The following is a 72,089-nucleotide window of genomic DNA, read 5'->3' as shown; positions in this document are numbered from 1 at the left end:
TTGTACTATTAATTCTAAAACGAAGAATATTTCTATCGATAAAGATAGTTGTATCATGTTGGTGAAATGTAACAACTTACCCCACCGTTGGGGTAAATTGTTACAATAAGCAATTTTACAATTTTACAAAGAATTAACATTTTTACAACACAACAGTAAACATACAATGCTTTCCAATCTGTTTATAACATGTATAACACAGCATTTTCATTTCACAAATGAATCATTTCATAGAGCCTTGGAAGTTAAACAAAACCTTGCGAATTTCAAACCGTACAGGTCCATACTCTATTTTTTTTCAGCATTAACGCAAGCCTGAATAATGCTATAGGCCCCCTACTATTTACTGAAACTGCTTCTTGTATGTTTTTGTATCTATTTGCATGTATATAGGCAATACAATATGGTTAAATCAAAACATCTCTTCCATTTCTCCATCATATCCACAATGATGACAAATAGGACATTTACATCTGTTAACATTTTTCTTTTGTTTTGTTGCTTTCTGGTCTTTAGTTTTGAGCACTTGTTTTGCTCATTTTTAGCAAATTTTCCACAGTTTCATGGTGAAATCTGATTTTACTAAGTTAGTACTCTTTTCGGACCTGTCAGAAGAACTCTCTTACATTTTTTCGCCATCCAGCAGTCATTCTAAATTGGCATTTCTTATCTTGAGAAAACGCAGGCCTGTTGTAGTTGTTCGCTGCTCTTAGTGCACTATTAGATTTTATTCACGCCGCTGTAATGTTCATTTCTATTCACACCAATCAGGACAAGATATATATATATCTCCACTGAATACGACATCTTCATTGACAAATTGCAATAATGTTTGTATCGCCAGAGGAGCACTTATGGTTTAAGATGGCAGAGGTGCCAATTTAAGGCAGCTACACAAAGTCGACAATATAAGATATACAGCGCTTAATATCGTCAGTTACATTTTGGCCATTTGAAAAATCTATATAGTAACTGGCATGGTCATTTTACTTTGTTTTCAGTAGTATGCGCATGGGGTAGTTGTCATCTCTGCTATTCAATGTAACTACAGCATAGAGCCAACAATGTCCATCCCCATATGCAGCTTCCTGGTTCAATCAGGCATTTACTATAACAAAAGTAGTGTTCTGGTTTCCCTTGTCTCAAACAGGAAGGTCTAATACGGTTGTTCCAGTCTCAAATAAAGATTCTCTTGTGAATCTTCTCTTTGGGGTCAGCTGGTAGTATGTACCAACGTGCCCCGCACTAATTGTAACAACATGCCCCGACCCTACAACACGTGACAATATCTAAGGTAGACAACTCAAAGAAAGCATGTAACCTCTTGAGATTTTACGATATTTAGCACAATTCCTTTCTTAAAGTGTGCACATGAACCAAAAATGTATTAAAAACTCGAAAATTTACTTATGTGGCCCAAAATCTAGCTTTTTGTTCTTTTTTTCAAATAACTGTCACCAAGTTAAATAATGCATCCGTAAAAGATGGCGACTTTTAAAACTAACAAACACGCATAATCTGTGACTTTATATGATGCGTCATCACTTCAATATTTGCAATGTAACAACCTACCCCATGTAACAACTATCCCCGGTCTCCCCTACAATATATTTTCTCAGATGAAGGAAATCTGTAATAGATGATACATCAGGGAAATTTATTGAAGCAATATTCTAGGCAAATCTTTTTTTGTCATATGATGACAGCATTTCATGCCAACGATTTATCTAATGTCAGGTAGAATGGTTATACAAGTTTCAAAACGAGGAGATCATCTAGGAACAGCCATGCTCGAGACTAGATTTGTTGTTACTGCATTGGCTATTATTTATAATATTATCTAAGTCTAACCAATGTATGTGATTACCATTTTTTGTGCCATTGAAAATTGGAATTCAATACATTAAGAAGATCAGTATATTTAGTTCATCAGCAGAAAATAGTAAAAGGAAATATTGTAATCACCACTCGCTTTGAGTACATGCCTTTTCGGAAAAGTTCTACCTTTGTTAGTTTAGGTTCCGAGTGATATCACTAGAAGAGTTTTACACAGTTTAGGTTTTAGCGGACACTACAATTACAACATCAGCTACAGCTGTAAAAAAACGGACTTTTCGTCTACATAATTAAACGTTTGAATGTAACATGTGGTCTTTCATCATTTTTCGGGACGTGGGTTCCTAGGTTGCACTTAACGTTAGGATGGTACCAGATGACCAAGCCTTTATTAAGTTTATGATTTGGGGGTATAGCCGCTCCCAAACGTCCCACATATTTCAGTTGTTAATTTCCTTCCATGTTTGTATATCTAAAACAAACATGCAGCGCTCCTTGTCACCAAAATATCTTATTTTAACTTGTAACATGCATTTTCCAACTGAATACTTAGCCTTTTAAAAGGCGACATGGAACTTGTGAGCTACATTACATTACACATATCACAAAAAGTGACTTTTCTTATGCATAATGATATACGTTTGAACGTAACAAAAAGTTGTTTTTGACCACATTTGACCAGGTATTTTTGCAATGTCCCAGATAATCAAGCACTTACTTATTTTACGAGTATACAAAATAGCCGCCCGCCCTCGTCTCGCACATTTCAGATGTCAATTTTCTTTCATGTTCGTATATTTCTGCATGTACATGCAGGTCAACTGGGCCCTGTCATTGGTCCAAATGCAAATAAAAGGTACCATATTGTGACTTGCCATGCACTTTGCAAACAATACCAGGCTTATCGAAAGGAGACATCCGACATCCGACAAACTTCATACCGGGAAAATACTATATGGATATGGAATATATCCGGTCTGCACGTGACGTTTCTTGACGGTGAAATTTCATCGTTGTTTTATGTATGCACATGCGGCCCCTTAGCTATTATTAATGGTCATAATACAAATGAAAAGTACCATATTGTAGCTTTTTACTTGCACCTTCCTTTGACACTTGTCATTTTAAAATGTGAGACAGACCTGGTGAACAGCATTTCACTAAACATACTGCCAAAAACATACTTTTTTGTGCAACATTATTTAAGTTTGTACGCAGAAAGGAGAGATTTTAACCACATTTCGGAACCCAAGTTAGTATCACGAAATTTCGACTCAGAAAGTTGGTTTTTCGACTAAGTAACACGAACTTTTTCGAGTTATGTATTTCGAAATGTCAAGGTAGTATCTCGAAATTATTTCAAGTTAATATCTCGAAATTTCGAGTTAATAAAATATGTGAAAAGATCCTTTGCAAGCACAGAACGCAACCATGAAATGTAAAAGCAGGCTCGGTTTGACTGAGTCTGTTCATGACTGGTAATGAAACATGCAACATACCTCATGCCCCTTAGTACCGACTTTACCGTCGCAATGATTGTTCTTCATGATCCCAATGGAGCAGAAAATATAACAACACTAAGTCCAGGTACAGGAAGACGTTTAACAGCCGCAACACGCCACATGAGGACTGCTTTGGTGGTAGTTAACCAAATCTGTTAGAATATCATTTGAAAGCACAGAACGCAACCAAGTAACATTTTGATTGAGTCTGTTCATACATACACATTGCAGATATGCTCTTTTATGGTATCATTTGTAGATCTACACTTTATATCTCCGACTGTTTCAGCAAAATTCTGAAAACAAAGTAAGACGATTAGAATACTTCAATAAAATATAAATACATATAAATACCTACACGAACATAAAGATATACATGTACCCTCCACCATAATAAAGTTTAAATTGAAGTATTTGACAATTTTTCTGCAACATAGACATCACAATGTCATGACAGTGTACGTAATGTTGCTTGGGTAAAATGGGTTTAATATGGTTGAATAATTGAAAATCATAAAACGAAAAGAAAAGCTGTTTATTTTACATGTGAGATCGTGAAAATATTTAGTATTAAAATTGGTAAAATATATTTCAATCTTACATTAAAACAAATAAATATCCTCTATCTGCTGCAGTAACTATTTCGTTCGGGACATTAGAATTTCGCAATACGGCGGCATGATATTGAAAGAAAAACTTGCTTATTTTGTCGAGTCCTAGTAGAAAATAAGCTTAACCCTTATCATACTGGACACGATCGATTCTGCCTTTGCGACCAGGGTAGGTCATGATCAGACTGCATATCCGTGCAGTCTGATCAAGATCTGCACTTTTCGCCATTCAGTCAGTACTTTTTGGTAAGCACCACTTTTAACAGTTAATGGTACTGTCCAAATTGAAAGACGGACATTACAGAAATTTTAGCAAGCAAATTTAGGTAAAGGTTAAAGATTTTTTTGGGGGTTTAGCGTCGCACCGACACAATTATAGGTCATATGGCGACTTTCCAGCTTTCATGGTGGAGGAAGACCCCAGACTCAACACAAAAGTTCTTATCAAATTTAATAGAATTTAACAATTGCCTCTTTAACGCCTAATATTTAGTAGAGAAAACATATATTTACTGCATGATTTATATAGACGGCAACTTTTATATTTTATTTAAACTAGTTACGTTTGATGTCCTCAATCCTTCCAGCATTTCTACTATTCTTACAGTTATTTTAAATTATTGTAATAATTGTACCTAAACTTTATCTGCAGAAGCTTGTCTCCAGTGTTTAAGTCTTAAAAATAACAAAATAATCTATATTTGGTTCTTGTCTGTGCAAGATTTTTTACAACGGTACATTTTTTTCTCAGGAAAGGTTTTTAGAAAAAGATGCATATGAAAAACAGCATTTTCAAATCTGAAAGACTTTAAAGTACATCAATTTCACAGTGAATCTCAGACTGTCCCCGGATATGTCACAGATATCAATATCAGTGAGCCAATCAGGCTTGCACCGCATTTCAATGAGATATTACAATTCAATGACTGAACATGTAACGTTAGTACAGTATATGCAATTATCGTGGTATAAAAGCAACAATTAAAATGAGCTGTTAATCAATAAAATGGATTGAAAATCTGTCCTTGACAATGTTCGAACAAGCAATAGATTTTCAATATATTCAAAAAACATACATTTTGATTTTTCAGAAGAATGTAGATTCTTATAACTCTACTTGTTATGCAAGGTTAAGAAAATATTTTGCTACTAAAAGCAAACCGGGAATATTTCTCACCTTACCAGCATGTGCGGACATGTTAACTAACGAATGAAACTACCCTGACACCATTGCGAAGTTTGAATAATGATTACGTCGCAGATTTAAAGCATTTTTCCTCAATCTGTTGAAATCATGAGAAGTATTCACGCAAATATCGCATAATTCTTTCCAGCAGTGAAAATTAAAACAAAGGGTTATCTTTATTCTCAACTTGCCTCATTTTGTTTGCATGAAACACAATGAAATATTAATATATCATTTGCGCAACTGTTAATTATTGAAAGCTTTAAGAGAAATTGTATCGTGCATGTATTCTTTTCTCAAACGTGGCATTTTCCTTGCAATTTTATGCAAATTTTGTGGTTTTTACAGTTTTGAATTTTTGTTATTTCTAACAACTGCTATTACTGCCACAATTGCCACCGTTGAAATGTTGGGTCTTTTTTGTTTAAGGAATAAGGCAAAATCGCGCAACATTGGTCCATATCCATAAATTTTTCCGGCTGTTTTAAAGCACCCTAATATTTCCCCCTAACTGCGTTCGCTGTTTCCTTATTCCTTAAGTTAAAAGCAGATTCTTTATAATTTGTTCTCAATTTTCACTTGCGATGAAATGATAGCATGTCGCATTAAACAGAATTAAGACATTGGGACGTTTATACCGCTCTTTGAGCGGCACGAGGGGTATTATTTTATACATTATGTCGCAGTATGAAAAAACGACTGTTGGTATCTGAATAGATGGTCATTAAAATCGAAGTCGAATGTCGTGTATCAGATGTTTTCCTATGGAACCAAACATCCGATCATTTTTGTCCTAGGAATATTATTTTACTGCCCGTAGGAACAGTAATACAGTAATAAGGTTGATGAACAATCTTTTGGAAGCATAAAATGCAACAAAGCACAAGTAAAAATAGACTCTGTCCATGACACGCCCCCTAGCGCCAGAGTAAGCGTAACTCTGTTATACATAATCATGGAATGAAAACATTGATCACAAATTCTATTTTGTTTCATAGTATCATTTTAATACTGTGGTGTTTGCTAAGTTACTTCCCTGTAAACATGAAGTCATTGGGCCAACGACGGAAAACCGTCAAAGGATAATCGTTGTTGGGCCACTGTTGGCCCAACAATGATTAATAACTATTGTAAATACAGCTGTTGGGCCAACGTTGAACCAACTTTAAATTTCAGTCACAGATATCTCTGCATTGGCCCGATATTGATTTTCAGGGAAAGACTTATACAGAGAAAACATCGTTGGTCCAACGTTGGGCCAACATTGGTCCATTAGAAGTAATAATATAATAATTGTATATTTTACAGTTCACTGTTTTATCACAAGCAGGTTGTGTAGCTGTAACATGCAATATTTAATTAATTATTAAACACTTTTCTGCACCAATTCGTAATCAGTTAAATTTGGGCTAATTAAACTAAAAACTTATCTACAGCCGTAATGATATTTTGAACTATTTCAAATCTAATACCTTGAAAAAATTGTGAAAAATATTGAAAAAAAACCTTACTAACTCTATAACAAATATCTAATTTTATACAATCATAAAATGTTTACAATAAATCTGTTGAATATTCCAGAACATGAACTCTCGTTAACCCGAGTTATGTAAGAAATCCCAGAAAATGTGGTTAATTTTACTCTCTAGGCCAGATTTCTAGCTTTATAGACATGTGAAGTAAAGGAAACTATTATACATGTGATAGGCCTAGATTTAACAAAAACCCGGTCTTCCAACTATAAACTGTAAGTAGAAGGTTTTTTTTAAATATTTTTTGATAAAGTTATGGAATCTTATACAGAATTTCTTTTTATGTCCTGTATGTATGTTATATCCATATTACTTGAACATATGTTAAATACTAATATCTAAAGCTGGCGGATGGCACTTGTGTTAAGTATTAAATTCTGTAAATAAAATAACACATTTTCTTGTTAATTCTAACATATTTTTCTCGGTTAAATACAGACAAAAATAAATTTCATATATTAGTTATTGTTATCAATTTGACGTAGATGGTTTAATCAACATTATGGTTTTTTTTACAGGGTGCTGTTCAAGGGAGTAATAATGGAGTGCCTAGCACTGTAGTGCACAGGAAAAAATAAAAATATAAAAAGCTGCAACTTCAGCGAGAAAAGAAAACAAACAAACAGAACTTGGATTTATAATGAATTAATATACAGACAGTAATTCATTTTAGTAGGATTTAATTAGTGACTGAAATAAGAAAAAATATTTAGATTTATAAAAGACTGGAATCAATATTTTACATGTTGTAGTGATGAAATATTCTGTTATATTTCTTCAGGAAAATTGCAAACAAACTTTAAATAAATGTTAGATTTCTTTTTGTTAAATGTTAACAAAATCACAACTATTTGAAAATAAAACATGTATAAAACAATGCTAGTTTTAGTCTTTTTTCAATTTCGTAATCGTTGGGACAGCGTTGGCATCCATCTTTGGCAAACAAAGAAACAGAGTTGGCCCAACGTTGGACCAACCGTGATAGACGAAAAAATGCTGTTAGCCCAATGGAGGGCCAACGATGAGTGTTGGATATCAGTTGTTGGCCCAATGGAGGGCTAACGATGAGTGTAGGATATCAGTTGTTGGCCCAACGGAGGGCCAACGATAAGTGTAGGATATCAGTTGTTGGCCCAATGGAGGGCCAACGATGAGTGTAGGATACCAGTCGTTGGGCCAACGGTGTACCAACCGTTGGGCCAACGTTGCGCCAATTAGCAAAATGGCGTTGGGCCAACGTCGGAAATCTTCGTTGGGCCAACGAGGAGTCTGCCGTTGGCCCAACGTTGGGCCAACGCATGTCTGCTATCTGGGTTTAAACCGGTAGCGGCACAAAATCAATTAAATAATGCATTATTGAGCAGAAATATATATCATATGCTCGCTTTAATCTTGCCAACATGGGAATAAACCAATTCCCATGTCATTCTGAGAAAGTAGCAAAAATCGTGCGATTTACCATAAAAGTGTTCACATGTATAAAAAACGAAACATATCACAAGACATGTTAACAATGCAAATCTTTTTTAATCAAAATATTCTATGACAATGCCGACTGAAGTTGATGTTTTTGATCTTAACATCACAACACATTGAATGGGTAAGCTTCGTGACAATATGTACTTGAACAGAGGCATCTCTTTGTAGCTGCTAGCTTCTGTGGACAAATGTACATGAAACAATAAATATTCAAGTGTTATTGATGTAAATTGCTTGCATTCGCATCTAGCGACATGATGACTTGAATTCGTTAAATGCATTGACCTCCAGATCGTACAACAACAAAAAAGCGAAAATGTTTTAGATATCAGAAATAATTGCTCTATTTCTTAAGACGGCTTTCAAACTTTGTTACTGACAGATTATATGTTATGGAAACACATAGGAAACAGTTGGTGTTTTTACTATTTTTTTCAAATTAAGATTGAAAAGCGTTTGTAACGGGGTACCGGAGATAAACTGCCGTAATAATAAAGTTTTTAATTCCTCTGAATGCTAAAACCTGTTTAACCTTCTTTTGGAGCTGTCTTTTAATGGTCTTTTAATGTTTTATGTAATAGTTATAGCAAGTGTGAGAGTGTGTTACAGGATATATCAGAGCTAGGGGTACATCGAGGGTATTTTTCTCTGCACATATACCGTGCGAGGACGTAGTCAGTCGAGATGTACCTAGCTCTGTAACACAAAGAGCATTACATATTATAACTGATTTATCGCATAGTTTTATCATTAAAATTTATATATCATTTTCATTTAAATTTGTTTATTATTTTTTTTACTCTTTTGATTCCCTTTCTGCGCCTCGCTGACTGAAGCACTAAAACTTCTGATTTAGAAAATGTGTTCCCCAGATGAAAGTATCCAACAGATTTCTGCATTGGTTTTAAATCTTTGCATTTCATTGGCCAAACATACTGTAAAACTTATTGTTTTGTTTGTAAAATAAATCAAATTGAGAAATCTCAGAATTTCATATATTTCATGTATTTCTGAATCTGGCGATAACTATTGTGTTTTTGAAATATTCTAGTTTATTTATTCTTTAACTTTATAAATGTAGGTGTTTGTGATAATTCTTTCTCTGTGAACTGTAAATTGGAGCTAAAATCATGTTTTCTTTGAAAGAAAAAAATTATACTCCCTTGATAAGACCTCAATACAGAAAAAGTGTTGCGGTATATATCGGAACAGTTTTACTGTGCTGATGTATATCGCAACACTTTTTTTCTAATGAAACTTTATAGAGATTTCGGTGTTGATATATATCGTAACAGTTTTGTAAAATATCAGCACAGATTTTGTAGTAAAAATGTGTGTTACCATGTTTAACATACTGCAAAGATCAAAGGAAAACTGCCGCACTATGCTATAAAATGTTCTTAATGTTTTACACCTGAGCTTTGAACCTTATCAGAGTTACGAGAATTTAACTGATATATTCTGTGGGGATGAAATACACCGGAATTACTTGTGTTGATCAAAAAGGGATATCAAAGCTTGTAACAAATGGAAATGTTTTTCAGGAATAACTGCCTGGTGGATAAAATATATAGCTGATGTCATTATCTTCGTTACAATATATTGATACTTCAAAAAATGAAATTTTCGAAGTTTGAATATATATTTTTTCTTGATCTTACATTGTATATACAATTTGTATTTCGAAATATATAAGTTATATGAGCCGTGCCATGGGAAAACCAACATAGTGGCTTTGCGACCAGCATGGATCCAGACCAGCCTGCGCATCCGCGCAGTCTGGTCAGGATCCATGCTGTTCGCTAACGGTTTCTCTAATTGCAGTAGGCTTTAAAAGCGAACAGCATGGATCCTGACCAGACTGCGCGGATGCGCAGGCTGGTCTGGATCCATGTGGTCGCAAACCCACTATTTTGGGTTTTCCATGGCACGGCTCATATATTTGCACACCGTCTATTTTGGTAAATTTCGGCAAAATCAATTCAAGAAAAGCCAGAAACAGAGTCGATCAGGTTAACGAAGATTAATTACACAGCTAGATTGATTATACGTTTTTGAACTGCTGTAATTATCCGTTTAGAAAATAATTTTTCACAATACAATGCTAGACTTTATTGAACCATCATATGTTTACTTTTCCAGTAGATTAATGCCTAAGAGAAACCTCAGAAAAATCATAGTGAATCCCAGTAGAATATTGCCTGAAATAAACATAGGAGCGATAATAGAAACTTAAAACCAAGGTATTTCTGCAGACGTTCGGATCAGACTTGTTTTTACAATGTAGAATATGATTTAACCCTGAAGTTTTTAAACTTCATGATATACTTAGAAAATCGAGAAATAAAAAAGAAAGTATGTGCTTGATTTTTTAGGTTAATTTGAAACATTTGGACCTCACAAAAGTTTTCATATTGGCAGTCTAACACAACGTATCAAAGGTATTTCGATCTTGCATAAATCTTGCAACTTTAATAAGAGTGTTCCATTTTCACTCTGTGTAGGGCCTATTATGCAAAGTGATTTCTGTAATGAAATGGGATTTTTTACGCTAAAATTTAAACAATAGACTGTGTCTAGGAATCATAGGATTGAATGAATGACAGTCGATCTTAATTATAATACTGACTGGCAGCGAATGCTGATGCAGAAAGGTGTTTAATAGCTGTAATTTCCTATCTCGAAACTTGTAAAATTATTGCTGAAATCCTGACAAAGCTCCGTGTCTTTGCCGTTCGTCTGCTGAGATTCAAAGTGAAACGGGTTAAAGTATTTCCGCTCAATCGGTCGTGTGTTCGAACGCCACTAGGGTCAGGGCCACGCCTTCTCATATGACACCTGCACTGGTTTACCTGGAAGCGGAATCGAGAGTGCTTTAAATAAGCTTGAAACTTTCATCACACGCGAGCTAAAATAAATTAGTATAAACTAAATATAAAAAAATTAGTGTAAGTTATATTTCACTATTCTTGTCATTGTGACAAAATTGTTCCAGCGCACGTAGTGTAGTCGGGTAGAGAATAAGGGTGCACTTACACTGCCTAATTATAGATTTTGCTATTAACGAAGTGCTAGAGTGCCTTAGTTGCGAGAGGTCCTGGTCTGAGCTTAAATATTTGCTGCATATATTTGAAGGTTAGCGGACTGTAACCGATGTTCTATATTTTTCCATATTAGATATTGACCTTCAAATTTCATAGGTGTGTGACGTCATTTGTGACGTCAGTTTCATGTAGCCTATGTCGTCGCGTTTAAACGTTCTTTAACGGCAATATTTTCTTAATTTCACTCAAGCTTAAATAACAGATTTGTACTTCATCCCCCCCCCCCCCCCCCACACACACACACACACTTTAAAGTAGTCATCAAGTCATCATTTATGATGACGTGTAAGCCATTATTGGCACAAGATAAAGCCCGCTTCCCGCACAAGTTACGACCTTTAGCCGTAACAGAAATTAAAGAGCATAGCATTTGATATGACTAACAATCCCAACTGCTTATGGCGTGATTCGAACCTGGGTAGCTCAGGTGTACTCCAATGCTCTAACCACTGAGCCAAATAGCCGATTCCCTGACGCAGTCATCAGAGATTGGATTTAAACGTAGGCCTACAGGCTATGCATAAACTAGTGACCGTAACAGTTGGATCATAACCTCTTTCAAAAATGTTTTGTAACTTTACCAGATTTATTTGGAAAGTTACCATGATCAAAAATATTACGTTTATAAACAACATCACCTCTGCCCCTCCCCTCACCGCCCCCGTCCCACCCGATCACACACTGAAAAAAAAACTATCAGATTTTGATAGACCTTCTCGCGGAAATGTCTTAATACTTCTATATCTTTAAGACAAATATTAAAATTTAACAAGACATTTACGCAATTTTCAATCAGTAATATAATGCGAAGTTTAATGAAATCCTTAGACTGGCATCAGTCGTTAGAGTCATTACATGTAAAGCACTTGGCCATAAAATCCTCTCTGATACCACTTTCTCATAAAATTTACAATATCTCTAGCCTCTGTCTCTTGAGATAAGCCACAGTAAAAGGGAGCTACAGAAAATTTGATATATATTTAAAAAAAAAATGAATAAATAAATGGGAAATGTTTAATCTCAACAGACTGTGTAAGTCTATGAAATCCTCAACATGACTTTTAGCTTTGGCAAACTGAATTATTTGAGAAACTTTAATCCAGTTAGACGCGAGGTGTATCCCCATCTAAATGGGGGAAATTGAGAATACTGAAATAATCTCTCTTGTCATACGTTTTTGTATGTATCACATTGTTAAAGTAGCGTAAATCGACAACTGTGCAGATTTTGTTCGTCTTTTTGCATCGATAATCAACGGCCTTTTAACTGAGAAAAGTCATCAAACAATTATGATTTCTTAGTAGAGAGGTTCTAAATTACATTACACTGTTTCAAGCAGAAGACAAGTATACGTTCCTTTCAAATTAGTATCAGGTTTTTTTTATGAATAGACAAAGGGTTGTAAAATCAAAACTGCATCGTTAATGTTTTAAAAAGTCAGATAAAAACAGATTGAGAAGCAATTAGACACTGTTACAGTGGCAGTGTCTTTGTTTAATGAGACAACTGACTACTGAAAAATTAGTCAAATGATGCATTACTGAGTAATGTTTCGTAGAACTAGACTGCATGGGAAAAGATCAATTCAATTAATCATCAGCGCTGGCAGATAGCATAACAATGCATGCGCTTTGCTGTTACACGGTCTAAATTAAGAATAAAAGACGTAAAGGTGATTAATACAGCCTTACAGCAACGTGTGTCTGTTGTAATGCAGACATTAGGTATCAGTAACACATTCATTGGTATTTCTAGAAGAACATTAGACAGGACATTGCAAGAATGATAGACTACCAAATCACCAGAACCGTTTGTACGGTGCAAATGACAAATCACTCGTACACATCTGATCCAAACTGATGTTCGAAAGACTATTTTGCTTTAAAGGCTGATAATCAGATTCGCGACCTTTATTCATTGCCTTACCATGAAAGCAGTGCTCTGTTATTTTATGTCCCCAGTGTTGAAATCCGGGAGGCATATAGAGTTTGAACTGTCCGTCCATCCGTCCGTCATACAGTCCGCCCGTTACACTTCCTTGCGAATTCGGCTCCTCCTAAATTTCAATTGCAGTTCAAATTAAACATGATGCCCCTTTGTAGTAACCACATTTATACATTGCGTACTCGACTCCATTTTTTTTTTTTGTATTCACACATCAACATGACTTTAGCGTGCTCGTATTTTCCTGAATTTCATGTCCGATTATTTGTTCTTTTGTAACGCGTCTTTTTGGACTATACGTCATTTCAGCTATATCTATAACTACTCAACGCCTACAGTTTTTATCCAATTCATTTTATCTCAGACTGGAATTTCATGTATGATGTCTTTAAAATACACGTTTGGCTATATGAAAATATTCTGTTGAGCATATCCGGGGAAGAGGGATTGGACGTGTGTCATACAAAGTTGATATTAGTTGATTTCAGTTTCAGTTTATACTAATTCATTTAGGCCGATTGTGAAGCAAGTTCTACAACTTATATATATCAGTCGTTCTCGACACCTCATTTCTGATGAAATTAATCGCCACGAGAATATGAGAGAAGAGAAGCCAGTTTCCTCAACGCTTAGCGCCAAGAAAGAGATCTGCTGGCACATTTTCACGTCTTTGGTAAGACGCGGTCGGCCGAGAATAGAATCCAGGACATCCCGCATTCGACGCGGAAGCCCTTCCATTAGACAATCGAGGCAGTTCAGCTGATATCAGTTTTGGCTTGAAAACGTGTTCTTAGCTAGACCAATGAAAGCACTAATCTTGTTTTCAAAACGACTGATCGATGTAGCATTTTTCACTAGTTCTGTGCCTTTTTCATTGTGAAATAAAACAAATAACGCTACAAAATCAATCAATGATGCAATATTGAACGGAAATATATATCGGATCTTCCCTGACACCGTACAATATGGGAACTAATCAATTCTTTAATTATATGCACAGAGGTATGGATCTGCAGTATTTTGCCATTAAAATGGTCTCGTCAAAGAATAAAAGATATAATGGTGATAAAATATCGCGTGTTTCTAGTAAATAAAACATCATGTGGCAGTCAATGTTGGAGCGAAGATTCTTAATTACATTTTACTGGTTTAACGAGAGAGCAAATTGATTCAGATAGAATCATGACAATATGTAATGTAGGTACGCAAAAAAGTGAACTCCAATATTAAAGATACAAATGCGTGAAGAACGAAATTATTCACACGAGCAGACTTCTCGGTATGCATGCAAACTCCAATATTAAAGATACAAATGCGTGAAGAACGAAATTATTCACACGAGCAGACTTCTGGCTATGCATGAACTCCAATATTAAAGATACAAATGCGTGAAGAACGAAATTATTCACACGAGCAGACATCTGAGTATGCATGAACTCCAATATTAAAGATACAAATGCGTGAAGAACGAAATTATTCACACGAGCAGACTTCTGGATATGCATGAACTCCAATATTAAAGATACAAATGCGTGAAGAACGAAATTATTCACACGAGCAGACTTCCGAGTATGCATGAACTCAAATATTAAAGATACAAATGCGTGAAGAACGAAATTATTCACACGAGCAGACTTCTGGATATGCATGAACTCCAATATTTAAGATACAAATGCGTGAAGAACGAAATTATTCACACGAGCAGACTTCTGGATATGCATGAACTCCAATATTAAAGATACAAATGCGTGAAGAACGAAATTATTCACACGAGCAGACTTCTGGCTATGCATGAACTCCAATATTAAAGATACAAATGCGTGAAGAACGAAATTATTCACACGAGCAGACATCTGAGTATGCATGAACTCCAATATTTAAGATACAAATGCGTGAAGAACGAAATTATTCACACGAGCAGACTTCTGGATATGCATGAACTCCAATATTAAAGATACAAATGCGTGAAGAACGAAATTATTCACACGAGCAGACTTCTGGATATGCATGAACTCCAATATTAAAGATACAAATGCGTGAAGAACGAAATTATTCACACGAGCAGACTTCTCGGTATGCATGAACTCCAATATTAAAGATACAAATGCGTGAAGAACGAAATTATTCACACGAGCAGACTTCCGAGTATGCATGAACTCCAATATTAAAGATACAAATGCGTGAAGAACGAAATTATTCACACGAGCAGACTTCCGAGTATGCATGAACTCAAATATTAAAGATACAAATGCGTGAAGAACGAAATTATTCACACGAGCAGACTTCTGGCTATGCATGAACTCCAATATTAAAGATACAAATGCGTGAAGAACGAAATTATTCACACGAGCAGACTTCTGGCTATGCATGAACTCCATATATTAAGATACAAATGCGTGAAGAACGAAATTATTCACACGAGCAGACATCTGAGTATGCATGAACTCCAAATATTAAGATACAAATGCGTGAAGAACGAAATTATTCACACGAGCAGACTTCTGGGTATGCATGAACTCCATATTAAAGATACAAATGCGTGAAGAACGAAATTTTCACACGAGCAGACTTCTGGATATGCATGAACTCCAATATTAAAGATACAAATGCGTGAAGAACGAAATTATTCACACGAGTAGACTTCTGGCTATGCATGAACTCCAATATTTAAGATACAAATGCGTGAAGAACGAAATTATTCACACGAACAGACTTCTGGATATGCATGAACTCCAATATTAAAGATACAAATGCGTGAAGAACGAAATTATTCACACGAGCAGACTTCTGGATATGCATGAACTCCAATATTAAAGATACAAATGCGCGAAGAACTAAATTATTCACACGAGCAGACTTCTGGATATGCATGAACTCCAATATTTAAGATACAAATGCGCGAAGAACGAAATTATTCACACGAGCAGACTTCTGGCTATGCATGAACTCCAATATTAAAGATACAAATGCGTGAAGAACGAAATTATTCACACGAACAGACTTCTGGATATGCATGAACTCCAATATTAAAGATACAAATGCGTGAAGAACGAAATTATTCACACGAGCAGACTTCTGAGTATGCATGAACTCAAATGTTAAAGATACAAATGCGTGAAGAACGAAATTATTCACACGAGCAGACTTCTGGATATGCATGAACTCCAATATTAAAGATACAAATGCGTGAAGAACGAAATTATTCACACGAGCAGACTTCTGAGTATGCATGAACTCAAATATTAAAGATACAAATGCGTGAAGAACGAAATTATTCACACGAGCAGACTTCTGAGTATGCATGAACTCCAATATTAAAGATACAAATGCGTGAAGAACGAAATTATTCACACGAGCAGACTTCTGAGTATGCATGAACTCCAATATTAAAGAAACAAATGCGCGAAGAACGAAATTATTCACACGAGCAGACTTCTGAGTATGCATGAACTCCAATATTAAAGATACAAATGCGCGAAGAACGAAATTATTCACACGAGCAGACTTCTGAGTATGCATGAACTCCAATATTAAAGATACAAATGCGTGAAGAACGAAATTATTCACACGAGCAGACTTCTGAGTATGCATGAACTCCAATATTAAAGATACAAATGCGTGAAGAACGAAATTATTCACACGAGCAGACTTCTGGCTATGCATGAACTCCAATATTAAAGATACAAATGCGTGAAGAACGAAATTATTCACACGAGCAGACTTCTGGATATGCATGAACTCAAATATTAAAGATACAAATGCGTGAAGAACGAAATTATTCACACGAGCAGACTTCTGGATATGCATGAACTCCAATATTAAAGATACAAATGCGTGAAGAACGAAATTATTCACACGAGCAGACTTCTGGATATGCATGAACTCCAATATTAAAGATACAAATGCGTGAAGAACGAAATTATTCACACGAGCAGACATCTGAGTATGCATGAACTCAAATATTAAAGATACAAATGCGTGAAGAACGAAATTATTCACACGAACAGACTTCTGGATATGCATGAACTCAAATATTAAAGATACAAATGCGCGAAGAACGAAATTATTCACACGAGCAGACTTCTGGCTATGCATGAACTCCAATATTAAAGATACAAATGCGTGAAGAACGAAATTATTCACACGAGCAGACTTCTGAGTATGCATGAACTCCAATATTAAAGATACAAATGCGTAAAGAACGAAATTATTCACACGAGCAGACTTCTGGCTATGCATGAACTCAAATATTAAAGATACAAATGCGCGAAGAACGAAATTATTCACACGAGCAGACTTCCGAGTATGCATGAACTCAAATATTAAAGATACAAATGCGTGAAGAACGAAATTATTCACACGAGCAGACTTCTGGCTATGCATGAACACCAATATTAAAGATACAAATGCATGAAGAACGAAATTATTCACACAGATTCCCTTGCTGAAACAGTCGATGATTGTTTTCCAGCTTAGCACTCTTATTGAGGAAAGTGGTAATTTAATACTTACCCTGCTAAATTTCTAAAATGAACTGATCCATCATTCAGTTTGGGCAGTACCACTTATTTTTCAAAGGGTTTTTCACTGAAAATTCACTGACTGAATAGCGAACAGTGCAGACCATTATCAGGCTGCACGGATGTGCAGGCTGATCTTGGTTCGACTGCTCGCATAGGCAGAATCACTTGCCACCAGCAGGCTAAAGGTTAATGTAAATATTCAAAACTACTTGTCAGCCAACAGGTAGATCTAGTTATACGTACCATAATTTGACTTTATGATAATTATGTATTTATTCCACGAACAAATATAACAAACGTTCGAATAATAAATATCAATGATTCTCTGTTTTCTTTTTCGCTGAAGTATTGGTCAATTATTACCTTATTTTGAGGAATAGATACAAAGTGGTGATCCAGAATCAATACTAATGGTTTCATTCAGCATTATATCACATTGGACATTGCATAAAACATATTTTAATGTATTACTTGTCCGCTGCTTGCAAGAAAAGTTTACATATTTGCCCAATTACCCTTTTCTTGTCATCGTAGTATCGTAGCGCTCAAGCCGGACAGGTAAAAATATATAATGCCTGTAGAATTCGAATATAACTGTCACAGGGTGAGAAAAATGTGCAGCTTGACCAGGACTCGAACCCGGGGCCTTGGAATACCGTTCAGATGCTGTACTGACTGAGCTGCCCGACCGCCTACACATTTCCTCCCCGTTTTAATATTCAAGTCCTATACCGTAACATAGATACAGTTATTTTCTAGCAGGGCACTTGCACGAAAATTATAACACTGAATGGATTATACATTTGCTTTTTTTTTAGAAAATATTTAACGGTACATGCAAATTAATAATTAATAAAGACGTCATAATACTTCCGAACTCTTGTACGAGATGTAGCTAACCAATACATCCATGTGAACACGATTAATTATTGAAAAACATATTTTACTTTACAATCACCAGCTTTAAAGTAGAATATAAATAAATGAGATGAATAAGTCTAATATTACGAGGACACATGACGAATAACTTCTTTATATGCGTCACCTGCTAATATGGATTATTAGTGAGCCATCATTTATAAATTTGATCAACATTTCTTTATTTACAAAAGTAACAAAAGACATTTCATATTATGAGCAACATAGTTTCTCATATGAAGTATTTAGTATTTCACTGTAGCATATTACGTATTTAAGAAAAGAAGTCGAATCGTCAGTACGACGTTCCATTGGCTACTGATCGCTTCGTATTTATTACATTAAACGCGCATTTTGTACGAAACCCCGATGTTTAATGTTACAATAAAAGTATTTCTTACTCTAGATTATCCCTCGTATATAAATCGTTTCCGTATGTCAAAAACTGCCTTAGCCAGTATGTCAAAAACTGTCTTACGCGAGACATTAATATTTCACATTACAGCAGCCTTAATTGAACTCCTAACACCAAAATTACGTTTCTAATGAATATTTTGTGTTCTGGTCTACTGACCGTCATGAAATACAGGAACAGCTGTAGTAATGGAATGACGAAGAAAGTTTAGCGGACGCGACATACAGAGTAACAAAGTTTTAGTGTTCGCAGTCGCTGTCTGAAAATGTTGCAATTACCAAACAAGATGAAAGAAACTGAATCAGTCTGATTTACTGAATTTTATCAAGACAATTAAATTGATAATTAGTATAGTCTATGCGGGTTTTTGAGAAAATAAAGTAAATAAAACACATTTTTAAAAACGTACAAACTTCAGATTTTAATGCATTTAGAAGAGACAACTACCATCATATAGCTCCAGCTTAGGCCATACTAATATACATTGACTTGTAAAAATTTGTTCACGAATATTAAAACCCTGGAACTGAATATCCATAAAAAGTCAAGCTAGTTTAATTCTTTTCAATCTCTAGAAATGTTCATGCAAACATCTCCTGATTCTTTACAAAGGAGAAAATGGAAATGACAGATTATCTTAAACGTTAACATTACCCTATATTTACATCATTTGTGTTGCACTAAAAGCATTAGATATTAATAGATCGGTAGCAGAACTATGTTGGAAGCTTTTAAAGAAAGCTATTTCTCTATTAAGAGGTATAATCTATTCAGTTTTTGCTTTCGGTTTTGATGTTTTATAACAATTATTTTTAGTATTGAACAAATATGAAACAAACGCGGTATTGTTCTATGAAAATGTTAACACCGATTTAGTCGTCAAGATTTCGTTTTCTGTTGCATTAATTTGGTAAATTGAAAGCACATTTTTAGTAACTAGTTTAGAGAATCGTTTAGTCATCAAACACAGTGTCACCATTGAGTTTAATGATGCTGCCTGCAATATTTCAATATGTTTTGTGATTAAAACTCGACTCTTTCTCAGAAAACGCGCAATTCTGTAGTGATAATATTACTAATTACTGAAAGTGGCATTTCTTTTAATTTTGCTAACATGTCGCGATTTCTTTCTGGAAAGAATTATACACGTACAATTGCTATAAGACTGATAAATCTGAGAGGATATTGAGGACTAAACATTTTTACTATTCAACGCCCCGAGTGAGGCTCGACCTACAGCGGTAATTGTCAAGCGATTCAGGGTCAGCGACCTTTACCACTCGGCCACGGAGGCCCATCGTAGCAATAGTGCACACTCAAAAGAGTAAGTGTCATAATAGGTGTGTAAATGGCCAATATGTGTGCCTTTGTAAAAGTTGGTGAGTATTATTAAAATGTCTATACATGACGTACAGGTGTCGCAAGGGTCTGACAGACAACCGCAACTCTACCTGTCTTTCAACTCTGCTTACTTGCAATTGTTGGTTTGCAGCACGACCCGTTTGATTTGAATTTCATAGACACACAAACAAGTCAGTAAAACAAAGGAATTTTGCAAGAATATCCCGTCGTTCAACCGAGGAACATTTGGTGTGCTCCGGGATTGATCTCGGGAGTTTTGTGTCAATATATATTTTTAGATGCTGTGTGAGGAGGCTTATGATGACTACAAGTATCGTTTCAACCGTCACGACTAGTTTTCTTGTCAAATGGTACCGTTTTGCAAGTTATATTGTGTGACGTTTAAACAAGTGTGAAATTGTGTCAGTGAAATAATTTTCATGTTTATAACATTTGTGATCCTATCGCTGTTTCCCAGGAATGGGCTCATCTTTCTAACATGTTGTATGTAATTGTGTTTTGATTGGACCTGTTTTTGTTCAAGACTAGCCATTTGTTATTTGAGGCGGCCCGACACTGAGCCGCGGACAAATATTGCCAAACATTTCAAGATTGAATAAATATAATAAAATACTGTAGTATTTATTATGTAGTTGTCTATCTACACCAAAGTATAGTGCGTTTTATTTGACCTGGCGGGGGGAGTTAATCTCTGGCTTATGCAAATAATGGTAATCTCAAAAAACGAGCAAAATAGGTAGAGCTACAGTGGTTACAGTGTAAGGTAGATGGTCAGTGAATAAGAAATCAGGTTGCCGAATATACTACATATACTGTACATTAATGCAGTGGACCGTCACGAAATCCAGCCCCGCCAGGTCGATTAAAATGCACTATATTCATGGTGTAAAATACACCTTAAACATGGAGTCCACAGGATTATCATTGCGATCAGTCTTTGTCCACTGTGTGATGTTTTGCAACGGCTTCTCAGATAATGCAAGAGAAGCCTGTCGTCATTCTTACTAAAATTGTAGTAACTACATGCTGGTCGAAGTAACTCTTGTTGTAACCATTCAAATTTGTTCAGTGAAACAATACTGAAAGTATAATGCGAGCTCTTTCTGAATATTAAAAATAGATAGAATAAATAGAATTCTTTATTACCTCCACACAGGAAGAGTACATGCGTTTATATACAGTTAACATAAAGTAATTATTTAAAGTACAATACATGCAACAATTTAGGCTATACATATATATCAATATACCATAAATATATTAAGCACTCTGAGTATTTACAATATATACAATGACATAAGCATCTTAAAGAACAAATTCAATGACAGTAGGCAAATATCAACTTGCATAAGTTTGCAAAATGTGTCGGGAAAACTTACACCACTGACCCAAAAATTGCCGAAACGAAATACAAGTTAGTTGGGCCATGGTCAAACATCCCACAAAGAAATTTCACAAATACTATTACATGTACTGAGGACATCCTGTTGGTTCAAAATGTTTGAGTGTAAAAAATGTTTTTAGATATATCTGCAATATAACAAATTGCTAGTAAATCAAATTTGTGACATTTATAGTATATCAACAAACATAAAATAAAGTGCTTTACTGACAATATGTAGGCAATCCAGAGATTCGTTTTCAGACAAATGCTGTGGCATAGCAGAAATAAGATGAACTAATTGCTCATTAGGTTGCATTTTCATAAGTGCACTAAATGTTGTAATACCATATTGATTCAATATTTTGTCCACAATATTTCCCTTTTCATGGAGTTCATACAACAAAATAACACTGTATGCTGAGACAAATTGTCGGTCACTCTATTACACTTACGACACTTAACACTGTAAGGCTTTGAGAATATCGCATCTATAATTCTGACAGACGTTTGCATATATCTTAACAAAGAGTAGGCATTTACCGAGAGCATTTTATTTTCAAGGGAAATAATTGTGGTCTGACAGTATTATTTTGAAAATCACAGTTGAGATTTTTTATGTGTGCACCGGTACAGTTTTGCGGGGAAGCGAAAGTTGCCATGGATTTTGTCTTCTTCTAAAAACAAGGTAAGTTGACAGTTTTTGTTGAAATATATATCTGATAGCTGACACATAGGAGAATGTTTGGGTTTATATCCATCTTACAGATTTTTTTGAAAATGAAGAGAAACAGGGGGAATTCTGTAAATTTCTTCTTATATGCAAATGAGCTGAAAATGTATTGAAATGACTAGATCAGAAGTGTATGCCTTTCCAGTAAGTTTTTCCCTACCTTTGACGATAGTTATTAAAAAGTATAGATATCAACCTCTTTGCTGATATTAGTACCTAAAATTTTCAGCCTGTGAATAGCTGTGGAAATTTGGGACTTCCTTTTTTTGAAGATATAAATAGATCTAAGCTATATTTAGACTAAAGTTTTATTCAGTATAACAGCATGTAGAGAACCCTTACATACAGTCAAATATTCTTGATATTGCAAGGAAACATAATGCATTTTTCAAGTGCTTGTTGTTGTGCATACTTGATATAGGTCATTGTCAATGTCAACTATCATTATACTGACATTTGAAGTTGTTGTTTTTTTCTAAATTACCTCCCTTATATATGCATTTTTCTTCATTCATTTTATTGATAATTACTTCCCTTTATGTTTAGCAAAAATTCTCAGATTGCATTTAATTAACTCCCTTTATTTAACATGAAAAATTCTCTTGTGTAATGATTATTTGTATATTTTACTTACAGTGTCTGATACATGTAGTTGCAGTCTGTCTTTGGAAGCTGTAGAAATAACAAGAAAGAGGCTGACATAGTGGTATAGTTTGTTATATATGAAGTTTATTGATGGCATTCATGTCATGATGATATCATTAAAGTACAACATACATTGATTTTCTGACAGTCATGTGTTATTACATTTGAACTGAGACTGTTTTATAATCAGGTTCATGATACTTTTTTTAATATACATTGTGTACAATAGTTGCATTTTTTTTCAATATTAATTGCAGCTTTATAAATTAGAACACTTCAGGTTCATGTTTGATATAGTTTATTAATGATTATAATTTTAATCATACAATGAGTTATGAGATATTTTATTAATTTTAATATATTTAGATTAATAAATGTAACAAGTCTGTATTAAATGCATAGGTCATCTTTTGTACAAAAATAAAGGAAAAAAAATGTTGTATAATTTTCATTTTCAGTTTTGGTAGGGAAAAGTTTGAGTATGTACATGTACAGTTGTTTGACCTGTCTTACCCTGTGGCAGTCCAAGAAGATGTTACCATTATGAAAAATGCAGGAGGTATTATGCTTTTGTATGTTAAACAAAGGTCTCAAAGCATTTATATGCTGTATGGCTACATTCTTGCTCCTGAAATAACTGTACAAGACAGCTATAAGACTGACATTCCTGACAAGATGTGAACCTTCTGGACTTTATGTCAGTCTGGCATAAACATTTCTTTCCTGTAGCTTTGTGTATCTCTCAATTTACTAAGTACATATCTCCATTAAAACAATGATAATAGATATGGTTTAGTAATAAATGTGTGATAGCTTTGTAATGTCAACATTTCAAAAATAGAATGAACATGTACTTTGATAATAAATATTGAAATACAAATTTCATTATATTGTATCAGTCAGCAAAAACATAAAGTACATTTGTATCTTTGCATTAAGATAATTAAAACAATTATATTCAAATGCTTTGACACTGATTTTATGTTGATTTCCTAGAATGTGTGTGAATTAATGTTTTACAATATTTCAGAACTTGAAGACAATGGTTAGTGTAGAAGGGACATAAAAGTTATGGCAAAAGTAACAGATATAAATAAGGTAAACTATTGTGATAAAAAGACATGGCCAGTGCTGCACATGATGTCATCACAAAGGCAATATTTGAATTTAATTTTTTGTCACTTCTGTAAAGCTGATTTTGCAATATTTATAAAATGATTAGGATTAATTTTTTTTACTGTGATCTTTTCAGACAGTCCTATTAAATAACTTGTCATTTAGTGGATCTAAGTATATGTAAAATTTAAATAAAGCAGCAAGCCAAGTAGCAACACAATCTTGCTGCTTAAAACAGGTAATTCCTTAGACAAGTTGAAATTAGACAAAATGTCAATTTGTAGAGTTACCTGACTTGCTGCTTGATAATATATTTCTAAGATTAGAATATCTGCAAATGTCTAAAATGATGTTATAATTGTTTTAAAAACTATCATGTTTTATTCTCTTTATGTAATAAAGTTTTACATTTGTATTTCCAGAAGTGCTACAAGTGTGTTGTCATGTGAAATAGAATTTACCCCAACTGTGCTGCAAGATGTATTCAAGTGCAAGACAGCCATGCACCAGCTGTAAACTGAGATGGACCCATATAATAAATATGTTGACTTTTCTATGTATTATCATCTGTACAGAATGTGTTCATGACAAGACTGTATACATATATTGTTAAATCATTTTTTTATTTCCATTATTGCATGCATGTAAGAAGCAAGCATTTAACAATTGCATTCATAGAAGTGTTAAAATGTGATCAATTTAATTCAAAGAAACACATTTAATTGGACTTTTTAAGTTTCATAGTATTTGTGGTGGAGACTGACCCAGTCATTCAGCAACTTATACTGTCTGTGTGTCATTTCTTGTATGTTATAGTTTTCTTAATAATACATTAAATGTCAAAGTTATGGTCAGATGAACTCATTCATCACTTGTAGATTAATGTTAAAGCAGTTCAACATTTAACCATAAGTTAACTAATATTCTATTTAACCAGAGTTGTCACATATTTTCATATAAATATTTGTATAATACAGTCTAATCTATTCTACATATGATGTTCCACAATTTTTTAGTTATATTTTATGTTGATATTTTATGTTGTTTTCATGTCTCAACATATAATTACTAACATCAAAGAAACTTAAGTATTTTACAATTTGGTTGGTATAAATGGTTGTTTTGTTTATATATTTTATTTTTTTCCATCCAGGAGGATAAAGAAATATACATTTCAAAATATCTCATCATTCCAGATAAGTACACTACATAATCAAGATAAAAGAAATAAGAACAAAATATGTTGGTGGAATTTTATTTTCAAAAATTTGATATACAGTCTTTGTAGTATTTACTTCTTTAGATATGTTGGACTGAAATGGGAATAACAACATACTTTAAATTTTTGTAGTCATAAGTTAATATGGGAATTATTAACTTAACTTAAAAATATTTTATCTCACTGTTATGCCATCTGAGCTTTAATATTTTTCAGCATTGTCATTGGCAACAAGGCTCAAAATTATTTGTTGTATATACCTTGCATTCATGTGTGATAAATGCTTTTATGGTATTCTTTAATATAATTTATGCTTTTCATCTTACCATGGATTAAAAAAATATAAATTTATTTGTCTGAAAATTAAGGTAAAAATACTGACTGATTAAATTGCAATATAAGAAAGCTTATTTGAGATAAAGGGAGGTAATTCCATAAAAAATATGTAGAATGTAGATGATAAATGTAATGAAGGGAGGTAATAAAATATTGTGAAGTTATTAGTCTTCATTTCTTTGATGAGCTAATTAATTGTTTTACATTTTGGTTTATTAACTACAAGTATGACCTAACATGTGTACCTGTCCTGAAGGAAAATAAAATAGGTTGTTTGATGTCCTTGTACTGTTAAGTTGTTCCTGTATTTGTTTACATTCCATGTCTGAATGAAATGAAGAAACAGACTTTAATGAGGGTATCCCGGGAAAATACCTAAGTTTATTTTTATATCAGCAAATTTGATGAGATAGTCATTCAGGAGTTGTCTATCCTGTTTCCTATGGGGACTAAATTTTTTGGAGTAAATATCTCTTTTAAAAAATTACACACAGCATTTTAATATTGTATATATATTATCTGATGCACTTAGCAATATATATTTGGAGTCAAAATGTTAAAAATTCCGGTTTTCATTTTTTAGTTACAGTGTCTACAAAGAGCGGTCTAGGTAAGAGCGTTGGTCTACGGATCGCGGGGTCGTGAGTTCGATCCTCGGGCGGGGTGTATGTTCTCCGTGACTATTTGATAAACGACATTGTGTCTGAAATCATTAGTCCTCCACCTCTGATTCATGTGGGGAAGTTGGCAGTTACTTGCGGAGAACAGGTTTGTACTGGTACAGAATCCAGGAAGACTGGTTAGGTTAACTGCCCGCCGTTACATGACTGAAATACTGTTGAAAAACGGCGTTAAACCCAAAACAAACAAACAAACAAACAAAGAGCGGTCACTATAAGATAAACTCCATTGTAGGCAAATATTGTGTTTTGTAATGTCATGCACTATAATAAAGTTTTTAAGTAAATCCCTTGATTGGATATGCTGAAGAAATTGAGTCTGGAAGACAATTTTGATGTTATTTTTAACCATTGTTTTCCAAGTATATACTGAAGGGAAATAACCCGTTAACTTAAATCTCTCCAGTACCGACAACAAGTTGTATTTTCTACATATACGTACAATATCGGGAATGTATCCTGCAACAGAACATGGATTATTAAAAAATGCTATCAGTCGATTTACAAATACGACTTTAATGGTAGAATCTGGATGCACAAGACATAACTGGCTTAGAAAAACTAATTTTCTCTTATCAATTTCAGCCTCTATAGGTAAAAACCCTAGCAAATGCACTGACACGATTATTAGTAGCTCTAGGAAGCCCTTGCATAAATTTTACACAAAATCTGTGGGCAACTTCTAACTTATATAAGTCATTCTTAGTTAGACATGACCACAGCTCACACCCATACAGAGCTTTTGGAATAACAACGCTATAATAAACGCGTTTGGAGGAAGTAGGGTGTATTCCACCTTCGTAAACTCCACAATGTAAAATGTTTAAAAATGTTCCTTTAAGCTTATGACAGCTTTCTTTGACGTTGTCCTTTACATTTAAAAAATTATCAAAGAGTACGCCTAAATGTAAATATTGAGACGTTTGTATTACAGTGCTTAAACCAATTGACCAATTGTCATACATCTTTTTACTTTGTGTTACAATAACTGCAGATTTACTGGCATTGTAAAGATATTTATTATTAATGCTATATTCGTAGCATATTTTCATGAGCTGTGTCAAGCCACGTCTGGAGAAAGAAAGTAATACCATATCGTCGGCGGATGTTGAACATGAACAATTGATGTTATACATGACCATGCCGTATGGACAACTTTGTATCTTATTTAGAAGGTCATTAATAAAGACCAAGTACAAAAAAGGACTAAGGACCCCACCCTGTCTGGTGCCCTGTAAAACCGGGAACCACCGAGAAATATAGCCACCTGAGCGGACACAACTAGTCAAGCCTTCATACAAGTTATATATGGACTTGTACAAATTAATGTCTAGACCTAATTTGAACAATTTGACCAGAAGTATCTCATGAGACACTCCGTCAAATGCTTGTTTTACATCTAAAAAGCAGGTAAAGAGTGAGCTGTTGTTTTCATTAGTATAGCTCACACATTCACGGAACAGAAATGAAGTCATGAGACAGCCTATACTTTTTCGAAAACCAAATTGCAAAGGCTTAATAACAGAATATTGCTAATCTTGCTCAATACGGGCCAAAAGTACAGATTTATATAGTTTAAGAACTACTGAGGAAATTGTTATAGCTCTGTAATTGTTTGGATTATTTTTAGATTTGTTGCCTCCCTTGTGTAAAACAGTAATGACCCCCTTTTTCATGTCAGCCGGAGTATACGCAAACTTGAACATACCATTGAAAAGAGTTGTGAGTAATTTGTGAGCTAATTCGCCACCATATTTGAAATTTTCATAGTAACACATATCAAAGCCACACGCTTTATTTGTTTTGGCTTGACAACATGCAGTTGCTACTTCACACTGCGATATGATATTAGAGATGGTACCTAAAAAATTCAAATTCATCTTTATAGGTTTTTTTTCAGACTGAAATGAGAGCTAAGTGCACCAATTTTCTAAATATATTCATGGTTTTCCTCTTCTCCATGTCAAAAATAGCAATATTTGATATCTAAAAAAATGACTTTCTCAAAATATCTGAAGCAATATGAACAACTCTTGTATTGACCGTTTTTCAAAGATTTTAGGACTTCCCCAATTATAGTCTATATCAAAAGCTCCAACAGCTAAATAAATTCAATAGAGTATAAGGTAAGTTTACTCTACTTTCAACATTTTGAAAGAGCCTATACTGAACTTCCTTTTGTCTTTTAATAAAGTCAAATTCCAAGACTAGCCAAGAGTCTAAAACGCTTGAAAATATTCTGAGTGAAAGAGAATGACATGCTCTTTATTATAAGCTTACCAAAACCATACCAAAAATGTACCTTAAAGAAGTTATTAAAGATTTTGTATTGTAAACAAACCTCTACACCATTTTACTATCAATATTTTCCACTCATGAATGCACTCAATTCAGGTGATAATTGTTGATATATTTGTAAATGAGAGGCCCCAACAAAAACCTTTTTTCAAGTTGTGTAAACAGAATAAGTTTTAAATTAATGTTGATATCTGAAATTATCCGATTACTTTGTTTTCAACAATAAATAAAACACCTTTTAGTTTGTTTAGGGTAGTTGACCTGTAACGAAAATCATCAAATAGAGTAATCTCCATATACTTTTTTCAGCATTTATTCGTTTTTCAAGGAAAGCAAATGATCGTGCTAGTTCCCTCCAGAGAATGTTTAAATCGAGAATTGCTTAAAATACATTACATAGAGTCATTACCTGCCAGCTACCTTAACATGTAGTAATTACAACCACTACCTTAAAACATTGTAATTATATTTGACGACAATGAATTTTTGTGTTACCAATTTAACTTTTTTTGTTGTTTCTCATTGTTGGATATATACATTTTACATTTTGATATATAAATGTTGTGTAAACCAATGTATCACCATTGAGAACAATAAATGAACAACTTTGGCTAAAAGATCAAAACTTAACGTTTCTTAATGTCGTTAATTTTCTTCAAAGGAATGCATGCATTATTCTAATGTTTGCATTACTATACTTTCTATCAGGGCCTCACTACAACTTACAAAATAACTGCCAGTGTAAGTCATGAGAAAAACATGCATATTGTATATTGAATACAAAGGGATTTAAGCAAATGTAGGTCATATTTTGTCTGCCTGATAAGTTGTTTGAAAAAGGACCTATCTGATTTTTCTTTCACTTTTGATCAATGTTTAATGTTGGCTTCAGTTTATTCATCAATTCAGAGTTGTCTCCTTTGATTTCTTTGGGTAGGTACCATCTCTACGTTATGGGTATTAATGTTGACATGTCAACATCCTGCCGAACAACCGTGTCATTAATCACATCAAGATCAGCCTCTATAGAATCTCGATATTGCTGAACAAATGTATGGGATTCGGATGGTGAGTATAAATTCTTATAATAACTAGCCCACTGTTTATTTATATCTTTCGGGTCCCTATAAACACAATTGTCAAAGATTAATTCGCTACCGGAAGCTGTGTTTGACAGTTTTTTCCTATTATTTATTAATCTCCAAAAGTAAGCACTATCAACTTCAGCAGATTTATCAATCTCTTCATGAGTTTTTGCAATAAAATTGCTAACTTTCATTCTATGCAAATATCGAAAATGTTTTTTAGCAGCTTTATACTCTGTGAACTCATTACCGTATCTATAACCCCCAGCTAGAATCCAAGACCACCGTTTTAGTTTACAGAGCTTGTTAGCTTCCTTAAGGTCATTGTCCCAATAAGGCTTCAAAAAGTGTTTGAATTTAATTTTTGGAAAGCAAACTTTATTGATATCGTTAAAAGTTTCAACAACACTTTTGTAAAATAAGTCAGTATCGTTTTTCGACTTTATTTCAGAGTCTAACAACGTAAGGAGAGTTTCATTTTCTTTTAACCGATTTATATAACCCTCTTTTTGGGTTTCACTGACCTTTTTCCAGTTTATTACATGGACAGGACATGGCGGTGTCTGTAAATAACACATTTGCACATGTAAACTACATACAATAGCTCTGTGGCTGGAAACATTCAAAGCATTATCCTCAAGGATTTCACATCGGGTAACGAGATCTACTTTTTCTACAGGCAAAAGTACATGATCAATAAGGGATTCTGAGGCACCATTATAATTAACATTTGTGTACTTTGCGCCTTTACAAATACTCTGTGAATTAACAGAACTAAGATTTAACCTCTGCAGTAGAGAACAAAGATATTTAGAACGACTAGAACTTTCTGAAATATCAGAGTTAAAATCGCCCACTAATATAACGGTACCTTTTTCCGCATACATTGACAAAAGATCCTCAATTTTGTCAATATAATCCCTATACAGGTCAATACTATGGTTAGAACAAGGGGGGTAAACTTGAAACACAAACAAAAAATTATTCGGGTTAGTTTTTACCTGTATGCCAATAATTCGATCTTCATTATCTAACGTTAAGCGTGATATAATTTCACTGTACTGCTTTTTCCACAGTAAGCAAACACCGCATTTACCTACTTTCCTGCGGCCTAAAATAGTCAGATCACGATCAAATGACCCATGAGAGTCATAATTGGCATCAATACTGTTTAAAAAATGTAGGTCGCTTTCCTTTAGCCAATGTTCTGAGATACCACATATATCTATGGATTCTCTGTGCAGCATTTCGCACAAATACGAACAACTGGACATAAGACCTGTGGCGTTCCAAGTGCATAAGTTTAATACAGAATTACTAATCAACATCACAATCAAGAACATTGTACCCATTAAATGATTCAAAATTATGTTGTTGACCAAAATAGTTGTTTGGTTCCGCGTGATTGCTCCTGTTCTGTGCATTAGAATTTTTCAATTTTTCTAGCTGATTGCGAGTCATCCAAGGCTTACAAACAATTTTGCGGGGCCAGAAGTTTGGGTTTAATACCATATCTGCATTTTCGGTAATATTCAACCTGATTACCGCCGTATTTCGTTTGTGATTACGAAATATGGTAACTTTAGAGACTTTTGGACCCTTTTTTGACACAAAAGATGTAATCTTAGCTTCTGTTATAGAAGATTTAAATCCGCCTAAATAGAACCTTTTCGCCCTGTTCCTAACATGCAAATGAAAATCTAAGTCTGAGCTAATGTCATTATCCTTTTCAACAGAAGGATTTGTGTCCGACCTTTTGACATGAGGTTCGTGTGTTCTACCGGTTACACGTACAGGAATAGGATTTGAGCGTGTGCCAGTTTCGGAAATAATTTTGGCGAATGTTACCTTATTAGTCACAGGCCTTGCTTTGTACATTGCTACAGGAGTTCTGACAGGAATTTTGGCATTTCCGAAGGACAGGTTTTTCTCAGCACTTGAGCAGACCTGATCGAATTGAATCAAGGGTTGTTCATTGGTGACCTGAGCATATAATGATGGGGCCTTTGGGGGACAGGAAGTGATTTGTGCCTGGGACTGTAACGAATCATTTACGTTACAAAAACTATGGACAGGATTAGCACCCACCGTGCCATCTGATTCAGATGTTGCAATTACACTTTGTGCGACTGTAACCTTGTCAGTACCAATTACTTGTGTTAACTCTGGGGTTACTTGAGTAGTTGGCGGTGTAGTGGTATATTTGGGTAGCGAGGAATTGACAGTTACATGTGACTTTGACACAGCCAGAACACTATTATCAATACTAGGATTTGACTGAATATTACCATCTGAACTAACATTGTTTGCTAATTGTATCATTTCAAGCAACTGACGTTGCATTTTTTCAAAGTCTTGCATTTGTTTTAGTAAATTTTGGTAGAATGTCCTCGTATCAATAATTTTACCATAACTGTCTTTGATACTGCTACACCATTTAGCTAGCTCACTGGAAACAGTTTCAATATTGTGACCTATTGTTTGAATTGTAGATCGTAGACTTCGGATTTCTGATGAACGTATGTTTTCGACAGCAATCTGTCTTTGTTTAATTAACAAAACATCAGATTCTAACGTTCCAATTTTACCTACAAGAACATCTAGTTCTTGTTTGCAAGCACATGTAGAGTTGATGTTTCCGGTTTTCGCAGTTCTCGCGTGACTTGACATCGATTTCGATCTTGGACGTTGTTTTCGTTAATTTACAATGTCTTTGATTGTAGAATACTCTTCAGAGCCTTCAGTGACACAAAGAACCGCATGTATATCTTTAGCGAGTTTAAGTGAAATGGAATCACCATTTCTTGTATGTACTCTGCGTTTCAGTTCAGAATTGTCATCAAATGGACAATCAGCATTAGAACGAACAATTTCAAACAGGAAACATCGTACTCGATCCAACTCAGTTTCACTGTTGGAGTAGTCAGTAATAATTTGGTTAGTAAACAACCTCTGTGGAAGAGACTGGAGTTATCTGCTAGCTTATTGTACTCCAACACATCTGAGTCAGAATTTTGGTTATCTTGGGATCGTGATTTTGCAGCAACAGGGGAAGTCTGACGACTATATTCGTCGATATTTGATATAAATACATTTTGAGTCCAAGTATCCGTACCCCTTTCGTTTTGAGTGAACAAATTACTGCCGTTAAACATAGATGTGATAATCGTTTGATCACCACGGGTCAATAGATCAGATCTTGATACCGTGATTGGTACCTTAACATGTGTATTATCCGACAATCTAACGGGTTCAAGTTCAGTATAATTCCCATTGTCAGCCATCGCCTACGGACAAATGCAAAGACCACTTTGCCTATAATTCCAATTATAGAGGATAAATATCCAGCGTTTGTGATTGTTTACACATTCTGAAAAGTGTTTACAATATACACTATTATGTGTATAATCGAGACAAAGAAAATAAGTAAAAATGACGTTTTCCAGATATTCACACAAGTTTGATTCATAAACTTTATATATACACATCCGGCATCATTTTTCCAATATGTCCATCAACTTTTAACCTTAGTATATCCACTTTATCTTTTACAATCTGACTAAAGTACTTGATCTTCTAAACGAAGATCTGAGAACGACCCATTCACATTCGTCTTCTGTATATTTTGGATTTCCATTATTGCTATTTTTAAGTTATCCAATCAGAGGACTTGTTCGATTGTCAAAGGATAAGAAAAATATGCGGTTATTCCAGGACTCGAACCCGGGACACCTCGCTTACAAAGCAAGTGGCCCACCGACTGAGCTAACCGGCTATCTAATACATTACTACATAAGAATTGTAAATATCAAAAGTCAATGCTACATGTAGATTTGCAAGATGTGGTAAGCTAGGCTCTGATTGGCTAGCGAAAGAGCCGTCAGAACGAGGCAATGAATAGGTCGTTTTCAGATCCTATGCGTAGCGTAATATAGGAGATGTACTTTAGTCAGATTGTATCTTTTAATAAATCCAACAAATTTGGGAGCGAAAAATATCGCGTTTACAAACTCACGCATGCGCACTACCCAGTCTTAGTTTTATGTATAATTTATAACTTAATAAAACATATTATATTCGGTTATATGGGCTTCTTTCTGTTATAGATTATCGATATTGAAAACACTGTCATTGCAATATCATTATAATGTATGTGGCGAAAAGTATAATTTTAATCAGTTTTACAATCATGCCAAATTTGATAGGTGAACAAAACACTACAGCGGCGTTCAACAAAGTACTGGTTTAATATATAAATTATGTGAAATCATAATTGTAGATTTCCAGAACTACATTTATAGACCACAATGAGAACATCAACAACAATCTTTGTTTCAGATAGTAATGTTTACAGTTCAACCATGTATGTAGATGGTATAACAGAATACCGGGAACATTTATGCAACCGATATAATCGATTACTAAGCATTTTCCCAGGTTTTCCGGATATATGACGATACGCGGTCACTTTCGGTTAACCTTTAGCCTGCTAAATTTCTAAAATGGACTGGTCCATCGTTCTATTTTGGGCAGTACCATTTATTATTTGAAGGGGTGTTGACTGAAAACTTACTGACTGAATAGCGAACAGTGGGGGTGTTGACTGAAAATTTACTGACTGAATAGCGAACAGTGCAGACCTGGTGCAGGCTGGTCTCGGTCTGCACTGGTCGGAAATGCATAATCACTTGCCGCCAGCAGGCTAAAGGTTAATATTTGAATGAGTCTGTATATGAGATGTTATGAAATTGGCAACATCCCTAATGCCCCAACCCCCTGGCACCGGCATAATACTACTGAAAGGTATCCATATTTCAAAAGAATAAAAAAAACCCGCAATACTCTGAGTCTTAAATATGGGACAACATTTTACGGCCACCACATGCAAACTGCTGTTGTGAATATGCATCTTTTTAAATAATAAGTAGATAACGAAAATTAAAGACGATACTAATAAGCACGATAAAACTTCAAAATAGAACTCAATTATTGAACTTCATCACACAGAAAAATATATAAAAGAAGTTGGGAATTATCAATCGGGCGTCTATAATATCAATAAATATACTTTTGTTAGTCATTGTTTTATGAAAACATCAAGGCACCATCATGTATACTAATGATAAGCATCTAGAATGAAAGGGAGATAAACGTCCCCACGAAATAGATCAGGGTTGTTTCTGTTAAGGTTAGCTGGTTGAACAAAAATGTCATAATGTGCCTTGTTCTGATACACTATTTTGCAAATATCACAGTATAAACTTATTTAATGACTTGCCGGTCAATAGTCAGAATGACAGTAGGAATTACCGGTCAACAGTTTAATTTTTGACCGGATAACCATTTAATAAGTGTTTTTACATGACAGCAAAGGTAATTTTCAGTTTCAGTTTTAAAGTTTTGACTTGCATGTATGAGCCCAGTAAACACGTGTTGAACAAAAACGTTCATATAGAGTCATGTATTAATATATACCAAATAAAGGCAAAAGTGAGAAAACAAAATTGTATTTTTGCGCGATTCTTTCTTGTCGTGAGACATGTAGGTCTGTAAAATGGACATAAGAACCATGTGTGACAGGCTTATGAAACAAGACATGTGTTTAAAACATGAACACTAGTCTCGCTCGAAATCTATGTTATCAGTCAAAAGTATGAATAGACGTCAAACAGGCCGTACAGTTACTGATGATATGAGTTTACAAAAAAAAAATGGGCACGGATTTTAAATCTTAAATAATGCGCGGTATTTCATTTTTGTTTGTTTGTTTTGTTTTGTTTTACAAAATTTCTTGTAATTACGTTTTTATACAGTTTTTTCCTGTAAACACATTAAGACAAGAAACAACGTTTGTGATTTAAAGTCAAATAAAGTCTAATGTTATGTCCTTGTATTTGTTACATTACTGAGTGGCAGATAGATACTTAATCAGGGTTTTTAGTCCGGCAGTTATAAATCATTATAATCATCGGATAGAATTTACCGCAGATTGAAAAAGATGATTGTCTTGATAAATCATCCATGATTTCATGTTCACGCATTAATGATTTCGAAATTGATCACAAGAATTACAACGTAATGGGTCTAAAATAATCTTGTTAGCAAACATTTTATTCAGATTATTCCCAAAATGTTGAGAGAAGGACAAAACAAATTGCGTTTTTGCGTTTTCAAAGCGTTTCAGTGTATTTGTTCTTCAGGCTTTCTTACAGCTCAACATCTGATTCGTTCCTACTGTATTTAATGATAATATTATGATGCAATTTTTGCTTTTAGACAGTTGCAATCGAGACTTGGTGTACTGTAACCAATAACAAAGAACACATGTTTTCGTTTAATAAATGATATTTTGTAATATTTATTTTCGTTCACAGATATAATTTCCTTTCAAATTACAAAATTTATCGTGCCATGTGAAAGTTGGTGTAGTATCTCTAAACATGCAAACACAGTCTTGGTCATGGCCATGTTTGAAATGTTCAGGTTGATCTCCACTCCAATCGGCTGCTGTGTTATGCAAACCGTGACCATTTACCCAGGAGAAATGGTCATGTTTCGAAAAATCCTTTGCTCCTATCCAATAAAATGGGTGGCTGTATCCTGAAAATATATATTACGTATACATTGAGAACTACATCTCTCAATTATGTCATTTTACAAGAATGATACAATCTAGGAACCTATTGCATAGTACAAGTTCCGTCCTCGGACATGATATTGTTCTCCCTTGCGACCTGAATAAAGATTTAACTATTTACATTTACTTAGTCCAAATATGGGTTAATAGATCATTAGAATAACCAGACAGGTAAAATAGTCTCTTTTTACCTACCTTCTGCGAATGTAGAAATAATGAAATCAATGTTTATAACTGATACTGAAAGGTTAAATTAACATGAAAATTGACATCACACTAAATAGATCTATATTGAGCTTATACAATAATTATGTTTATTAATCCTGTCACAAGTAGATGGATATACGCATCATGTATAACAAACAGCATAAATTTTCGGTCTAGAATAGAACCTTTCTAATCAGAAAACCCTCTAATTGGAACTTTTTTCCTGGTCCGAGCATGTTCAGATTAGAGAGGTTCCACTGTATTCTATATCATTTTTTTCTCTTCCAACCAGTCATTTACATTTATAACACGTGACTGTTCATTATATTATTGGGTACAATTTATTGTATTATATTGGACGATGCCACAACATTGATTCGAATCCCCATGTTAATTTAATTGACCAATAAAAGTATCCACATGGATATAAAATCAGTAAGCGCTTCGCACTATGTTCCTGCATGAGAATGTGTCCGTCTGACTGTTTCCCTTTTTGACTGAGAAAACTAAGCAATAAAACGATTATCTGATATTTCCTGTACAATACAAGATCCATTTGTACTTGTACCCATCCTAGTCTATCTGCTAGTCCAGTATGTTTCTTTGAATGGATACTCGTCGTACTCGTACCAATCCTAGTCTATCGGCTCGTCCAGTGTGTCTCTTTGAATGGATACTCGTCGTACTCGTACCCATCCTAGTCTATCTGCTAGTCCAGTATGTCTCTTTGAATGGATACTCGTCGTACTCGTACCGATCCTAGTCTATCGGCTCGTCCAGTGTGTCTCTTTGAATGGATACTCGTCGTACTCGTACCCATCCTAGTCTATCTGCTAGTCCAGTATGTCTCTTTGAATGGATACTCGTCGTACTCGTACCAATCCTAGTCTATCGGCTCGTCGTGTGTGTCTTTGAATGGATACTCGTCGTACTCGTACCCATCCTAGTCTATCTGCTAGTCCAGTAGGTCTCTTTGAATGGATACTCGTCGTACTCGTACCATTCCTAGTCTATCGGCTCGTCCAGTGTGTCTCTTTGAATGGATACTCGTTGTACTCTTCCAATGTGTTTCTTTGAATGGATACTCGTTGTACTCGTATCCATCCTAGTCTATCTGCTCGTCCAGTGTGTCCCTTTGAATTGATACTCGTCGTACTTGTACCAGTCCAAGTCTATCGGCTCGTCCGGTGTGTCTCTTTGAATGGATACTCGTTGTACACTTCCAATGTGTTTCTTTGAATGGATACTCGTTGTACTCGTACCCATCCTAGTCTATCTGCTCGTCCAGTGTGTTTCTTTGAATGGATACTCGTTGTTCTCGTACCCATCCTAGTCTATCTGTTCGTCCAGTATGTTTCTTTGAATGGATACTCGTGGTACTCGTACCCATCCTAGTCTATCTGCTCGTCCAGTATGTCTCTTAGAACAGATATTCGTCGTACTCGTACCCATCCTAGTCTATCTGCTAGTCCGGTATATCTCTTTGAATGGATACTCGTCGTACTCGTACCCATCATAGTCTATCTGCCCGTCCAGTTTGTCTCTTTGAATGGATATTCACTGTACTCGTACGCATCCTCGTCTATCTGCTCGTGCAGTGTGTCTCTTTGAATGGACACACGTCGTACTCGTACCCATCCTAGTCTATCTGTTCTTCTAGTGTGTCTGTTTGAATAGATACTCGTTGTACTCGTATCCATCCTAGTCTATCTGCTCGTCCAATGTGTCTCTTTGAATAGATACTCGTTGTACTCGTACCCATCCAAGTCTATATACTCGTCCAGTGTGTCTCTTTGAATGGATATTCGTCCTACTCGTACCCATCCTAGTTTATCTGCTCGTGCAGTGTGTCTCTTTGAATGGACACTCGTCGTACTCGTACCCATCCTAGTCTATCTGCTAGTCCAGTATGTCTCCTTGAATGGATAAAAATACTCGTCGTGCTCGTACCCATCCTAGTCTATCTGCTCGTCCAGTGTGTCTCTTCGAATGGATACTCGTTGTACTCGTACCCATCCTAATCTATCTACTCGTCCAGTGTGTCACTTTGAATGGATACTCTTCGTACTTGTACCTATCCTAGTCTATTTACTCGTCCAGTGTGTCTCTTTAAATGGATACTAGTCGTACTCGTACCAATACTAGTCTATCTACTCGTCTAGTGTGTCTCTTTGAATGGATACTCTTCGTACTCGTATCCATCCTAGTCTATCTGCTCGTCCAGTGTGTCTCTTTGAATGGATACTCGTTCTACTCGTACCCATCCTAGTCTATCTACTCGTCCAGTGTGTCTCTTTGAATGGATACTCTTCGTACTTGTACCCATCCTAGTCTATTTACTCGTCGAGTGTGTCTCTTTGAATGGATACTCTTCGTACTCGTACCCATCCTTGTCTATCTGCTCTTCCAGTGTGTCTCTTTGAATGGATACTCTTACTCTTCGTACTCGTACCAATTCTAGTCTACCTGCTCGTCCAGTGTGTCTCTTTGAATGGACACTCGTCGTACTCGTACCCATCCTAGTCTATCTGCTCTTCCAGTGTGTCTCTTTGAATAGATACTCGTCGTACTCGTACCCATCCTAGTCTATCTACTCGTCCAGTGTGTCTCTTTGAATGGATATTCTTCTACCCTTCCAGTGTGTCTCTTTGAATGGATACTCGTCGTACTCTTCCAGTTTGTCTCTTTGAATGGACACCCGTCGTACTCGTACCCATCCTAGTCTATCTGCTCGTTCAGTGTGTCTCTTTGAATAGATACTCGTAGTACTCGTACCCATTCTAGTCCATCTACTCGTCCAGTGTGTCTCTTTGAATTGATACTCGTTGTACTCGTACCCATCCTAGTCTATCTAATCGTCCAGTATGTCTCTTTGAATGGATACTCTTCGTACTCTTCCAGTGTGTTTCTTTGAACGGATACTCGTTGTACTCGTACCCATCCTAGTCTATCTGCTCGTCCAGTGTGTCTCTTTGAATAGATACTCGTCGTACTCGTATCCGTCCTAGTCTTTCTACTCATCCAGTGTGTCTCTTTGAATGGATACTCGTTGTACTCGTACCAGTCCTAGTCTATCTACTCGTTCAGTAAGTCTCTTTGAATGGATACTCTTCGTACTTTTCCAGTGTGTTTCTTTGAAAGGATACTCGTCGTACTGGTACCCATCCTAGTCTATCTACTCGTCCAGTGTGTCTCTTTGAATAGATACTCGTCGTACTCGTACTTCAATGTAGGCCATACTTTTCTTTGAATGGATACTCGTCGTTATCGTACCCATCCTAGTCTATCTACTCGTCCAGTATGTCTCTTTGAATGGATACTCGTCGTACTCGTACCCATCCTAGTCTATCTACTAGTCCAGTATGTCTCTTTGAATGGATACTCGTTGTACTCGTACCGTTCCTAGTCTATCTACTCGTCCAGTGTGTCTCTTTGAATGGATACTCGTTGTACAAGTACCCATCCTAGTCTATCTGCTCGTCCAGTATGTCTCTTTGAATGGATACTCTTCGTTCTCTTCCAGTGTGTTTCTTTGAAAGGATACTCGTCGTACTCGTACCCATCCTAGTCTATCTACTCGTCCACTATGTCTCTTTGAATTGATACTCTACGCGCTCTTCCAGTGTGTATCTTTAAATAGATACTCGTTGTACTCGTACCCATCCTAGTCTATCTGCTCGTCCAGTATGTCTCCTTGAATGGATAAATATACTCGTACTCGTACCCATCCTAGTCTATCTGCTCGTCCAATATGTCTCTTTGAATGGATACTCGTCGTACTCGTACCAATCCTAGTCTATCTGCTCGTCCAGTGTGTCTCTTTGAATGGATACTCGTCGTACTCGTACCAATCCTAGTCTATCTGCTCGTCCAGTGTGTCTCTTTGAATGAATACTCGTCGTACTCGTACCCATCCTAGTCTATCTGCTCGTCCAGTGTGTCTCTTTGAATAGATACTCGTCGTACTCGTACCCATCCTAGTCTATCTGCTAGTCCAGTATGTCTCTTTGAATGGATACTCGTCGTACTCGTACCAATCCTAGTCTATCTGCTCGTCCAGTGTGTCTCTTTGAATGGATACTCGTCGTACTCGTACCAATCCTAGTCTATCTGCTCGTCCAGTGTGTCTCTTTGAATGAATACTCGTCGTACTCGTACCCATCCTAGTCTATCTACTCGTCCAGTGTGTCTCTTTGAATGGATACTAGTTGTACTCGTACCCATCCTAGTCTATCTGCTTGTCCAGTGTGTCTCTTTGAATGAATACTCGTCCAAATATATCACCGTGTTTTACAGATCAAAATATCACTGTATTGTCCAATAAAATTCAGTATTAAAACCAATACTATTACGTAACCTTATAAAACCAAACATTGACATTTCTAGCACTTTTGTTCATCTAAATAATGCCCATTCTTGTATTTGTTCTGGTTTCAAAGTTATGTGTTACCTATATCACAAACACGCGAACCAGTACTGACAACCATTCCTAGCATGTTCCTACTATACCTACGTCTATTAATTGTAGCAAATGTAATCAAAATGCAGCGTGGTGAATAAACAGAGTTGCATGTAGGTAGCTTCTAAGTGCGCTTTATGATTTTAAAGTATGGCCTACATTGAAGTACACAGTCTTCAGAAAACCAAATATGCATTTTGCAAACTACAGTTCGTTTACGTAAACATATTGTTTGTAACATTAAAGATTGCGTTTTGTAACCTTAACTCAGGGTTCCATATTTTAATTTGTCTTGTACAAGAAAAACGTGAGCTCAAGCTAAAACAAAACATAATCAAAAAGTAGAAAGGGCATTTTGCAAGTAGAGAAAATTTGGTTTGAAAACGTGTAAACACGTATGACCTAGTAATCGAACTGTATGTACGCATATACAAACAGGTGTGTCGCTTTTAGTAAAAACATACCAATTAACTATTCAATTAATAGATATATCAAATACTAGTTTCAATTTCATGTGTGATTATTCAACATACTAAAATGACCGGCAAGTGCTTTCCTCATTAAAAGAGCTTTGTCATGAGTGTCTAGGACAACAAGATCCCCTCCTTGCGCTTTACATGCTGTTCGTGCGTCATTCCAAGACAATGGTGTATGATGAAGTACAACATGGACACATAAGTGCGCAAGTGAATTTTGTAAATGTACAAAACCGTCTTTAACATGGCAGTGGAAAGAATGACCAGTCGTTGATGACTGGGTGATTCCAGGTGTTGTAAATATATGTGAAGATGGCTTGCTTGACGTTCCGGTCCTTCGAACTGAAAGAAACATCAATTATATTTAATTGTCTGGAAATCGAGACTCCTCATAAAGGTTTATGATGATGAAACTAAATGAATTTTAATAAGTCGAAGCCGATGCCCGCATCGGCACAGCAGTTATAAATGTATACTGATGACAACTGACTTTGAAAACCTTTTTACACACATTCCGTTATATAAATAAATATACCGTCTGTAGTTGAAACGCTTTGCGTCAGAAGTAAAGTAACTGTTGATAGTTCTGTGGGATGAAAAGTTGTATTCGCCATATTATTGTCAGTAGTATTTGGATACGATGACGTCATAGTAACATCTGTCGGCGTCACGCAGTAATCATTACAAAAATCTGTATTGCAACACGTGGGCACACATTTTGTATTGACAAATGCTTTTGACACTGCATCACATGCCTGCAATTGAGGCAAAACTAGAAATAGCTCAGGCCATTTTATACATTTTACTCTTCTTCTATTGTTTACATTTCCAAGCTGTTATTGCAGGGGAATTTTGACGCGTATCACATGCTTTTTTCAATTGATATGTGTGCTTTAGTTATGTACTAAGTCCTATAATTTCCAAATAGTAATGTTATAACAAAAAGAAGAAAATGAAGAAACTATATTGTTCCTATTTTTTCAAAATCAACTTCATCCTGTATTGTTACAGTTTAAGATAAAATAGCTGGTATCAATTTGTAGCAAACGGGTAAAAAATCTATTTACCGCCTTTGTTTCACATTGACCTCTGTAAATAATTTCTGAAAGGCTACCAAAGTCTGTAGGACTGAAGAGCATGCAGAGCTGAAAAAACAACAACATTTTTTTACCGCAAATATCTTATGTTAATGACGTTATCCGCTGTTTGCGCTAAGGTGACGAAATATCAAAGCATTCATCAATGTGTAACTTTAAATCTTATCGGTATTTTATATAGAATCAGCTCAGTAACATTATACAAATATTGCCTTATACAGAGGTTGATATGAGGATGTATCGACCTGAAAAAGTTACATCGACAGATATATATATACAAGTAGTTATGATAAGGCGAATATCCAAGTTTATGGACCTGACTAAGATGTAATTCACAAAGACCAATAGGCGAGGTGAATATATCAATTTGGTCAGTTGACTTAATTATTCACCAATCGTATCACACAGTGTGTTATCTGTATGGTTAATGTCTCATTTAGATTGTTCATATGCAAAAAAAATTATCAGTCAATTCACAATTTTATCGAAATGTAACGTGGCTGCTAATTGCATTACACTTTTTTGGAACCAGATATGATTGGCTCGTGTTTGACACATGTTTTGACGAATAGTTGCCCGTTCAAGGTATGACATTTTTTGCTGCGAATATCACTTTTTATGAACTGTTATCATCCATTTTATGAGTAATAAACTGAACATAAATATTATATATAAATTATATCCGTAATGGAAAGCAACGAATGTATGCATATTCACGTAAACATGCTAAAATTATGGAATTACAAAACTAAAAAAAATGAATACCTCATTTTTACCACAAATGTTTACATTTGTACACGCTTTGGGATCTAGTACGTCGCATGTATAACAGTATGGGCCACGTTGTGCGATCGGAATTTCTGAAACACGTACAATTTTTATCAAATGTGTTCAAAAGAAATATGCTGAGATCCTCAATAAATTATAAATATAATAATATTTTCAAATATTTGCTTATGCAATTACAGTTTGTGCTTGAGTTATATGAGTATTTATATGAAGTTTAAAGAATTGTATGTTGTATTATGTTACAAGATTCGCTTTCAACGGGCGACGAAGAACTTGACATTATCATTGTGTACAAATTGAAATATATTCTGTTTCACTTTACAAGAGCAACATAGTATTGGACATTATGTACAGTCTAAAATGCACTTTCTGTCTAACTGTGCAGGGACAACGTACTATTGGATATTATGTTCAGTCTAAAATGCACTTTCTGTCTAACTGTGCAGGGACAACGTACTATTGGATATTATGTTCAGTCTAAAATGCACTTTCTGTCTAACTGTGCAGGGACAACGTACTATTGGATATTATGTACAGTCTAAAATGCACTTTCTGTCTAACTGTACAGGGACAACGTACTATTGGATATTATGTTCAGTCTAAAATGCACTTTCTGTCTAACTGTGCAGGGACAACATACTATTGGACATTATGTTCAGTCTAAAATGCACTTTCTGTCTAACTGTGCAGGGACAACGTACTATTGGACATTATGTTCAGTCTAAAATGCATTTTTATGTATAACTGTACAGGGACAACGTACTATTGGATATTATGTACAGTCTAAAATGCACATTCTGTATAACTGTACAGGGACAACGTACTATTGGACATTATGTTCAGTCTAAAATGCACATTCTGTATAACTGTACAGGGACAACGTACTATTGGATATTATGTACAGTCTAAAATGCACATTCTGTGTAACTGTACAGGGACAACGTACTATTGGACATTTTGTACAGTCTAAAATGCACATTCTGTATAACTGTACAGGGACAACGTACTATTGGACATTATGTTCAGTATAAAATGCATTTTTATGTATAACTGTACAGGGACAACGTACTATTTGATATTATGTACAGTCTAAAATGCACATTCTGTCTAACTGTACAGGGACAACGTACTATTGGACATTATGTACAGTCTAAAATGCACATTCTGTCTAACTGTACAGGGACAACGTACTATTGGACATGATGTTCAGTCTAAAATGCATTTTTCTGTATAACTGTCCGGGGCAACGCAATATTGGACATCATGTTCAGTCTTAAATGCATTTTTCTGTGTAACTGTACAGGGACAACGTACTATTTGACATTATGTACAGTCTAAAATGCAATTGTCTGTATAACTGTACAGGGACAACGTACTATTGGATATCATGTTCAGTCTAAAATGCATTTTTCTTTATAACTGTACAGGGACAACGTCTTATTGGACATTATGTACAGTCTAAAATGCATTTTTCTGTATACCTGTACAGGGGCAACGTACATTGGACATTATATACAGTCTAAAATGCATTCTTCTGTATAACTGTACAGGGACAACATACTATTGGACGTTATGTACAGTCTAAAATGTATTTTCCTTCTAAAATGCATTTTTCTGTATAACTGTACAGGGACAACGTACTATTGGACATTATGTACAATCTAAAATGCACTTTCTGTATAACTGTACAGGGGCAACGTACTATTGGACATTATGTACAATCTAAAATGCACTTTCTGTATAACTGTGCAGGGACAACGTACTATTGGATATTATGTTCAGTCTAAAATGCACTTTCTGTCTAACTGTGCAGGGACAACGTACTATTGGATATTATGTACAGTCTAAAATGCACTTTCTGTCTAACTGTGCAGGGACAACGTACTATTGGATATTATGTTCAGTCTAAAATGCACTTTCTGTCTAACTGTGCAGGGACAACATACTATTGGACATTATGTTCAGTCTAAAATGCACTTTCTGTCTAACTGTGCAGGGACAACGTACTATTGGACATTATGTTCAGTCTAAAATGCATTTTTATGTATAACTGTACAGGGACAACGTACTATTGGATATTATGTACAGTCTAAAATGCACATTCTGTATAACTGTACAGGGACAACGTACTATTGGACATTATGGTCAGTCTAAAATGCACATTCTGTATAACTGTACAGGGACAACGTACTATTGGATATTATGTACAGTCTAAAATGCACATTCTGTCTAACTGTACAGGGACAACGTACTATTGGACATTATGTACAGTCTAAAATGCACATTCTGTATAACTGTACAGGGACAACGTACTATTGGACATTATGTTCAGTCTAAAATGCATTTTTCTGTATAACTGTACAGGGACAACGTACTACTATTTGATATTATGTACAGTCTAAAATGCACATTCTGTCTAACTGTACAGGGACAACGTACTATTGGACATTATGTACAGTCTAAAATGCACATTCTGTCTAACTGTACAGGGACAACGTACTATTGGACATGATGTTCAGTCTAAAATGCATTTTTCTGTATAACTGTCCGGGGCAACGCAATATTGGACATCATGTTCAGTCTTAAATGCATTTTTCTGTGTAACTGTACAGGGACAACGTACTATTGGACATTATGTACAGTCTAAAATGCAATTGTCTGTATAACTGTACAGGGACAACGTACTATTGGATATCATGTTCAGTCTAAAATGCATCTTTCTTTATAACTGTACAGGGACAACGTACTATTGGACATTATGTACAGTCTAAAATGCATTTTTCTGTATACCTGTACAGGGGCAACGTACATTGGACATTATATACAGTCTAAAATGCATTCTTCTGTATAACTGTACAGGGACAACATACTATTGGACGTTATGTACAGTCTAAAATGTATTTTCCTTCTAAAATGCATTTTTCTGTATAACTGTACAGGGACAACGTACTATTGGACATTATGTACAATCTAAAATGCACTTTCTGTATAACTGTACAGGGGCAACGTACTATTGGACATTATGTACAATCTAAAATGCACTTTCTGTATAACTGTACAGGGACAACGTACTATTGGACATTATGTACAATCTAAAATGCACTTTCTGTCTAACTGTACAGGGACAACGTATTACTGGACATTATGTACAATCTAAAATGCACTTTCTGTATAACTGAACAGGGGCAACGTACTATTTGACATTATGTACAATCTAAATGCTCTTCTGTATAAATGTACAGGGACAACGTGCTATTGGACATTATATTCAGTCTAAAATGCACATTCTGTCTAACTGTACAGGGACAACGTACTATTAGACATTATTTACAGTCTAAAATGCATATTCCGTCTAACTGTACAGGGACAACGTACTATTGGACATTATATTCAGTCTTAAATGCACTTTCTGTATAACTGAACAGGGACAACGTACTATTGGACATTATGTTCGGTCTAAAATGCACATTCTGTCTAACTGTACAGGGACAACGTACTATTGGACATTATTTACAGTCTAAAATGCACATTCTGTCTAACTGTACAGGGACAACGATCTATTGGACATTATGTACAGTCTAAAATACATTTTTCTGTCTAACTGTACAGGGACAACGTACTATTGGACATTATGTACAGTCTAAAATGCACATTCTGTATAACTGTACAGGGACGACGTACTATTGGACATTACATACAATCTAAAATGCACTTTCTGTATGACTGAACAGGGGCAACGTACTTTTGGACATTATGTACGATCTAAATGCTCTTCTGTATAACTGTACAGGGACAACGTACTATTGGACATCATGAACAGTCGAAAATGCATTTTTATGTATAACTGTACAGAGACAACGTACTTTTGGACATTATGTTCAGTCTAAAATGCATTTTTCTGTATAACTGTACAGAGACAACGTACTTTTGGACGTTATGTTCAGTCTAAAATGCATCTTTCTGTATAACTGTACAGGGACAACATACTATTGGCCGTTATGTACAGTCTAAAATGCATTTTTATGTATAACTGTACAGGGGCAACGTACTATTGGACATTATGTTCAGTCTAAAATGCATTTTTCTGCATAACTCTACAGGGACAACGTACTATTGGACATTATGTACAATCTAAAATGCGTTTTTCTGTATAACTGTACAGGGACAACGTACTATTGGACATTATGTACAGTCTAAAATACATTTTTCTGTATAACTGTACATTGGCAACGTACTATTGGACATTATGAACAGTCTAAAATGCATTTTTCTGTATAACTGTACAGGGGCAACATACTATTGGACATTATGAACAGTCTAAAATACATTTTTCTGTTTAACTGTACAGGGGCAACGTACTATTGGACATTATGTACAGTCTAAAATGTATTTTTCTGTATAACTGTACATTGGCAACGTACTTTTGGACATTATGAACAGTCTAGAATACATTTTTCTGTTTATTAACTGTACAGGGACAACGTACTATTGGACATTATGAACAGTCTGAAATGCACTTTCTGTATAACTGTACAGGGACAACGTACTATTAGACATTATGTAAATCTAAAATGCACTTTCCGTATAACTGTACAGGAGCAACGTACTATTTGACATTATGTACAATCTAAAATGCACTTTCTGTATAACTGAACAGGGACAACGTACTATTGGACATTATGTACGATCTAAATGCTCTTCTGTATAACTGTACAGGGACAACGTACTATTGGACATTATAAACAGTCTAAAATGCATTTTTATGTATAACTGTACAGGGATGACGTACTATTGGATATTATGTACAGTCTAAAATGCATTTTTCTGTATAACTGTACAGGGACAACGTATTATTGAACATTATGTTCAGTCTGAAATGCATTTTCTGTATAACTGAACAGGGACAACGTATTATTGAACATTATGATCAGTCTGAAATGCATTTTCTGTATAACTGAACAGGGACAACGTATTATTGAACATTATGTTCAGTCTGAAATGCATTTTCTGTATAACTGAACAGGGACAACGTACTATTGGACATTATGTTCAGTCTGAAATGCATTTTCTGTATAACTGAACAGGGACAACGTACTATTGGACATTATGTTCAGTCTGAAATGCATTTTCTGTATAACTGAACAGGGACAACGTATTATTGAACATTATGTTCAGTCTGAAATGCATTTTCTGTATAACTGTACAGGGACAACGTATTATTGAACATTATGTTCAGTCTGAAATGCATTTTCTGTATAACTGTACAGGGACAACGTATTATTGAACATTATGTTCAGTCTGAAATGCCTTTTCTGTATAACTGTACAGGGACAACGTATTATTGAACATTATGTTCAGTCTGAAATGCATTTTCTGTATAACTGAACAGGGACAACGTACTATTGGACATTACGTTCAGTCTGAAATGCATTTTCTGTATAACTGTACAGGGACAACGTATTATTGAACATTATGTTCACAGTCTGAAATGCATTTTCTGTATAACTGAACAGGGACAACGTACTATTGGACATTATGTTCAGTCTAAAATGCATTTTTCTGTATAACTGTTCAGGGATAACGTACTATTGGTTATTATGTTCAGTCTAAAATGCATTTTTCTGTATAACTGAACAGGGGCAACGTACTATTGGACATTATGTTCAGTCTAAAATGCATTTTTCTGTATAACTGTACAGGGACAACGTACTATTGGACATTATGTTCAGTCTAAAATGCATTTTCCTGTATAACTGTTCAGGGACAACGTACTGTTGGTTATTATGTTCAGTCTAAAATGCATTTTCTGTATACCTGAACAGGGGTAACGTACTATTGGACATTATGTTCAGTCTAAAATGCATTTTCTTTATAACTGAACAGGGGCAACGTACTATTGGACATCATGTTCAGTCTAAAATGCATTTTTCTCTATAACTGTACAGGGGTAACGTACTATTGGTTATTATGTTCAGTCTAAAATGCATTTTTTCTGTATAACTGTACAGGGACAACGTACTATTGGACATTATGTACAATCTAAAATGCACTTTCTGTCTAACTGTACAGGGACAACGTATTAGTGGACGTTATGTACGATCTAAATGCACATTCTGTATAACTGTACAGGGACAACATACTGTTGAACATTATATACAGTCTAAAATGCAGATTCTGTCTAAATGTACAGGGACAACGTACTATTGGACATTATATACAGTCTAAAATGCATTTTTCAGTATAACTGTACAGGGACAACGTACTATTGGACATTATATACAGTCTAAAATGCAGATTCTGTCTAAATGTACAAGGACAACGTACTATTGGACATTATATACAGTCTAAAATGCAGATTCTGTCTAAATGTACAGGGACAACGTACTATTGGACATTATGTTCAGTCTAAAATGCATTTTTCTGTATAATTGTATAGGGACAACGTACTATTGGACATTATGAACTGTCTAAAATGCGTTTTTCTGTATAACTGTACAGGGACAACGTACTATTGGACATTATGTTCAGTCTAAAATGCGTTTTTCTGTATAACTGTACAGGGACAACGTACTATTGGACATTATGAACTGTCTAAAATGCGTTTTTCTGTATAACTGTACAGGGACAACGTACTATTGCACACTATGTACCGTTTAAAATAAAATGTCATTCTATATGGTTTTTATTATAATTTATATTAATCAAGAGCTGTTTCAATTCACAAAATGTGGAGAAATTCTTGTGTATATTTACCTTGTGATCTACATCCGTTCATGTTGCAGAAGTCGCCATGGCAACACTCTAGGCATGTTATGATGTCCTCGGAACGTTTATTTACCATGCTTGTTGACCTTCTACCGTCATGCGGCGCCGAAACAGCAGGGCAACTCTAGTAAAATGCAATAACTGAATTGCCCATGAAAGCATGATATTTTATACATCTGTTATTTTCTTAAATTTATATTGAATGATAAGAATGTATTACGGGATGTTTAACGTCCGTGAATACACATATTTATCAACTCGTATCTAACAACTTTACGAAGGTAATTCAGAAAATGTAATATTGCCTATATACAATATAGAAAAACTGTGTTTAAGCATATTGTATACCCCAGTCCCTAAAAAACATTCACACTTAAAAGAAACGCATTTTTCCATCAAGCCTATCATTGACCTACTTTGTAGACACTAATACACTGCGCTACCGAGAGCGCTACTGGAATTGTAGTGACGCGTAACCAGCAATTTTTTTCAGCAAAAAAAAGAGTAAAAAATATTTTTAAAAAAAGGACCATAGGTCGAGCGAATGTGGAGGATAGGTCGAGCGAATGTGGAGGATACGGCAGTTGCTTGACCTGCTGCTCTTGTTAACGCTGCTATAGAATATTGCTCATGTGTGTAGTTACATTGACATAAATAAAGCATATGCCCAGTAAACCAGTCTTGGCGACGTTTAACGTAATGCTTTCTGATTTTAATACATTGTCATAGTAACAAATCTAGTACTAGTAATAGATCCGCCGGGTGCTCTTGTTGTTTACACAACAGAATCTTTGGAATTGAAGAAAATTGTGTGAAGAACCCGTTTACAACCATGGCGGGAGTTTTTGCGATAGCTGGTCGTTCTTGCCCCTTTTCTAAGCCACTCCATGTTGTTTATCCACTTTTGCGGTTCAAAATAATACTCTATTGTTTCATCCTATGTGAGAACTTTATTTAATCTCAGCATTTTTGCAGAGTTTTAGAGGTTTTTTTTTGTAACATTGCATCCTTTAGGCTTTTTGCTCTTTTGCCTAAAGATAGGTTACCCGACTTGCATCTTCAATAATTTCAAGTGTTTAGTCAGAATTTCATGAACACTTCCAGAAGTGTCAACTGATGAAGCTATCTGGGAAATTGTATAACTCAAGTCTTCTTCTACAAATGGCTCCTATAATCGCAATGTTAAGGGAGGATTCTGACGTTTGAGAGCGCCCAACAAGAGGTAGTTTCTGGACTCTAGATTCTTACTTATTAAATGCCCTTAACCACCTATACACATATCTGGATGCGGAAGAATCACAGTAAACAGTTTTGAATTCTTAAACAGTCTGACTGGCTGGTATACTAAGATAACAACGCATCTATAAGAATAATTTAATTTTCTTCCTACTTCGAGCCCCCATGCTTGCGATGAAATAATACCTTAGTTTGAATACGAGTGTGGTGTGTTAAAACGCTTCTAAGTCAGCTATAACAAAACCAATTATGTTTGTATTTTCAATGTATATTGAAACAACCTATAAGCCCATGAAGAAACCTTTAATAGTTTCTACGAAAGCGCGTTAGTCTCAAAATTTTCTGAATTCAGCTCGTATTTTCATGTTTCTCTTACAAACTAATAATTGGTATTTACAAATCAATTAGAAAGAGACATACCGATTTGGATAGGCAACCAGAGTTATACACTATGTTTCCACTTGTTGTTATCACTTGTTGTGTAAAACAATACTAAAACACAACAGTAAATATGAAAAGTGAAGCGATTTTTCAACGTGACATCGAAGTACTCACTATAACATACATCTTTCATTGACAGACATATTTATAATATACACATCAGTACTTACTTTGAGTAAACACTTGCGTTTTTTGTAATGATCCAGTATTCACACATACAATCAGGTCGCATTTTTATACGCCCGAAGGGACGTATTATATTATGACGCCGGTGTTCGTCCGTCCGTCCGTCCGTCTGTTAGCAATTTCGTGTCCGCTGTGTAACTCTAGAACCCCATGAAGGATTTCAAAGACACTTGACACAAATGTTTACCGCGTCAAGGCGACGTGCAGAGTGCATGTTCTGGATGGCTCGCTTCAAGGTCAGGGTCACACTTAGGGGTCAAATGTCATATGACTTTGCTTCGTGTCCGCTCTGTAACTCTTGAACTGCTTGATGGATTTTAAAGAAACTCGGCACAAGTGTTCACCACATCGAGATGACACTTAAGGTCAAGGTCATACTTAGGGGTCAAATGTCATACCTTCTGGCGTATATTGCTCCGCATTGTGGTGCTCTTGTTATATATTATTTACTGCAACATTCAGTTCTCTACAAGTTTATGTGTACCAATCGTCCAGTGTGAGCATTTACCATATTGTATTGATATGACATATATTGTAACCTTTTACAATACAACAAATTAAAGTTGATATAAAGTATCTTAGAAAATGGCAATAACGACTCATCCTGTTTATTTTCACATACTAGACGGATACAGTATTCGCTGGTTCTAAACATAATGGTTAACATTTTTTCAACATTAATAAACTATCCTACCTGTTAATAATACTTTATAAAGCAAATATGAATGCTCATAGTAAAATATAATTGTAAGGTTAATTTGTAAGCATATCAATTTGACCGCTTTAATTCAGGCAACTTATAATATCATGTACACATCATTCTTCTATCTTCCAATTTCTGTGGAACCTCTTGCGAGGACGTATACAGTTGGCGCGTTAAGCCGCTAAGGAATTGTTAAAAGAATAATAGAAGAGAATATGTATCTGATATATATGTTCTACAGTACCTCATCAGAATTGCAATCTGTCAGCTGTGTACAATCACTAGGAAATTGTACATGTGTGCACTCGAAACATCTTGTGCTATATCCTGTAAATAAATCATACCTACGTTTTTTTAACTGCATATCAAGTATGAAGGTGGCTACCCTACGTGACTTTTTCTTGAACAGAACCATGTCTATCACTTCTATTTTTAGATTCGATTATAGTTGCACTTTTGACGTAAAAGACTGTATTAAAAAACATTATAGCGCATAAAGGAATATTTAAAAAAATGAGCGCTTTTCGTGTATAACAATGTTTTACACATAAACCTTCTAGACTTTTCAAATATTCACAGATACAGTATTGAAACTACTCTAACAGTAATAATAAATTTGTATTTTGTGGAATCTACAATTTTTTCCAAAAGATATTTTGTCGTTGACGTATAGAAAATATCAAACAAATACCTATTCATTGACATAGACGTTACCCCCGAATCCATCCTACCTGGTAGAAGAGATCGTTAACATGAAATTCACTGACCTAAAAAGCGTAAGTTAAACGTTATTCTAATATGTGTGTTTCTGTTTAAACACGCTTATGCTAAAATGACGTAACGTTATGGTGCGATGACGTCAATGTTTTTGTTGCGACCAAGAAAGAGCGCTGCAATATTTTATCTACTGTTTTAAATTAAGGGCACATTAGAATCGAAATAATGTATAGCAAAATCGTGTTTTACCTAAATTAATACACTCAAAATCGGTTATACGTCGCCAGAATAATTCACTCGGCCTACGCCTTCGTGAAATTACTCCGCGGACGTATAACCCCTTTCCGTGTATTCATTCGTGAAATTATTCCGCGGACGTATAACCCCTTTCCGTGTATTCATAACGTTAAAACACGGTTTTTCTATACATTATTTCTTAAAGGTTGAAAAAATTGTAGCGATCAAAGCAGATGTCTGAAACACAATTTATTATGATTCTATAAATTGTCATAGAAGAACTTTTTTTTACCAAAAGTTTGTTTTAAAATTGTACCTTTGAATATGCATGAAACAATGCTGTGTCCTATAAAACATTTTTTATTCTTTTCTATGCTATACCTTTTTATGAAATTTGTTCAGGAGTTGTAATGAATTTATCGTAAAAAGCCTTCCTGAATCGACCCTAAAATGTTACAGAAAAAATCACTTTATATAGCCACCTTTTGCGAAACATGCTGGTTTACATACCAGCCAAAATGATTTAAAATTTGAAGTACATACATTTCAATTCTTAAGGTTCTTGAAAAGGTTCCTAGAACGTTTCTCATTTTCAGAATGTTTTCTACTTGTTCCTTCAAGATAAAAAAATTTAAGTATAGGCTTTAAATGTACTTCCTTTTAACTACTCTTTATACATTCATAACTTTGACTTGTTGCTTTTCTGATAGACTTACATAAAAAAACATAAAACGTAAGGAAATCGCACGTGTATGCACATGATATATCTTGTGGTACTAATCCCAAATGATAACGTGATTCCCGCCGAAACGCGAGGACGAGTCTAAGTCATGATAACTGATGAAATAACCATTCATAATGCTTGCACATTACTTGACAAGCAAATATTAGTATTTCTTTCATTAGTATTTGGCAACATAGCTCAGTTGGGTAAAATGCAGACAATAATTGGGTGTAAGCAGATCGTTTTGTGGGTTCGAATCCTGAGGGTTTTTTTCTTCCAGAATTTTTTTGTTGTTTTTCCCATTCGTTTTCGTATTCGTTTTCATTTTTGCTTCCGTATTTTTGTTTCTTTCTTTGATGGTTTGTTGTCGAGCACGCTTGCGGTGAGCTGATACGGTCGCAACTTTCGGTATATGTGCGTGCGTGCGTCCGTCCGATTTTGTCCGGATCATAACTTTGACATGCATAGACCAATCTTGTTTATATTTCGCATTAATGTTTAACTCAATGAGAAAGCGTGTCATGTGCAAACCCATGTTCCTATCTCAAAGGTCAAATTGAAGTCTGTCCGGAGCATTTCTCCTTCATACATAGGATTTTGATGTAACTTGGCATGAATGTTCACCATTATAAGACGGAGTGTCATGCGTAAGAAGCAGGTCCCTAGGTCCAAGGTCAAGGTCACACTTAGAGGTCAAAGGTGCTGGTGGGCTCGACATTCTGTCCGTGGGCATACTTGTATTTGTATATATGTCTTTATATAACACAATAATATGTTCATTATTTGCATTAATCAATATCATCTTTGTTATATAATAAACTATTCTGATCTGCTATGTCGCCTTTAGATACCTCTCTGTCGTGTTGTCACAGAGCTCATGAAGGAATCTTAATTTTTATGCAAAAGTGAAATAAAAGTTTAAAAAATAAATAAATGTCGATGCTGAGTTTCGAACCCACACGGAAAAGGATCTGTTAAACATGGACTGTATGCTTTACCACTGAGGCCATCCTTAAAAAATTGTTTGTTTGCAGTAACGCGACCGACTCACGAAAATCGCCGCGACTCAAACAATTTTTTAACCCAAAACTCGGATTTTTTTTTTTATCGGTGCCATGTTTTTATTTTTTCCTGTTTCGTTATTTCTTTTGGGTAACTATTTGTATTTGTATTTATAAGTTTTCCTAGACAGTGTTCGTTGAGGTTCAACTACATGAATGATTGATATGACCGATAAGAAACAAAATATGTGAATGTTACCTTTCTGTATACCGCTAATTAACAAGTGACACAAATACGATAATAGGCTGCTCTTCTATGCATTGTTTATCAAGTAACTTTTACACATTGATCAATAAATACCTTTGGCAATGACGGACATTATTGTACCAAATACAAACCGCGAGAAGCCCACGTGTCAGTCGGCGCGTGGCATGACTGACATCTGCCAGAAGCTGATTAATATACCAAGCTCCGCCTACTGCCATACTTCCGCTTATGGCGGCGAACAATATTCGAATTCACCGGAATTTTGATTGACAAGGGGCAGTTCTTTCGAACTCGAGACGCATAAAAGAAAATTTCCTCGGGTCAAGCCGACGCACGGGAAATTTTTTTGTGTGGGTCAAATACGAGTTTTTCTCGATAAGTGCGAGTGAAAACCCAGAACCTCGGGTCTACCGAACGCCCTGCCGATTTTCTGATATACTACAAAAATTCATGCAAAAAGTTGTTTAAAAAATTCCACATGGACAAATCGTGGTACATAGTGTTATCTGTGCAATACTGCAGGCGTATTTAACCGAGTTTTAGATTTGTAAAATAATGATTTTTCTCGTACGTAAAACATCTGGGATAGATAAATTCTTAGATATCTTTCATAATTTCTCAAACAATTTTGCAAACAAATAATAATTTTAGTTTTGATCTTTTGTCGTTGCATAATCTTTTTAATCTGCCCCGAGGATAAAACTGCAGTGACACTGCACAAGTCACTTGGAAAGAGCACAATAAACGTCAAAAATATTAGACAAACAAAATTTTCTTACCTGAAAATTTATTTATAAAAGTTAAACATCCTTTCAATGCAATGACTAAAACCAGCGAAAGAAATCCATAATGTTTACATTTCTAGATTTTCTTATTTGCATGAAATTAAATTTCCATGGGTCCACTTTTTCCTATTTTTCAAAACCCAGACTTTAGAAACATAGTTATTATTACTGAAACTTTCTGTGACTTAAATAATGTAACTGAAATTCATGCAAATTTTTGACACCTGCCATCAGAAACTGGGTTTAATCTGTTTGACAACTGTTTCTTTTAATGTGTGCCGACAGTAGCAGATCAAAGAAGACATGTATTATGTGTGATGTCATAGTGATGTCACTGCTATTGACATGTATTTAATTCAAGAAGTGACTGTGAAATGCTTTTATGGGTTTTTGTGTTTTTGACTTTGAGTGCATTAGCACTGGAAGCTTGATTTATTTTTTGCTGATATAGAATTAACCTAGCTTTTTTTAATTGTATTCATATTCAGATTAGGCTTTTCTTGGTTAAGGCAATCATTGCAAGAGAGAAAAAAACTTTAATTTGCAGTTTAATCACATTAGATTCACAAGGATAAGAAATTAGGTTTACATTGATAAGTATATTTAGTTCCATTTTCAACTTGCATGTCATGGCGCTATTAAAAATCTTTCCGCGTTTCCCTAAAATCACTCCACCACTCCCTAAAATCTCTCCACTTCTCCATAATCTTAGCTGAGGAAGAAATGACTTCTCCCTTAAATATTAACATTGCTTAAGCCCTGAGTAAACAATGTAAAACAATTAAGTATTGTCTTAAAATTACATGATACATAGGCTTTGAAGGAGTGCGGGTGCTAGTAATCAGACTCAGGTCTACAGGGTATTAAAATATCAAAGATTTTGCTATGTACTTCAATGCTGAATCCTAAGGAATGTAATGTTTTTTTTATTACCCTAGCCAGTGCAAGGCCATTCAAAAGGTCTGGCCAATTATTTTTGTTTAATATATTGATAATCTTAAATTTTTAAGTTCATATGGAGATAATAAGCTCTGTTTCTGACTGGTGTCAGGCTATCTGTTGTTTTTATTGTTATTAAAAAGGTGATATTACTAGTAATATTAGTATTAATACTATGTGAAAACTACCACCCTTGCAGATATGTTACAATCAAGTTAGCATTATACAGACAGACAGACAGACAGATAATTTTATTCACGTAACCTATACAGTTTTTTGTGATACATGTATACATATAAATATTTGTCAACAAAAAGACATGTAATGCGGACAGTTTTAACAATAAATAAATAGATGGAGGGTGAACAAATGACATAATGTTTATAAGACATATGTTCTACAAAATGTTTCTGAGTAAACAATAATACATTAAGAATGTATGGTATCAAGTATTACAATAAACTTGATCTTAACGATGATGCATAATAGATATACTTTGCTAAGTTGAGCATTATTCTATTCTTATCACATTTAAGAAGATCAACGTATTTTTGAACACTTGGTCTACGATAATAATCAGGTTTGATATAAACATGCCTAAGGTTATTGTAAACTGGACATACTAATACAAAATAATACTCATCCTCAATATCTCTACTGTGGCATAATGTACAAAAACGCTCTTCTCTAACAATTCCAGTACGACGTCCAGTTTCAATAGCTAATGCATGTGATGATAACCTTAATTTTGATACAACATATCTATATTTAGGCGGCAAAACATCAAGATATCTTTCTAATCCAAAATTGTCTTTTGCATGTCTATAAATAAATAATGTTCTACACCCATACATATTTTGGTACCATGTTTGCTTAAACACATCCAATAAGCGTTCTTTAAATTCTAAATGAAAAACTTCTACAGAGAAGTGTTAGTACCCAGAAGATGTACATACCAGAGGGTTAAAAAGAAAATGTAGGTGTTGTACAATTAGCATACAAAAAAAAAAAAAAAAAAAAAACGAAAAAAAAAAAAAAATCCCTACCTACCTACTCACACTAAAAATTCTGGGTCGCGTTACTGCAAACAAACAATTTTTTAAGGATGGCCTGAGCTAATTCGTAACTGGTATAAAATCTAGAAATATTTAGATTGTAACATGTTAGGAAAATGTTGAATTCCCTATGTTCCATTTTAATCTATTTATAGTCATGTTTGTAAATATCAAGTTATCGTTGGGGCATAGTATAGCATATAAGTAAATAATACTTTTATATGATAACACTTTTTGCATCTGCTATTTTTTCGGTGAATGCCGTGTTAAGAACGAATTCGTGACCTGGACCGACCCATGCCACGTGACTTAAGTTTGCAAATCAGACTACAGTGTACTTGATAACACATTATAGATAAATTATCAAAATGAAGGATTTATGCAACACTATCTGATTGGACGAAATTGTCTTTTTTTCTCTCTGCTGATTGTGCAACGCTGAGTGAAATGTCAGACAAACCGTTTATCCTTAATGACGATGTTCACAGTTTTAAAGCTACGTTTCGCTCAGTTTATTTAGCAAGAATATTGATACATCTAAATATGATAAATAAATATAATAAATATAATAAAAACCTGTTCAAATACCAACAATTATCAATTAACAAAAAAAGCTGAACATTAGCCGATCGATTAAAGTCTTCTAGGTAGAGAAGTGTCTTCCAGACCACTGCTGTAATTATGAGAATAAAGAAACAAAATTGCACACCTACGAAACCTTTGTGAAAAATTAAAAGACACCCATTTAAATTGTAGAAGTGTGGTGTTTAGGTTTGCTATTTGCAAAATGTTAGAAAGATGATAGAATAACACAAATGGTAGGAAAACATCATAAACTTCTTGTCTTCCTACAATTCGCCGACAATCTTTTTTAAAGATATTTCTTGTTTCTTATAACATCCAATATTATCTATAAAGTACTAGCAATTCAAGAGATAAGACTCACCTAGTGTTACAACATTAACAAATATGCTAAGGAAACTTAGCAATCTCATCCCGAAACAGTTTCGTTCCAAACTTAGACGAAGAGAGAGCGCGCACTAACATGTTTGATAAGAAAGTAGTTCATTCTGATTACAATCTGTCCTTAGATATCGTTCAAAGTGCTTCAACTTACATAGTACTAAAATCCTTAGTTTATACGTACTACTTTATTTTAGGTGAAACAAGTTCTACAGCCTTTATTAATCACTCTCGACACCTCATTCCTGATGGAGTCCACCGCCACGAGGGAATAAGAGAGGCCAGTTTCCCTTTTAATGCTGAGCGCCATGCAAGGGAGCTACTGGTACAATTTTTCACGTTTTTGGTATGAAGCGGCCGGGTATCGAAACCCACGACCTCCCGCACTCCCGTACTTAAATCTGTACATAGGATAAAACGAGTTAGCTTATTATAAACGTATCTGATTCTTTTATTAGACTGGCTTATTTCAGTTTTGAACAGTGAAAGGAAATTCCGCTAAATGCAACTTTAAAGTGAAAAACGATCATCTAAAACTTATATTTTTATTCTAAACGATGTGTACAAGATGTTTTTTTCAACACATAATTTGTATTTGTTAGTAAAAGGATAATTTAAAACCATCTTCTATCCATTTAAGCCAAAGAGCTATAAAAATGTATTTTATACTTCTTTGTTTAAGCTTAAAATTAATTTTGCGCTAATAATACAGCTTGACAAATGCAATACTGTTTTGCTGTTTTTGTAAAGTTGTATTTTGTGTAAAATTAAATCAAAGATCTTTATGCGTCAAATTACTGATACTATATCTTAACCGCTTCAGTTACCAAGTGGTAGAACTCCGTTTCATGTGCTGGAGGTCGTTGGTTCGGTCTCTGAACACGTCATACCAAGACTTTAACATGGTTGCTCTGCTTCTTGGAGCTCAGCATTTAAAAGAGAAACTGACTTCTCTTTCCTCACATTCTTGTGGCGATTTATTTTATTCGGATTTAGATGTTGAGATTTGTTAAAATGAATTGTAAACTGAACAAATACAGACATTGTAAAAATACAAATAAATGTCACTTGTATGTTTTATATGTAGCTGAAATTTAACAGTTCCAAACAAGCATAATATGATTTACATTGGTTGCCAGTGAAAGCAAGGACTGAGTTTAAGATCCTTTCCTTTCATGTATAGCTGTCACATTGTGACATTTCAGTTAAGTTGGTCTGCAGTTCGCAGTTCGCAGTTCGCAGTTCGCGTTTCCAATTGCGAACTGCAAACTGGTCTGCAGTTCGCGATTCGAATTGCAAACTGCAAACTGGTCTGCAGTTTACGATTCAAATTTCAAAGTGCAGTCTGATCAGCACTGTCTTGCGCATTGTGGGCAAAAATGCATTTCACAGTTGGTCTGCAGTTCGTGTTTCCAGTTGCGAACTGCAAACTGGTCTGCAGTTCGCGATCCGAATTGCGACCTGCAAACTGGTCTGCACTTCGCTATTCGAACTGCAAACTGCAAACTGGTCTGCTGTTTAAAATTAAAATTTCAATGTGCAGTCTGATCAGCACTGCCCTGCAATTCGCAGTTTGCAATTCGTAGTTCATAATTCAAATTGCGAACTTCAAACTGGTCTGCAGTTCGCGATTCGAACTGCGAACTGCAAACTGGTCTGCAGTTTGTGATTCAAACTTAATAGTGCAGTCTGATCAACACCGCCGTGCAACCTGTGGACAAGAATGCATTTTACAATTCGAAGCCATTTAGCTTTGTAATCGTATTTCGAACTGCAGACCAGTTTGCCTTTCGCAAATCAAACTGCGAACTGTAAACTGGTCTGCAGTTCACGATTCAAATTTAATAGCCCAGTATGATAAGCACTGCGCTTCGAATTTCAGACTAGAATGCATTTCACAATTCGATGGTCATGGCTCGGAATCGAATGACAAACTGCAGACTGGTCTGCAGTTCACGATTCGAACTGCGAACTGCAAGCTGGTCTGCAGTTTACGAATCAAATTTCAAAGTGCAGTCTGATCAGCACTGTCCTGTGAATTTGGATAAGAATGCATTTTACAGCTGGTCTGCAGTTTGCAGTTCTCAGTTCACGTTTAAGAATACATTTGACAGTTTTCAAATGCGAACTGCAAACTGGTCTGCAGTTCTCAGTTCGCAGTTCGCAATTCGTAGTTCATAATTCGAACTGCAAACTGCAAAATGGTCTGTAGTTCGCAGTTCGCAGTTCACGATTCGAATTGCGAACTGCAAACTGGTCTGCAGTTTGCAGTTCGCAATTCGTAGTTCATAATTCGAATTGCGAACTGCAAACTGGTCTGCAGTTCCAGATTCAAAATAAAAATATATTTAAACGTTACTCTTATACTTTTAAGTAATAGGTCAGTATTTGCTAAATATAAATGTTAATGGTCTGCAGTTCCTCCGTTTTGATTAGAACTGAAAAGTGCCGGCTAGTCTGTGGCTCTTAGTTTTCGATTCGAACTACGAACTGCAAACTGGTCTGCAGTTCTGAGTTCGCAGTTCGGAATTCGTAGTTCATAATTCAGTTTGCAGTTCGCAGTTCACGATCCGAATTGCGAACTGCAAACTGGTCTGCAGTTCGCAGTTCGCAGTTCGCGATTCAAAAAAAAAAATATATTTAAACGTTACTCTTATACTTTTAAGTAATAGGTCAGTATTTGCTAAATATAAATGAGCCGTGCCATGAGAAAATCAGCATAGTGGGTTTGCGACCAGCATAGATCCAGACCAGCCTGCGCATCCGCCCAGTCTGGTCAGGATCCATGCTGTTCGCTAATGGTTTCTCTAATTGCAGTAGGCTTTAAAAGCGAACAGCATGGATCCTGACCACACTGCGCGGATGCGCAGGTTGGTCATGATCCATGCTGGTCGCACACCAACTATATTGGTTTTCTCATGGCACGGCTCATTAATGTTAATGGTCTGAACTTCCTCCCTCTTCATTAGAACTGCAAAGTGCCGGCTAGTCTGCGGCTCTTAGATTTCGATTCGAACTACGAACTGCAAACTGGTCTGCAGTTCTCAGTTCGCAATTCGTAGTTCATAATTCGAATTGCGAACTGCAAACTGGTCTGCAGTTCACAGTTCGTGTTTCCAATTGCGAACTGCAAACTGGTCTGCAGTTCTCAGTTCGCAGTTCGCAATTCGTAGGTCATAATTCGAATTGCGAACTGCAAACTGGTCTGCAGTTCGCAGTTCACAGTTCACGATTTGAATTGCGAACTGCAAACTGGTCTGCAATTCGCAGTTCGCAGTTCACAGTTCACGATTCGAATTGCGATCTGCAAACTGGTCTGCAGTTCAAGATTCAAAATAAAAATATATTTTCAAGAACGTTACTCTTATACTTTTAAGTAATAGGTCATTTTTGCTAAAAATAAATGTTAATAGTCTGTACTTCCCTCTCCATTAGAATTGCAAAGTGCGGGCTAGTCTGCGGCTCATAGCTTTTAATTCGAATTGCGAACTGCAAACTGGTCTGCAGTTCGCAGTTCGCAGTTCGCAGTTCACGATTCGAATTGCGAACTGCAACCTGGTTTGCAGTTCACGATTCATAATGAAAGCTTATTGGAATGTTACTCTTAATTGTAAAGGGTCTGCACCCCCACTCCCCAAGTCCCACGGCCCCTCCGCCAGAATTTCGAAGTGCCGGCTAGTCTGCGGGTTTTTAGTTTTCGATTCGAATTGCGAACTGCAACCTGGTCTGCAGTTCACGATTCATAATGAAAGTTTATTAGAATGTTACTCTGAAATGTTAAGGGTCTGCACTCCCCCCCCCCCCCCCCCCCCCCCCCCCCCCCCCCCCCCCCCCCCCCCCCCAACCGCCCCTCCGCTAGAATAGCAATGTGACGGCTAGTCTGCGGTTCTTAGTTTTTGATTCGAATTGCGAACTGCAAACTGGTCTGCAGTTCACAGTTCACGATTCGAATTGCGGATTGCAAACTGCCCTGCGGTTCACGAATTATAATTGAAAGTTTATTGAAATACTACTCTTATGATTTAAGTACTAAGTTAGTGCTAACTAAGTAAATGTTAAGGGTCTGCACTCTCTCCCTCTCCATTAAGAATTACAATGTGCCAGCTAGTCTGCGGTTCTTAGTTTCCGATTCAAATTGCGAACTGCAAATTGGTCTGCATTTCACGATACAGAATAAAAGTACAAGGAATTTTTGCTACTATAATTTAAGTACTTAGTAAGTGGTGACTAAATTGAGGTTAATAGGTCTGCACTCCTTCCTTCTCCATTAGAATGGCAAAACCGCCGGCTAGTCAGTGGTTCTCAGTTTCCGATTCGAATTGCGAACAGCAAACTGGTCTGCAGTTCAGAATTCGCAGTTCACGATTCGAATTGCGAACTGCAAACTGGTCTGCAGTTCACGATTCATAATTGAAAGTTTATTGAAACACTACTCTTATGATTTAATTACTAAGCTAGTGCTAGCTAAATAAATGTTAAGGGTCTGCACTCTCTCCCTCTCCATAAAGAATTTCAGAGTGCCGGCTAGTCTGCGGTTCTTAGTTTCCTATTCGAATTGCGAACTGCAAACTGGTCTGCAGTTCAGAATTCGCAGTTCACGATTCGAATTGCGAACTGCAAACTGGTCTGCAGTTCGAAGTTCACGGTTCGAATTGCGAATTGCAAATTGGTCCCAGTTCACGATTCAAAATAAAAGTACAAGGAATGTTACCACTATAATTTAAGTACTTAGTAAGTAGTGGATAAATTGAGGTTATGGGTCTGCACTTACTCCTTCTCCATTAGAATGGCAAAACCGCCTGCTAGTCAGTAGTTCTCAGTTTCCGATTTGAATTGCAAACTGCAAACTGGTCTGCGGTTTAATGAAGTTTTGCGTGTAAGTCACTCTCCAAAACTAATGCAGATACTGGATAACATTTAGGGTAATATTCCTACTTCTGGGACAGTGAATAAAAAAGTCAAGCACTGGCTGTCTTACGGACAGGTCTTGTTTATTTTGCAATTTATCATTTAAATTGAATTGTCATTTGTTTTTTGTGTGTTTTACATACGACACGCTAAAGAGCTAGGGGAGCGTCTGTCATTTTCTTGCCGTATCCTCGTACTAAAATTTGTTGTCTGTACTCCGAAGGATTACTATTGGCGACTATAAATAAATTTAAATGCAAACAAACCAAACTTAGAGCGAACGCAGTGATCCACTGTCTAACTATAAAATCAGGTTATTTGTTCGATATCCAGCTCCTCCAATTAAAGTTACTAACACTCGGATAAGTGTCACGTGCATGGGTGATTTACATTTGGAATAGTAAAGAAGAAAGTCCTCTGTATCTTGCAGGATTTTTTCCAATGAAACTGGTAACATTTTTATGGAGGAGCCGCCCATATCAATTACCTATGGAAAGCCGTAGTTCACCCGCGGAGTACTATTCAGATTTCTCTATATAACCATATTTGTCTGTTCTTCTACTTCCCTTATTCATTGTTGGAGAAGTAGACAGAGAAGTATCGCGTTGAAAAGTTGTTCTTCATCTCAATTTTTAATTTAAAAACCGACGGAGAAGAACACAACATAGTTCGGGAGTTGTATTACATGCGGTTGGTTGTTCTTCGTTTCCTTACAAACATCGATGAAGAACACAGCATAGTTTATATGCTTCGTCTAAAATGTACAATACCGGTGTTGGTTGTACTTCGTCTTTTTTACAATCGGCGGAGAAGAACACGATATTGGCTGGATACTGCTTCTCCGACAACGAATAAGGGAAGTAGAAGAACAGCCATATAAGGTTATATAGAAAAAAACTGAATAGTACTCCGGGGGTGAATTACGACTTTCCTAAATTTTTAATTTAACAACCGACGGAGAACACAACATAGTTTGGAGTATCGAGAAAAAACGAGGGAATTGTATAACATGCGGTTGGTTATTCTTCGTTTCCTTACAAAAAGCGACAGATAACACAGCATAGTTTAGATGCTTCGTCGGAAAATCTTTGGGAGATGCACAATACCGGTGTTGGTTGTTCTTCGTACTTTTATAAAATCGGCGGAGAAGAACACGATATAGTCTGGATACTCCTTCTCCGGTAATGAGTAAGGGAAGTAGAAGAACAGCCATATATGATTGTATAGAAAAAAATGAATAGTACTCCGGGGGTGAACTACGACTTTCCATAATTACCTGTGACGAATACAGATAAGCTTAAATATAAACAAAGAAAACATGTAGAAGTTATAGCATGTATGTCACGGGACGACATTTCATGTTTTTTAAACTTAATAGTGACGTGCGCCGCGCATAGCGGGGAAACTAATACTTTGCCCTCGAGGTATCGTCTGCTGTTTAATTGAATCGGATATCCTCGGCAATGTACGATATATCACGAATATTAACGGAGATGTCCGAGGCACTTCATCCTTGCCCGCACAGTCCTTGTGAATTCTTGTCATGTATGACCAATCTTCTTGGTTTGTTTTATGGGTATGAATGAGAGATAGAATGAGAGAAAGAAATACACTGGTGTTCTTTTTAATCTCTTAGTACTTTTTACTGCCAAATTCCTTCTGCCCTCAGAGTAGTTAATGTACTCTTACGAGTAAGCCGGTAAAATGCAGAGAAAACTTAATTAAAATCATGTAGAATTCTTTCGATTACTTCAATTAATTCACCAGTCGGTGTGGTAAGGAATATTTAGAAATATCTTCAACATTGTAGTTTGTATTTCTTTACAGAGCGCGTGAATTATTCTACCAAACATTTATCACAGGGAAGTACTCACATTTATCAACCAATTCATTTGTCCCATTGACGATTCTTGAAATTGCTTTGCGGTAAATAGATGACAAAATCTCCGACAGGAAGTAAAATTCAGTTTTTACAATGAAAAATGTTGTTCCAAGATTGCTTCTTGAATCTTAGGTAAAATTGATTTCGAAAGGAAGTAAAGTTATTTTTTATATAAACAAGACTATCTGGTGGAAGAAAAAAAAACACAAGATCATTGAGAGAACGATATTTGTCTTCATTTTCTTGCAAATACGTTTATTTATATCATCAGTATATAGTTTTGATTGCTGCATAATCTAACCAAACTTGTGATTGTTTCCCATTCAGGATAAAACAATTACCAGAAGTAATGTTTTAAGAACCATTAACCAATCAAAGAGTGCTAATGTGTATCAGCCATTGCATTTGTTCCATTAGCATTCCTGAAATTGCTCCCCGACATCTAGATAGGAAACCAAGGTCAATAGTGAATTCCTAATATATACTGAAAATTGCCATATATATGTCTCTTTCACCTAATTGATTTGCTAAAGAAGCAATTTATGTCCATCTTAAGAGAACAGTATTATCGTTTATTGAGCCGCGCCATGAGAAAACCAACATAGTGGCTTTGCGACCAGCATGGATACAGGCCAGACTGCGCGGATCCGTGCTGTCCGCTAACAGTTTCTCTAATTGTAATAGGTTTTGAAAGCGAACAGCATGGATCCTGACCAGACTGCGCGGATGCGCAGGCTGGTCTGTATCCATGCTGGTCGCAAAGGCACAATGTTTGTTTTCTCATGGTGCGGCTCTATTATTTCCGTGAGTAAAAGGAGCAGATATAATCGGACAACTGTGCCCATATTTCAAAACAGTAGTTCTGAAAATGGCCTTGTTAATGTTATGGTAATGTCTGACAGACTTCTGTTGTGTGAATTTGGATAAAGTTCAATATTTCATGGGTCATGGTTAGGCCATGGCATAAACAACCTTGAAGTGGATGTATTTTCTAGAAAATAAAAGTTATGATTTTCGTAATTTTGGTACGTTTTTAAATGTGGACAAACCGTTTCATAGATTGTTTGTACTTAATTATCTACAATCACCTCTTAAATGTACTGAACTGTAGTAAAAGTTGCAATTCTATGAGATAATGCGCAAATCTAAAAACTTCTCAGACAAGCTACCACTCCATCACTTTCATAACTTCACAGCTATGTCTGTCCCCACAAAACTGAAATAAACACACGGTAATTTAGGCATTACTATCAATCATGTGTCTCAATACAGACTATGAAATGATCATACAGTCCGCAGTCTCGATCTCACCGTCAGAAAAGTTATTGTTAGCTATAATTCAATATTTTTTTTTTGAAATTGTTGGGCCTCTGTGGGCAAGTGGTTATGGTCGCTGACTTCGAATCACTTGTCCCTCACCGCTGTTTGATTTGAACCCTCTCTTGTGGTGTAGAATTCGCTTTTGTGAGGAAGCCACTTTGAAAGAGATTCTTGTGCATGCTGCAACCTCCTGACAATTGTAATTATTACAAAATTCTTTATGTAGATAACCGGTCTATAGTTTGTGTTAATGACCTGTCTATAGTATGAAAAAAAGAAAAGAAAGAAACAAACAAAAAACTATCGTTTTGAAATGTTTTTCATATCATGTAATAAAACCTTTATGATACTTATGTTTTACCAGATTTAGTATAAACTCTGAGAGATCTGACCAGAGTTGCAGAGGGGATGAGCGAGAAATAGCCCCTAGGCTGTGACAGAGAGATAAAAATCCTATTTAGTTACATTAGCCTAGCTGTTTGCGAACAGGCAGTCTGGTCTTTCAACGTGCACGGTGTAGACAGATACACACGAAACCCTCTTTCTGGGGATAAACCACTGATCTCTTTGGGTCTCAGGAAATAGTTTTGACTATTGAAAACTATTGAACGGCTAGTATTTTAAGTATATATTGTATAATAGTACATACATTGAACAAATGCTTTTGAAACACTGTGGATATTTTATTTAATTTTCCTCGATTTATGTCCATACCAGCGTTCCATATCCCTCCGGAAGTTTACCTGTATGGTCTTTCTCACGTGACTTTTTCTATCCTATCACCTTTCAGGTTACAGGTAACGTTTTGAAAAGAGGGAAACAGACAAAACTAAAAAACGCCATTTTTGTAGGGATCTCTTTAAATTCTTAGTATAACTAATTAAATTGGAAATATATTATCAGGTATTTATTATTTTCACACTTTATAGACATTTGTATTTCCGTGTTGTAAACACTTTATCGATATTCAATTTATTTATTGATGTAACACTACTAAATTATTGATTTTGAAAACTCGCACCGCGCCATTTACCTTTTTGACATATTGCACGTGTTGCTATTTTTTTTATTTTGTACATTACTTGTTATGTTTGTTTCAGATACAGTAATGGTAAATATAAAAGGGAGCGATCACCTGTTCACAGAACTCTGGCCGCGAAATCAGATTACGAGTTCGTTACCCACTCGACTGCATCCACACAGGCGTACACTGTCGGCTGCGAGAGACGATCCATAGAAGTAAAAGGTAGGTATTGTTTTCATTCTTAGCGTTCAAAAGGTAGCGGACATAGACACAGTATACTAGCCTGAAATACTATTTATACCTCTTAGTGCTCTATTGTGAATATTTCAATGACATTTTATTAAAAAACAAATTTCCTGTTTTTCAAATTGGCGTTGTTTTCATTCTTAGCGTTCAAAAGGTAGCGCACATAGACACAGGGTTTTGACAGGCCAGGTAAGCAGCCCTGAGCCCTATGAAACTTATAGACTTTCTTTTAGTGTTTGATTTCCATGCAGGTGTTTTGTTAACAGTGTTTTCCTAGATGCCAGAAAATGATGTAACCAAAGGGAGACCACTGCTTCCAACAAACATGCGAAACCCTCTTCGGACCTCGGGAAATAGTTTTGACAATTGAACGGCTAGTATTTCAGTAATTATCTGATTATTAATTGTATAACAGTGCATATGTTGAACAAATGCTTTTGCAAGTGTGTGGATGTTTTATTTAACTTTCCTTGATTTCTGTACGTACAAGCATTCCATGTCTTTCAGGTTACAAGTCACATTTTGAAATGAGAAATAAAAATGCCATTTTTGTAGGGATCTCTTTAAATTCTCAGAATAACTAACTTTATTGCACATATATATTATCAGGTATTTATTATTTTCATACTTCATAAACATTTGTATTTTCGTGGTTTATTTCTTGTAAACACTATCGATTTTCAATTTATTGATGTAACGCTACTAAACTATAGGACAAGGAATCGTGTTTTGAAAACTCGCAGCGTACCATTACTTTTTTGACAGATTGCACGTGTTGCTATTTTTATTTTGAACATTACATGTTACGTTTGTTTCAGATAACGGTAAACTTCACCTATTCGCAGAATTCTTGTCGTGAAATCAGATTAAGAGGTTCGATACCCACGCGATTACATCCACATAGGAATAGGCATACACTGTCGGCTGCATGAGACGATCCATAGAATTCTCGTATGACGATAGTTCCGTAAAGGATGTAGGTCGGTCCTATTGTGAAAGGTAGGTGTTGTTTCCATATTTAACGTTCAGAAGGTAGCACACACAGACACAGGGAGCGGACAATCCAGGTAAGCAGACCTGAACCCTATGAACCTTTCTTGTAGTAATTTAACAAACTGGCCTGAAATAATATATATGAACTGAAATGATACCTCTTAGTTCTCTATTGTGAGTAGTTCAATGACATTTTCCTAAAAACAAATTTTCATATTTTTCAAATATCATTTAATTTTTTAAAGCAAGATTTTTCGTAAAATGTTAACCTTAGTTGACTTTGCGCAATTATTTTTGCTGCATGAACATGATGCACGTGTTTCGTCTACAATGAGACGCGCCACAAAATAACTGTATTCTTTTGCATTTCCATGATGGTAATTATACATGCTTTGTATGGAAAAAAAAAGAAATAACAAGTATCTGGTTACAAATTGACAGTGATATAATAATAAATTGTCTAAATATAAATTGAATTAATGTAGTAGTACACCGTACTTTATGTATTAAGGTGAGTTTAGACCACACTTGTTTTTACAGTATAAGATAGTTATTATACTCTATGGTTTTAAAACTATACTGAAAAGTGATTGACTGAATATTTTTGCAGATGAAGTTTTGAAATAGAAAACACATTAATTCAGGGAGGACCTAAATTGTCCGCCTGTCATCTTGTAGTTGTATTATACAAGTATGATCACAATGATTTGCAAGAAATTCATGTGAGGTGGGGTGGGGGTGGAGTAGGTCACTAGGTTGTGATTGGTCTTAAAGAGGCACCACAAAATAACTGTATTCTTTTGTATTTCCATGATGGTAATTATACATGATTTGCATGAAAAATATGAGAATTTAGTTTCAAATTGAAAGTGACATATATTGTGCCAAGAAGTCTGTTTACTGTCTTAACATTTTGTTGAATGAATGTAGTAGAAGGTACATAAATCAGTGCATTTAGTTAAATTTTAATCACTTTTTGTTTCTACAGTGTAAGACAGTTATTCATCTATATTCTTAAAACTATGCTGAGAAGAGATTGACTGAATAGGTTCGCAGATAAAGTTGTGAAAACACATTTATTCAGGAAGGGCCTAAAGTGTCCACCTGAAAACTTGTAGTATAGCTGCATATTACCTGTATTATAAATGATTTTCATGAAGTTTTTGTGGGAGAAAAAAGTAGGTCACTAGGTCGCGGTGGGTCTTTAAATCGGTTTTCTGTATGTATACAAGATGTTTTACATGGTGCTCATGTTGCCGAATCAGACTTTTTGCTCGACTATTCTCACCCTTGCATCGGCGCTTGGATTAAAGTTTGAATTGTTTGAATTCAGTTTCACTTTATCTTTGCTATTGCACTCAGTATAGGGAGAGCGCAGATCTATAGATTTTGGGTTTGTATGATCCGCGGGTGAGACATTATATTTGAAAATTTGACCGAAGTTCACTCTCCAACTTCTCACATGCATTTGCTGCTTGACTGTCCCGAAATGTCCAGGCTTTAACACTTAACACAATTTTTAACATAACCACAGAAACGGTCTTCGATTGATAAAAGCAAGACTCCTTCAGAACTAAATTCTCGGGCATTGTACTTTGTTTCTGTTTTAACCTCCTTTTTGTATTCAGTAAGACTACAATAAATTTGCTGATGAAGCTCGTGTTAATGTAGTTGTTGGAAAGTCCATCTTGGCATGCAGCATATTTTCCTTGGAGATTTATACTCAATATGTCCAAACCTCTTAGAGCTTTGACTTCATTTCGTTTCCCCACTCCTTTCTAAACGTAATTCTTCTTTCTACTTGACTTTACGCAGGTTTGTGACGTATTTTTCCGTCTCCTTGCATGACCTTGATGGTTATATGTTATTAGTACATCTCAACAAATTTCCAAAACTGCGCCTGCTTCAAGTGTTGTGGACTATTATTCCAGTTGTTTTTATATCAGTAATGAATGTATTAACTGGGTTTTTAGCTCGACCATTCAAAGAATAGTAGAGCTATTGGACTCACCCATGCGTCTGCGTCTGCGTCGGCGTCGGCGTCCCGATTTGGTTAGGGTTTTGTATGTAAGCTGGTATCTCAATAACCACTTGTGGAAATGGATTGAAACTTCACACACTTATTC

General features: G+C 35.5%; 2 protein-coding genes and 1 long non-coding RNA gene across 4 annotated transcripts; 1 reads left to right on the top strand and 2 right to left on the bottom strand.

Moving 5' to 3' along the window:
- Window positions 1–22,935: 22,935 nt before the first annotated feature.
- On the top strand, window positions 22,936–26,120 carry LOC128550146 (uncharacterized). Its single transcript, XR_008368134.1, has 4 exons — window positions 22,936–23,232; window positions 23,630–23,730; window positions 24,202–24,269; window positions 24,710–26,120. It is a non-coding gene; the product is annotated as an uncharacterized LOC128550146 (long non-coding RNA).
- Window positions 26,121–29,766: 3,646 nt separating this feature from the next.
- On the bottom strand, window positions 29,767–31,152 carry LOC128550036 (uncharacterized). The gene has a single exon (XM_053527899.1). The coding sequence runs from the start codon at window positions 31,150–31,152 to the stop codon at window positions 29,767–29,769; it is 1,386 nt and encodes a 461-aa protein (XP_053383874.1).
- A 5,080-nt stretch (window positions 31,153–36,232) lies between these two features.
- On the bottom strand, window positions 36,233–59,686 carry LOC123538124 (uncharacterized). Of its 2 annotated transcripts, XM_053528573.1 has the most exons (9): window positions 59,574–59,686; window positions 53,146–53,228; window positions 51,992–52,063; window positions 50,324–50,459; window positions 43,547–43,641; window positions 42,752–42,829; window positions 42,220–42,439; window positions 41,742–42,026; window positions 36,233–36,505 (listed from the first exon to the last, which is right to left on the bottom strand). In XM_053528573.1, exons 1-9 carry the CDS (start codon window positions 59,620–59,622, stop codon window positions 36,264–36,266), a joined length of 1,260 nt encoding a protein of 419 aa, XP_053384548.1. In that variant the 5' UTR covers window positions 59,623–59,686; the 3' UTR covers window positions 36,233–36,263. The 2 variants fall into 2 exon arrangements, with proteins under 2 accessions (XP_053384548.1, XP_053384549.1); XM_053528574.1 differs by lacking the exon at window positions 51,992–52,063.
- Window positions 59,687–72,089: the final 12,403 nt, after the last annotated feature.

Source organism: Mercenaria mercenaria, chromosome 17, assembly GCF_021730395.1.
Source record: "Mercenaria mercenaria strain notata chromosome 17, MADL_Memer_1, whole genome shotgun sequence".
NCBI classification, from domain to species: Eukaryota; Metazoa; Mollusca; class Bivalvia; order Venerida; family Veneridae; genus Mercenaria; species Mercenaria mercenaria.
This window is presented reverse-complemented; position numbering and strand designations above follow the sequence as displayed.

What these genes read in the sequence shown, in the direction of transcription:
- LOC128550036 (XM_053527899.1), bottom strand. Translation starts at nt 31,152, where the DNA reads ATGCTGCACAGAGAATCCATAGATATATGTGGTATCTCAGAACATTGG.
- LOC123538124 (XM_053528573.1), bottom strand. Translation starts at nt 59,622, where the DNA reads ATGAGATTGCTAAGTTTCCTTAGCATATTTGTTAATGTTGTAACACTA. An exon ending in GAACGGATGTAGATCACAAG is followed by an intron (nt 43,642 to 50,323) that starts GTAAATATACAC and finishes TACGTGTTTCAG; the next exon opens with AAATTCCGATCGCACAACGT. An exon ending in AGCACTTGCCGGTCATTTTA is followed by an intron (nt 36,506 to 41,741) that starts GTATGTTGAATA and finishes ATATATTTTCAG; the next exon opens with GATACAGCCACCCATTTTAT.